The sequence below is a fragment of the Anopheles gambiae genome, chromosome 3 (genome assembly GCF_943734735.2).
Source record: "Anopheles gambiae chromosome 3, idAnoGambNW_F1_1, whole genome shotgun sequence".
Taxonomy (NCBI): Eukaryota; Metazoa; Arthropoda; class Insecta; order Diptera; family Culicidae; genus Anopheles; species Anopheles gambiae.
The window spans coordinates 52,746,260-52,817,117 of NC_064602.1; the positions used below are offsets into that span (position 1 = coordinate 52,746,260).

At 37.0% G+C, this 70,858-nt stretch overlaps 2 protein-coding genes, 1 long non-coding RNA gene and 1 pseudogene across 6 annotated transcripts; 2 read left to right on the plus strand and 2 right to left on the minus strand.

Annotated features, from left to right (window-relative positions):
* Positions 1-5,256: 5,256 nt before the first annotated feature.
* Positions 5,257-8,032, minus strand: LOC1275397 (nucleolar complex protein 3 homolog). 2 transcript variants are annotated; one of them, XM_314636.4, is made up of 6 exons: positions 7,871-8,032; positions 7,202-7,807; positions 6,783-7,117; positions 6,143-6,722; positions 5,669-6,068; positions 5,257-5,583 (listed from the first exon to the last, which is right to left on the minus strand). In XM_314636.4, the coding sequence occupies exons 1-6, from the start codon at positions 7,902-7,904 to the stop codon at positions 5,307-5,309; spliced, it is 2,232 nt and encodes a 743-aa protein (XP_314636.4). In that variant the 5' UTR covers positions 7,905-8,032; the 3' UTR covers positions 5,257-5,306. The 2 variants fall into 2 exon arrangements, with proteins under 2 accessions (XP_314636.4, XP_061511561.1); XM_061655577.1 differs by having other exon boundaries at positions 6,143-7,117; positions 7,871-8,030.
* Positions 8,033-24,388: 16,356 nt separating this feature from the next.
* On the plus strand, positions 24,389-42,938 carry LOC1275399 (pleckstrin homology domain-containing family F member 2). 2 transcript variants are annotated; one of them, XR_009765910.1, is made up of 8 exons: positions 24,552-24,815; positions 25,326-25,592; positions 26,815-26,940; positions 27,007-27,113; positions 27,252-27,389; positions 28,574-28,687; positions 42,210-42,297; positions 42,377-42,938. XR_009765910.1 is itself a non-coding variant. In XM_314634.6 (7 exons), exons 1-7 carry the CDS (start codon positions 24,800-24,802, stop codon positions 42,243-42,245), a joined length of 804 nt encoding a protein of 267 aa, XP_314634.5. In that variant the 5' UTR covers positions 24,389-24,799; the 3' UTR covers positions 42,246-42,938. The 2 variants fall into 2 exon arrangements, 1 of the variants encoding a protein (XP_314634.5); XM_314634.6 differs by having other exon boundaries at positions 24,389-24,815; positions 42,210-42,938.
* LOC133392950 (uncharacterized) lies at positions 30,369-33,416 on the minus strand. 2 transcript variants are annotated; one of them, XR_009765914.1, is made up of 3 exons: positions 31,241-33,416; positions 30,720-30,856; positions 30,369-30,641 (listed from the first exon to the last, which is right to left on the minus strand). It is a non-coding gene; the product is annotated as an uncharacterized LOC133392950 (long non-coding RNA). The 2 variants fall into 2 exon arrangements; XR_009765912.1 differs by having other exon boundaries at positions 30,720-31,184.
* A 6,444-nt stretch (positions 42,939-49,382) lies between the features above and the next one.
* LOC133392944 (uncharacterized) lies at positions 49,383-50,814 on the plus strand (annotated as a pseudogene).
* Positions 50,815-70,858: the final 20,044 nt, after the last annotated feature.

Below are 70,858 nucleotides of genomic sequence, written 5' to 3' on the forward strand. Positions count from 1 at the left end.
AATATTGCGCTAATGGTTATTTGAAGGAGGTAACAAGTGTAGATTCGCGAGTGGTTTCATGTTATCTTCCTCATAGGCCAGTGGTGAAGGAGAGTAGTGTTTCCACGAAAATTCGACCTGTTTTCGATGAATCAGCGAAAACCGCAAGTGGATATGCGTTGAACGATCTGTTGCTTACTGGACCAGTGATACAGGAATCGTTGTTTGCGATAATGCTGCGCTTCCGAATGCATGCGATAGCGTTATCGGCCGACATCGAGAAAATGTATTTGCAAGTGCAAGTGCATCCAGACCACACACCATTGCAAAGAATCTTGTGGCGATCGTCAGTGGAAATGCAGCCTAAAGAATACGAGCTGCAAAGGGTGACGTTCGGCTTGGCTCCCTCTTCTTTTCTTGCAACGCGGGTTTTGCAGCAACTAGCAGAAGATGATGGTGCAAGGTATACTAATGCGCAGCGTGTCCTCAGGGAAGATTTCTATATGGACGATCTTCTTAGTGGTGCGAATAGCTTTCAGGAAGCAAAAACCCTTCGTGCTGAGTTGAGTGAATTGTTGAGTGGAGGAGGTTTTCAATTGCGAAAGTGGGTGTCAAATGTATCAGCTGTGCTAAACGATGTGCCTGTAGAAAATCTATCGTGTCCTGATGTCGTCGGTCTTGGTGAAAATGTTCTTGTAAAAACCTTGGGTTTGTTGTGGCGACCGTGCTCAGATGACATAAGTGTAGAGATCAGGCAACCGGATGAAAATGAATTTCTTACAAGAAGAACAATTTGTTCGCAAATTGCGCGTCTCTTTGATCCGTTGGGAATCATTGCGCCTGTGATAGTATGGGCTAAGATTCTGATGCAGCAGTTGTGGATCTCAACAACGAGTTGGGATGAACCGGTTAACAAAGAGATCGAGATCAAATGGAAATCTTTTGTGGAGCAATTGTCGTGTATGCAGTGTATACGTGTTCCGCGATTTGTGCTTTTGCCTGGAAAGTGCAAACTCCAACTGCATTGTTTCTCGGATGCGTCGGAAAGGGCTTATGGTGCGTGTCTTTATGCTCGATCAATGGATGATAGTGGTTGTGTGAAGGTGTCTTTGGTGGCAGCTAAATCCAAAGTAGCACCGTTGAAACGTGTGAGTTTAGCGAAACTCGAGCTGTGTGGTGCTTTGCTAGCAGCAAAGTTGTGGAAATCGGTTTACAGGGCCTTCAAGGAACCGGAAATTCCGTGTTTTTTCTGGACGGTTTCCACTGTGGTATTGTGTTGGCTCCGATCTCCATCTTATGCTTGGGCTACCTTTGTAGCAAACAGAGTGGCTGAAGTGCAGGAAACGTGTAAGGGTTATCCGTGGCTCCATGTAAAGGGTTCAGAAAATCCTGCTGACATTGTTTCTAGAGGATTACTACCTCAAGAGTTTGCAGCACATTCGTGTTGGTTTAAAGGGCCTTCTTGGCTATCTATGCGTGAAGAGCAGTGGAATTGTGCGACAGAGTTGGCTGATCCTGAAGAAGCGTTACAAGAGCGGAAGAAAATTGTGTTGTTAAGTGCGACGGAAAAGGTGTTTGAACCGCATTTCTTGCTGGATAAGTTTTCTTCATACTGGAAAACCGTTCGGGTTGCTGCCTACTGTTCCCGATTTGTGAAAATACGTCTGGGAAAGGAACACGATCAAGGAGAGTGTTCTAATAAGGAATTTCGTGATGCGGTGAAACTGTTGGTGAAAATTCTGCAGCGGCAAGAATTTGGTGATGAAATGCTGGCGTTACGGAAGGGTGACAAAGTGTCTTTGAATTCGCGCTTGAAGTACTTGCGACCGTTTTTGGATCCTGAAGGCGTACTCCGTGTTGGTGGCCGCCTTAAACATGCTACCATCGGGTATGGTGCGAAGCATCCGATGATTCTCCCTGCTAAGACGAACTTCACTAGAATCCTGGTGAAGGCGTATCATCATTTGGCGATGCATGCTGGCCCCCGTCAAACTCTGGCTTTGGTGCGGCAGGAGTTTTGGATCCAGAGTGGAAAATCGGTTGCGAATGCTGTTTGTCGCAGCTGTGTGACATGCTTCAAGGCGGACCCTTTGCCTATCGTGCAGCCTCTGGGACAACTTCCGGCTGAGAGGACAACACCATCTAGGCCGTTTTCTTTCGTCGAAGTGGACTACTGTGGACCGGTGTTTCTAAAGCCAACGCACCGTAAGGCGGCGGCTTTAAAAGCTTACATTTCTATTTTTGTTTGTTTTAGCACCAAAGCTGTCCATATCGAGCTGTTGGAAGATCTTTCGACTGGAGCTTTCATCGCGGCTTTTCGTCGGTTCATTTCTCGGCGCGGGCTACCGATCCATGTGTACTCGGACAATGGATTGAACTTTCAAGGCGCGCAGAAGGAACTGTTGGAGCTATTTGGCATGCTGAAAAACAAGTCGGCTAAAGCGATCGTTCAGAGTGAAGCAGTGAAGCTTGGCATAACTTGGAGCTTCATCCCCCCGAGATCTCCCAACTTCGGCGGACTTTGGGAGGCAGCGGTGAAGGCGGCGAAGAGAACTATGCGGAAAGTGCTGGGCGATCGACAACTATCGTTTGGAGATTTTGTAACTGTTTTGATCCAAATTGAAGCGCAACTCAATTCTAGGTGCAACCCCTTACACCATTATCAGAAGATCCTTGCGAGCTGGATGTTCTTACTCCAGGCCATTTTCTTATGGGAGCGTCATTGTTAGCACTACCCGATCAAAATGTGTTAGAAGTTCCTATGAATAGGTTGAGACTAAAAGATCCGTTGCAACAGATTGTTCAAGATCATTGGAAAAGATGGCAGGTAGAATATATGGGAGAGTTGCATAATTCTTACCAGAAGAATAGGGCAGTGCACCAGCTGAGCAAAGGTCAAATGGTAATGCTGAAGGAAGAAGATAAGGTTAGTGGAGAGTGGTCTATGGCGAGGATAGAAGATACTCATCCAGGGAAAGACAGCGTGGTGCGAGTAGTTACAGTTAGAACAGCGAAAGGGATCTACAAACGACCAGTGTCCAAGGTATGCCTTTTACCTTTTGAGAGAGAGATAGGAGATTCATTTGAGAAATAAAAATTGTTCAATTTTGGTGGCCGCCATGTTAGGGTTCATTCATTATTTGAATTAATGGAATGAGGAACTACCGTTGTGCGGGTTTTTTGTTAGTTGGGAACGGATAGGATTGTGTCCGTCAGGAACGATAGGTTCAAGAGAAGGGTATATAAGAAATCTGAATTTTGTATCGTCCTCTTTTTGCACTGCAATTTCGCTAAAATAAAACACAACGTAGGAAAACAGACCCAATCTTTTGGTCCCAACAAATATTAATTACTTAATTTTGGATTGGGTCTGGGCCCATAACCTGTTGTAAATTACTAGGGTAATTTTCGGAGCTGAGAGAAAACACGTCTTGTTTGGTTGGATGCAGTAACGGAAGAGAGTTTTCTTTATTCCTAATTTTGACAATATAATTCTCTCTATTTGCTATAAAATTTTGTTCTATGTTTTCATTACTAAATCCAGTTCTCATGAGAATCATCTTGCGTTGGTTCATAACAACAGTTTTCTTCTAGACTTGCTTGGAAATGATGTTTTCTATCATTATAGTTTGTCATGTAGCCATTTTATACTTAAATAATATCGATTTTTTATAAAATAACGTCACAAAAAATTTGCTTTTGTTTTTCATTAATAAATCCAAACTACTAATGTAAAATGAGCTCGACGGCATCGTTCATTGATAGAAGAAAGTCTAATTTACGAACTCACCAAATCTTAGCGCTTTCAACACACTTGATCACACACAAATCCACAATTTCAGGCGTATCGAGTACTAATCGAGCAGATATGGAAAAACAATTTCGAGCAAATGTCACTTGGGATGGAAAAACAATAAAGAGCAATCGCATGTGGAACTACGAGGAGTCAAGACGTGCATTACAGGGTTTCACACTTTATCTCAAGACCGCGGGACCCCTTCCCGAATCTGTCTTAGCCAAAGCCAAGATTGCGGTATGATGCTTGAAATCGTTGATGATACCTGAAAACGTTGATGATACCTGAATTCATCGGATGCAATGCTGAATCTGCGGCACATTTCTCGAAACACACTGGCCCGCGCCGAGGACATGCGGTCGAATATTTTTTTACACGGATAACCTTTGTGTACATCAGTGTACTGTAAACAGTTAATTATTTTTTCGTGTTTTTACCAAACAAGATTATTTAAACAGTTGAAACTACTTTCTTAACACTTGTAAATATTTTAATCAAACAAATATGCATTCACTCATTTTATTAAGTTGTCTTTTTTGGTAAGAAAACGAAAAGGATAATTGAGTGTTTCTAATAGACTGATGTACACAAAGGTTATCAGTGTAAAAAAATATTCGACCGCATGTCCTCGGCGCGGGCCAGTGTGTTTCGAGAAATGTGCCGCAGATTCAGCATTGCATCCGATGGATTCAGGTATCATCAACGTTTTCAGGTATCATCAACGATTTCAAGCATCATACCGCAATCTTGGCTTTGGCTAAGACAGATTCGGGAAGGGGTCCCGCGGTCTTGAGATAAAGTGTGAAACCCTGTATCACGATACTACAATCATCAATTTGTTTCAAGGCTCTGCCGTACGTAGAGTGTATACGTTCCATGAGCCCATTTTGATCGTTGTCCTGGGACATAGCGTAGGGTCGGTATCGTTAGGTTCCTAAACTTCCTTTTGCTTTCCGTAGTCTCAATATCCATGAGACTGGGTGACTGGCCCTGCGCTCACGTGGCCGTTTTATTTAACGTCGGGTTGACCCCCCCGACGTTCAGGTACCCGGTTTCCCAGAATACCCACCCGCCTCCTGGTTCGCCAAATGCCATCATCCGCACAAGGGGTTGGATCTAGCCAGTTTACCCAAGCTAGGATATATGGAGGCACATGTTACCACTCTGCACGACGAGGACGTGTCGGAATAGGAGTTGGATAGAAGAGACTGTATTATCCCATCCCATTGCAGAGCATATAACCCAATGTTCCTATATAACCTTCATAATAACATTAACAGATAAACTGTACAATCATTCCCAAGTTAGAGCCGTGTCTGTGTTGCGTCGACTTTCCGATAAAATCGCATCCGATGGAGCACAGAAACGGCCCTATGACGAGAACCACGTAAGTCACGAATAGACTGTTATCAATATTAAGATGTCAAAATTAAGTTAGCTTGTTACTTACAATAGTTATTCTATAAATCAATATTAATGTATTGAATGAATTACCAAACATGTTTTATTTTTGCAGTTCATGCGCGCGCACTTAATTATCCGGCAATGATGTTTTCTTCATTTTTGACATTTGAATGTAATCCATAAAATAATCATGGAACAACCCTTTGGAACCTTCCTTTGATTTTCCAATTACAGTACCATCCTTCATGCGAAGTGAAAGTTTGCTCAGAGTTTTTCTTTTCAGTATTTTACTCCCTACTAATCTTTGATAATTTTTACCATATTTGACCTGTGATGGTGGTGCAATCTCCGGGTTGAATACCATTTCCGTGCAATCGTAGTTAGTGTAGTATTCGTCCGGCGTTCTGCAAAAAAGCAAATTGAATAATTAATATCCTTGTGATAAACAATTCGAATGAAATTTGCTACATGCATTCCTTCATTACTTACAAAGTTCGCCCGGAATTGATGGGAACACTGTCAGAACCTTTTAGGACATTCATTACCATTTTGCGAATTAAGGGGTGGTAGTGCCGTACCAAGCAGCTACTTTCAAAAAGTGCAGTACAATTAGCATTAGCGAATTCCGGTTCATCGGTAAAAGGATCGAATTTCCCCGAACCTACGACCGCTTCAGAGTCAAGCAGGATGTCCAGTTGTTGATTCATGTGCATACAGCTTCGAATTAAAGATATAAGACCTAGGCATCCATTGGGGAGCACCTGTAGGCATAGCGATGCAAGCCGTTTCACAAAGCTCACGTAGCGGTGATATGTTACGTTTCGACGACGTTTGAATAAAATGACATCCAATGTTTTGATAATAGTCTGCATATCATCGTGGTTTTTTCCTGTAAATATTTATTTATTGGGATCGGTCTAATTAATATTAAGGAAATCTGATTTTTTTTTAGTTGTTGCTTACCTGCATTTACGTACAGTAAATTTTTGTAAAAATGCGAGTAAAATCTTGCCGGATCAATGTTTAGAACTTCTCCTTGTCCACTAAGTATGATGAACACCGTTTGAATGCAGTGCAATTGCTCCCTATATCCCAATTCTACGTTTTCCAACAGATTGTTCAATAACTCAACTAGGTCAGCAAAAAAATCGATGTTAATAGTGTGCGCAAATTTCGATAGTCCTTCCAATGTTGCGCTCAGCACTTTAGAATCGGGGTAACATTTAAGAATTTTGAAATAAATCATGAACGTCAACTTCGAAATTTCTGTCAATTTTCGACGCACAATTTGCTTGCTCTCCTCTGCTTTTGTTTCAAAAATATCCTTTTCAAGTTCTTGCAACTTTTTCTTGCGTTTACGTTCCTTCCGAGACATGTTGATTACGTACGATTTTTGCTTTTCGAGTTTTTGCTTTTTTACTTCCAGCAACTTATCATCGTTCATATTTATTCGATGAATTTGAAGGTTTTTCAAGCAGGATATCATTTCAGGAAACACGTTTCGTTGTTTTTTCTTTATTAGCATGTTGATATGGCGAACAGTCTGAAAAAAAAAAGAAACATGATGAAGCACGACGAACTTTTCACCTTTTTTAAAACTTACATGTTGAGTCAAATCTAATCGAGCATCCGTTTTAAACAAAACACTAAAGCAAGTGTGTACCATTTTACGTATAGTCTCTTTAGTGTTATTCAACATCAACACTAGTACTTGTACAAGATTGGGACTGTAATTGAAATATGGATGTGCTAACACTAGGTCGCACATACATTGCACAGCCATTTCTAATAGTTGCCGTGTTTCTACGGACTGTTTTTCCGAACGAAGAAGCTTCTTAGTGTATTTACTCGTGATACCTTCGATGTGTTTCAATAATTGCTTATAGTAAGTTAAGAGCTTGTTCTCAAAATTAACGCGTGCAAGCGTATCTTTTTTCACTGCAAAGTAATAAGGAAAAAATACATATAATATACTCCTTTGACTTTTTTTCTTTCCAAGTCGTTGGATAAAATTTGACTTACACTTTTGATGTTCTTTGTCAACAATGCCAATCCGATATTCTGGAACAATATCTTTAAATACTTCTACGAGGGATATCATTGCCGTTTTTCTAACAGGTAGAAAATTGATGGAACCATCTCGATTTACTTCGTTTAATAGATCTAAGAGCACACCAATGTTCTCAATTCTTGCTTCCGGATTTTCAAGTATTGCCGCACAAGTCGTTCCAATGAAAAATTGTTTTTCTCTTATTTCCTCATCACGTTTAAGCAAAATTTCGGCCAATGAAACTACTTGCTGTTCATTCGGCTTATCGTCAAATATATCTTCTGCAGACTGTTTGTTATCAAGATCAGAAGAGCATACGCTAGCATCATCCTTGATCTGCTTAGGAGCAGTTCGGTTTATCAGCCCTTTGCCTTTGACTTTTATTGGCAATAATCGGTTCACGTGTTCTTGGTGGCTAATTTCACAGAGTACTGTTTTACGATACGCTTCTTCCATGCCTTCGGTCATATCTGCTGACAATTGCAAGATAGTTTTATTGGAGCGAGCTTTATGCTTGGGGGTACCATCTATGACCGGCTTGCTCATTTTTCTTTTGCGCACGTTTGCATACTTCCCTCCTAAAAGTTAATAAAAATACAAATAAACATTTGATATGACATATGTATTCACATTGCTTTTACTTTTAGACATAATTTTAGTTTGGTTTCTTGGCATTGCCGCTTGAGCACAAAAATATTATTTAACAACTGGAAGAGGAAACCGGTAAACGTTTGTTTACCACATAAGTTTTTACCACATGGTGAAACGCGGAACATGTATCTTTGACGTTTCAAAACATGCTTCTGTCAAGGTGTATGTATACATATGGTTGATATATAGCCGCGGCGCCAAGATAGATTAAAAATATCAGGTGCTGGAAAGGGGGAGCTTTGCATCATTTGAAAACTGTTAACCGTAGCAATAGACGATGCGCAATCTCAGATTGCGCATTTATTTATCTGTCGACCCGTCGGTTTGAGATATTTATCTGTCAAAAAAAATTTTATATATCTCGGACATATAATCTTGAAAATTTATGCGCAATCTTGGCGCAATCTGAAATTGTATAGAAATGACGTTTTTAGCTCAGGGTTGGCTACGCGAAATGACTTATGTTTTGATAAAACGAATATATGCGCAATATGAGATTGCGCATCGTGTATTAATACGGTAATATATAAATATTTTTTGACAGATAAATATATCAAACCGATCCGTTTGACAGATAAATATATGCGCAATCTAATAGCACGTGGCCACGAAGCTGAAAAAATGTTGAAATTTTTTTCAACTTTGTCAAAATTGCTTGTCAACTGCAAAAAAAGAGCTTTTCTCGTGGCCGCACCAAAAACATACACAAGAGCGACAAAAAGCTCCAACATCTGAATATCATCGATATTTTGTTTAAGAAGCACTAACTAGGTACATAAATCAATTAGAATCATGCATTTTAGCATTATTATCATAACAATGGGTCACAACTGCGCCAAATAGCTGTTTGTTTACGCTTTTTCACGAACGTCAAAATTTGTCAACTTTTGTCAACTTTTTTTCCTGGCTGCTCCAGGTCACAAAATTTTGACAAAAGCTCACATTTTGAAAAATTTGTCAGCATTTTGTCACTTCCGTGGCCTTTCGCTTTGAGATTGCACATCGTCTATTGCTACGATCTCGGACATATAATCTTGAAAATTTATGCGCAATATTGGCGCAATTTGGCAACGTATGGAAATGACGTTTATAACTCAGGGTTGGCTACGCGAAATGACTTATGTTTTCATAAAACGAATATATGCGCAATCTGAGATTGCGCATCGTGTATTAATACGGTAAGACCCGTGTCTGTGCTCCATCGGAAGCGATTTTATCGGAAGACCTGTCAAAATTTTATGTGGAATTTGACAGATAACGTTGGACGTGCGATTTCGTCAAAAGACGGAATCAAAAATTTTTTATTTCGTCGGATGCGGCGTCCGACGAAAACCAATTTTTTTTTATTCCGTCGTACGACAAAATCGCACGTCCGACGTTATCTGTCAAATCTCATATAAAATTTTGACAGACCTCCCGATAAAATTGCATCCGATGGAGCACAGACACGGGCCTAAGGCAAAATTTTTTGATTTCGTCGGACACCGCATCCGATTTTATCTGTCAAACTAAATATGTGGTGTTTTGTAGGAACAATCACAACTAAATTTTTCACAATCGTTATATTATTAAAATCATTCAAATAATAGCAATATCATACGAAAAAGCGTTTGACAGCACGTGCGATAAAATCGCATGCGATGAAGCACAGCCACGGCCCTAAGGGCGGTGGCAACGCTTTTTCGCATCCAATTTTATCCAAGGTGTATGGATATTAGGAGGTGAAATGCTTCAGAGCAAATTGACATTTCACGACTTGACATCAAGGTGTGTTTATTAAGGAGGTGAATTGTTAGCGCGTTTTCCGGGCGCCATCATTGAGTATTGTTATGTCAAATCGCATACAATTTTCTATACCCCCCTCCAGCCCTCCCCGATTTTAATACCGGAGCCACCAGTATTGTTATGTCAAGTCGTGAAATGTCAATTTGCTCTGAAGCACTTCACCTCCTAATATCCATACACCTTGCTTGACATAACAATACTGGTGGCTCCGGTATTAAAATCGGGGAGGGCTGGAGGGGGGTATAGAAAATTGTATGCGATTTGACATAACATGACTAAATGATGGCGCCCGGAAAACGCACTAACAATTCACCTCCTTAATAAACACACCTTGGACGAGATTTATACGGGATTTGACAGATAACGTCGGACATCCGATTTCGCCGTCCGACGTTATCTGTCAAATCCCACATAAAAATTGGGTAAAAGTAAGGCTCAGCCCTCTACGTTAGGTAATGGTCAGAACTTCGCCGCATGCGATTTTGCCGCATACGGCAAGAAAAGAGTTTTCTCAATTTTCTAGTTTTTCAAGGTATTATAATGATATTTTGTTGTTTCTTTATAAAGATAATCATTCATTGATATGATTTTAGGCATTTGACATCTGAAATAAAATCGCATGCGGCGATGCGGCAAAATCTAATGATTTTGATTTTGCCGCATCACCGCATGCGGCAGATTCGCAAGTGCTGTCATTAACGTCAAATCCCATACAGGCGGTCCCCGAGATACACGGTTTATGGGGACCGAAAACGGCCGCAAAATACCGCGTATCTCGGATTTCCGTGTAAGTCGAAACTCGTGATTTCCAGCTAAAATATCACTAATATTCGAGTAATTTTGCAAGTAGGGGGCGGTTTTAGTCACTTTATGAATTATTTGATATGATTCTGATTGAATATAACTGTTTTAAACCTTTTTAAATAGTTTTTAATATTCGATCAAAACGGAAATTATTTGGCAATTTGCAATTGATGTGTCAAATCAGTACAATTTGCTCAAAGAATTGTCAAATTTAGAAAACCGCGTATCTCCGAATCCGCGTATAAGAGGTACCGTGTATCTCGAGGACCGCCTGTACAAAAGCTTGCGGCAAAATCGCATGCGGCGAAGTTCTGACCGCTGCCTTACATTGGAGAAGCGTTACATCCCTTAAAATATTCCCAAGCAGCATTTTTATTACAGTTTTGTCATCCAGGCGACCGACCAGTGTCCATTATTTGAACAAAAACTATTTTAAATTGCGATAAAAAAATTAATCGCTTTAAGATGAATCGATTTCTACGAGATTTAAATTTTAAATAACAAGTAAATCAAAAGTTCAATATTTTTCATTGTTGCATTATGATTTATGAAAAATAGTCTGAAAGAAGGAAGTTCATGAACATCCCAAAAGCTTTCAAATGGAGTAAAATTTCCTATGATTAGAAAATATAAAATATTAAAAATATTTATAAATAAATTGTATATATGAAATATAATTATTACCTATCCAATCTATTGTTCCGGCCATGTTGAATAAACATTACTTTAGGTGCGAGGGCTCTTTTTTAAAGTTAGGTTCATGAAGTTAATAAATATTTGTTTGTATTTTATTATCCTGCTTTATCAATAGCTGGGAAAATATATAAATAATCATTTTTATAAGTTACCCTTTCTTATGTATAATATTTTTATTAATTATAATACTTGAAGTTGTTACAACTCTGATTGCTGTTAAAAATGATGGCCTAATAGTAATACTATAATTTATTTATACTCATGAAGTATCAATGAGTTTTATCTTAATTAGCGATTGCCGTTCTTTTATATGATTGTTCAAAAATTGTTGTTTTTCTAATAATCATGTAAAAATAAGCAATAATATGACATGATAATCTATTAATTTGCTCATCCACGGCGGTTAAAACAGGCGTTCAAAAATGTTGCTTGGGTTTGTGATAAACAGGCGTTACGCGTAACGCTAGCGTAGCGTAGAGGGCTGAGCCTTACTTTTACCAAAAATTGGACAGGCCATCCGATAAAATCGCATGCGAAAAAGCGTTTCCACCGCCCAAAATCGCATGGGAAAAAGCATTACCAGCGCCTTAATCATTGGTTTCCGCACACAAAGTATAGCAAATAGAACAGATTTCTTGGTTAGGAAGTGCTTTTTTTTATTTTATTTTATTAATTGCTCGGCCACGTTGGGTTACGTTTTGTAACTTTATGGATTTTATCGGAAAAATGAGAGATATTTACAAAATAGTTGATAATTTGTTTGGTCACGGAATTTAAAATCATGTGAGTACCCAAATAACCGAGATACCGAAAACATCACCAATTTATTGTACTAAAAATCCAGTTCCATAAAGGCATTAATACCACCGACAAACCGACGTGACACTGGAGTTACAAAAGTGTCCCACACCAAGGTGTCTTTATTAAGGAGGTGAATTGTTAGCGCGTTTTCCGGGCGCCATCATTGAGTATTGTTATGTCAAATTGCATACAATTTTCTATACCCCCCTCCAGCCCTCCCCGATTTTAATACCGGAGCCACCAGTATTGTTATGTCAAGTCGTGAAATGTCAATTTGCTCTGAAGCACTTCACCTCCTAATATCCATACACCTTGTCCCACACGAAAGTACTGTCATTTACCAGTGAGGCGAACACTTCTGTCAAAGTAAGCACTGTTCACTGCTGCTTCGATGTTAACAACTTTTCTAAATACAAATTGCGAAGGAAGTGTGAGGCAAGATTTTGTGAGAATTTTGGGACAAAACACCCAGGAAAATCATTTTATAAGTTTCCAAATCAATTCAAAAGATGTGAGAAGTACATAAAACAATACTTATTTATTTATTTATTTATTTTTCATACACAACCGACGGACCATCGTGTCTAATCGGCAACCTTATAATTAAATTAAAATATATATGACAATGATCATTTAGAACATATAAATAGACCTCTAGCTAACATTAAATGTGACGTAGACGCAATTTCTCCTTGAACGTAGAAGTAGACATACTAAAATCGAACAAATCTAACACTTCATTGAACTCGAGGGACATACGTATAATGGGGTGTCCCTGGCTATGGTTGTTGCGGGTACGCGGTACACGGAGATGGAAATTGGATCTAAGAATCCGACAGGGAGCGAACAAATTGATGCTGGCTAGTAATGCCGGGGAATCGATCTCTCCGTTAAGGAGCCGGAATATGAAAAGGCATTGGGCGTTTTTACGTCGAGAGCAGAGTGGTTCAAGTCCGAGAAGCAGACACCGCTGATGGTAGGTGGGCCGAGCGTGGTGGGATTGCCATGGAAGGAGTCGAACCGCGTACCTGGTGAGTCCGTTGAATGGCTTCGAGGCGATTGATGTCACCAACACCAAGCGGGCACCAGATCGGACAGTAGTACTCCAGGCACGACCTTACGATGGCACAGAAGATAGACTTGACGCACATGGGATCGGTGAACTCGCTACAGGTCCGCGTAATTAAACCAAGTAGCTGATTTCCCTTCGCAACAACGCTATCAATATGAGGGCGAAATGACATCTTCTGATCGAGTAGCACCCCCAGATCACGGATACATGTCGTGCGAGCCAAAGCCGTGTTGAGCATAGTGTATGTAAACGTGATGGGGTGACGGGCTCTGCTGAATGATATACACTGGCATTTATCAGCACACACTTGGAGGGCGTTTCTGTTGCACCAGCTATCCAGATTCTCAAGGATCGTTTGAAGGCGTACACAGTCACTGTCGTTTCTAACTGGAGCGAATATTTTTACATCGTCGGCGTACATTAGGTGTTGGCCTGGCGGTAAAACGAAAGATAGATCATTTATATAGATGAGGAAGAGTAGCGGTCCCAAATTACTCCCTTGAGGCACACCGGAGGAGCTGGTGAAGGAGTGAGAACGATGAGATCCTATGCTTATGTAGTACGAACGACCAGTTAAATAAGAACGCAGCCAGGTGATGTGCCAGTCGAGGAAACCGAGTTTTTTTAGCTTCGAGAGTAGAATATCATGAGAGATACTATCGAACGCAGCCCTGAAGTCGATATATACTGCATCAACTTGAGTACCACGATCCATGTTGTCGAAGCAGTAACTAACAAATTCAGCAAGATTTGTGGTGGAAGATCTCCTTGGGAGAAATCCGTGCTGACTAGGGCTCATATAGTTTTGAACTGCTGTGAGTAGCGGATTGTATAGAATGAGCTCAAACACCTTTGCACAAGCGCATAGGGAAACAATGCCACGATAATTACTAGCATGAAGTCGACTGCCTTTTTTATGGATAGGAATCATTCGCGCGTGTTTCCAGGACTCAGGATACGTGCCACGCATAAGGGAATCATTAAATATTTTGGCAAGAATGGGTACGAGTGATTGACGGCAGTGCTTCAATATGTATGCGGGAATATTGTCAGGTCCAGATGATGTAGATGGTTTTATATCGTTGAGTGTGCGCGCAATTAATGCTTCGTCAATTGTGGGTATAATAAAATCGATAGCATCCGATGGAGTATTGCAAGTGGCCTCTGCTAGTGTGTTAGGATTGTGAACAGGAAGGGTGAATGCATCAGCAAAACGATTGGCGAAAGTGTTGCAAATATCGGATGTATCGATACTAGTTTGGCCATTGTAGCTCATTGACGGAGGGAATACGCATTGGAATTTGCGAAGAAAAACAAAAAGGGTATTTAGCAGTTTCTTCTCTGTGTCAGTGTAGTAAGCGAATCATTATAGAGATGGCGCTAGTGTTTAACGTTTTTCATTTGAAATAAGGAGACAACTTTTGAAGCTCATTTTGTTCGAACAGTCACGTCGGTTTGTCGGTGTTAATACCACCGTGTGTTTACGTTAGGCAGCGGTCAGAACTTCGCCGCATGCGATTTTCTTCTTCTTCTTCTTCTTCGGTGAGTGAGGATGTATTCCCCTACATTTGACGTTTCAAATGTATTCAAGGTTTTACCCACTCTATATTTTAACCTGACAGTTGTCATTTGGTTGTTTTTTTTTTTTTGTTATTTTGTTTTTTTTTTCTTGACTTCATTTTTATCTTTCTATGCTATTTTTTTTTGTATTTTTTAAATTTCTATTTGATTTTCCTTCATGAATTTGGTAATTTTTTTAATTTCATATCCTGATTTTTGTTTCCATCTTTCTTTTAATCTATCAAATGTTATGTCTCCTCTATTTGTTTCGTATTTTTTGCAGTTAAAAACCATATGCCGCCCTGTATTTTGTGTTTGGCATATTTGGCACAATCCTGATTCTACTAGTTTCATTTTGGCCAGCCAAAATGGTGACAGGTCGTGTCCTGTTAACAATTTGTTTATTGTTCTCACTTCTTCCGGGTTTATGTCAATATCTTTTTCCCATGGTATCATTTCAAATTTTTTTGAAATGCCTGGAATTTTTCTCCTTTGGTTTGACATTGTTCCTCGTACCAGATTTTTGTTGTCTTTATCATTTCTATTTTGTATTTTTCGTACGCATCTACCAATCTTATTTTGTTTTCTGTTGTTATATTTGAGATTGTTCCTTCTTTGGCTAATCTATCCGCACATTCGTTTCCATGTATTCCTACATGTGCGGGTATCCACCATATTTTTGCCTTTAATCTATTTCCTATTTCTATTATATTGTATATCGTTTCTTCAATTTCTTCCTCATCTTTGGCTTTTTTCAGGATATCACAGCTTGTTAAACTATCCGTGTATATTGTTGGTCTCTCCATCTTTAGTTCTTCTGCCATTTTCATAGCTATTTCAATTGCTGTCAGTTCTATGCTTGCTATGCAAGCATCGTTATTTGCTTTAATGCTATGATACCAGTTTTCTTGTCCTTTCTGTATGTATATTCCTATTCCGTTTTTTTCTTGTTGTTTACTCCCATCTGTAAATATGTTGTTTCTTTTTTTCATTTGTTCATTTATGTTCTCTAATACTATTTGTTTTGTTACTTGGTTATTCCTATTTTTCTTCTCTTCTATCTTGTTTTTTATGCTGGTATTTATGCTTACGTTATGTTCTATGTCGTTTATTTTACTTATGGCTATGTTTTGTATGGTACTTCTGTTCTCTTTAAATAATTGTTGTTGTGCTGTTAATGTTTTCTTGTTTGTGTTGTTTCGTACTGCATTCAACAGTTGTTCTCTTATTATGGGGCTAACTGTGTAAGCTTTGGTCATTTCTTTGTTTGCTATATATTTACACCTTATCTCTAGTGGGATTTCTGCATTAATGGCATGCAGCGAATTAATCGGGGTTGTTTTGGTACATCCTGATATTTTCCTTAGTGCCGTATTGGCTATAGTACTTATTTTTTTTCTGGTGTTGTTTTTTGCATTTTTTGTAATCGACGATGCGTTCTCGAGTATACTGCGAATTGTAGCTCTATATATATTCCTTGCTTTATCTGTTCCTAATCCTCGATTTTTTCCACACAGCACTTTGAAGACATATAATCTGTCTCTTGCCTTATTTTTTATATCTTCAATATGTTTTTTGAAGTTAAGTTGTTTGTCTATTGTTATTCCCAGATATTTGTATGCCGTTACGTTTTCTATTTCTATGTTATTTATTTTTAATCTGACTTTCTGTTTTGTTTTGCCCATTATCATCATTTTTGTTTTGTTTATGTTCATTTCTAATTTTAGTTCGCTTATTGCCCTTTGGAATTCTATTATACCTCTTTGGAGTGTTCTATTTAATAGTGTTATATTTTTATCTGCAGCCACTATAGCAAAATCATCCGCGTACTGTATTAGTCTAATCTTTGGTATTTTGTTTATCCTACTATGTATTTTTCTTGTATAAATATTAAATAATGTTGGGGTCATCACGTCACCCTGTGGCAGTCCATCACTGACTAGTTTTTTGATTATTTTTTTATTACATTCTAATTCTATGGTCCTATTTTTTAAAAATTGACTAATCCAGGTTATTATTTGGCTATTCATGTTTGTCTTGACGAGTTCTTCTATCAGTATTTTTAGTTTTACGTTATTATATGCGTTTTCGAGATCTGCAAAGATAATACCTATTTTTCTCTTTTGTTTTTTCTTTTTTTGTATCCAGTTTAGTAGATAGTTAGCGCACATTTGTGTTGATTTATTTTTTCTGAACCCAAAAGATCTGTCTGGTAGTATTTTGTTTATTGTACAGTGTTTATTTATTTTTTTTAGGACTGCCGAATTGCCTACCTTCATTATTGTATTGATTAATGATATGAATCTATAATTTTCTACCTTTGTTTTGTCCCTGTTTGGTTTTTGTATGGCTATAGTTTTTATTCTTTTTAGCTCTTTTTTTTATTTTCCCTTTTTCCCACATCTCGTTTATTTCGTCCCTTATAATTTTAGAAGTTCCTGGGTGAATGTTTTTTAGCATTTCGTATGTTATTTTGTCTACTCCGGGAGCTGATTTTTTCTTTTTGTTTAGAATTTTTTCCCACTCTTCTTCGTCTATCAGCTTGTTTTCGTTTATGAATTCAGGTATGTTTATTGATTCAATATCTATTTTTTCATTTTTTCCATATGTTTTTCTGAGAAGTTCTCTCGCCGATTCTTCGTTGTTGTGGATTATATTTTCTTCTCTTATACTTTCTTCTTTACCATCTAACTTTTTAACTAGCCTCCATAGTTCCTTAGTCGTGGTGTTTTTATTTATTTTTTCTATTGAGTTTTTGTAGAATTCTTTTTTACTCAATTTTATTTTTCTTTTTAGTACTGCTTCATTTTTTTTTGTACTCTATGGCATCTTTTATATTTTTTGTATTGTTGTATATTTTTCTTGCTGTATTTCTGTTTTTTAGTGCCGTTTTAATATCTTTATTCCACCACGACTTAGGCTCATAATTAACCTTAGTTATATTTTGTTTAATTATTGTTTCTATTTTTTTTGTTATTTGGTTAATTGTTGATATCTTATCTATTTTAAGGTTTTGCAAGTTTTTAATTACTTTTCCCTTATTTAGTTGTGTTCTTTGTTGTTTCTTCGTTTTTTCTTTTATGCATGCTTTTATTATCCTGTGTTTGCTGCTTCCTATATGTTGTTCTATTATATTTTTTTCTATCCTAGTAAATAAATCTTGAGTGATTATGGTCAAATCAATTGAAGTGTCTCTCTTGTTTGGATCTTCTGATATGCATGTGTTTTTTTCATTTTTTAAAATTAAGAAGTTTGTATAATCAAATTCTTCTATTAATTTAGTTCCTTTATTATCGATTTTTTTGTCTCCCCAAAATGTATGGTGACAGTTAAAATCTCCCATTATAACTGTTCTTATGTTGAATATTGAGTTGATTTGTTGTGTTATTTCTGTTATTTCTTGTATAGTTGTTTTTGGGCTCATGTATATCGATATTATATTTATACTACTTTCTATTACCTCTATTGCTACTATTTGTATGTTTTTTATCCTATTTCCTATTTTTATTTGTTTAAATTTCATACCCTTTTTTATGATTATTGCACTTCCGCCATATCCATTTTCTCTGTTTTCTGTAATAATATTATATCCTGATATTTTTGTGTTATCTTTTCCTTTTATCCATGTTTCTTGGATGCATGCTATGTTGATTTTCTCCATTTTTATTATGTGTTCTATTTCATCTTTGTTTTTCCTAAAGCTTTGTACGTTTGCTTGTAAGATATTTAAGTTGTTCATTTAATTGATTATTTTTGGTTTTTTTTTTACTATTGTTTTTTTATATTTTTTTTTTTTATGGAGAAAAGGGATATTATACTATATTTTGTTTTTTTTTTCGCTCTTTTTACATTTGTTTAATCTTTTTTTTCTATTGTTTTTTTTCATGTTGCAGTGGGATTAGTTCACCGTTTTCATTTTGTATTAAAATTTGTTCTAAGTCTAGTTGTGCCACGTCTATGGGCGTGTTCATTGATATTCTAGTTTCACTGATGTGAATGGGTTTTTCTGTATTGTTAGTGTTTACTGTTTCTTCTGTTGTGTTATTTTCTTTTTGTGTGTTTTCTTGTGTTTTGTTTTCTGTTATATTTTCATTATTTTTGTTATTTTCTGTATATGTTGTGTTTTGAATCATTATTTTTTTTGAATATGTTTTTTTATTACTCTCTGTTTGGCTTCTATTTTCTGTGTTATCTGTTATTTTTGTTTTTTGAGCGTATGTTTGTCCGTTCGTGAATATTCTTGGAATACTCGGGCATTGTGATCTGCGTATTTTTCTTGCCTCTCCGTATGTTATTTTATTCACTGTTTTTATTTTTTGTATCTCCATCTCATCCACAAACACTGGACATTGTTTGTCAAGTGTATGGTGATCTCCTCCACAAGATACGCATTTCAGGTCCTTGCACTCCTCAATGTGTACATTCTCACTACATTTGGCGCATACTTTTTCTCGTCTACACATTTTTTTGGTGTGTCCTATTTTTAGACATGTTCCACATCGCATTGGCTTCGGTATGTATAGTTCTACTTTTAACGGATACCAACCGAAATCTATTTTTCTAGGCACCTTGGTCGTATTGAAAGTAATTACTGCCGTGCGTGTGTTTACTACTTTATCATTAACTTTTCTTTTTAATATTACTACTTCCGTCACTTTGTCCTCGGTGAGGCCTTCCATGATTTCGTTTTCGGTGAGGAATTCGATGTCCGGGCACCTTATTACACCTTTGCACGTATTTAGTGTGGGATGTTCTTTCACTACAATTTTTGTTTCGTTTTCTCCCACCCCTATTTTTTTAGACGTTTAAGTTTTTCCGCATTTTTGTTTGAGTTCACTCTCACTAGTAGTTTTCCACCTCTTATTCTCGTAATATTTGAATTGTTTTCTCCAACTATCACATCAATTGTCTTTTTCACTAAGAATGGGTTTGCACGACTTAAGTCTTTGTCTTGTTTTTCCGCTTCTATCACCAAAAATCTTTCTTCCGATTCGTTCACTTCACTTATTTTCCCCAATTGGGTCCCTTTTTTTATTTTCCTTCTAGGTTCCTCTGCGGATCCTATTTGGAAATCTACTCCTAATCCACTATAATAGTTTGAGAGGGAAATTCCCCCTCCGGGGTCGTTGACCCCCATCGTTTCGGTACTTCGTATGCTTAGTGTCCTTTTTCACTTATTTCTTTGATTTATTTCGTCCAATTCACAAAATATCACTCCACGTGTTTCTATCTTTTGTGCTTTTGGGTTCACTGTCCTTGTAAACTGTCTGCTCAAAATGGCACGTGTGGTTCCTTCAAGATGCAATTGGTTTGTGGCATGCGATTTTGCCGCAAGCTTTTGTATGGGATTTGACGTTAATGACAGCACTTGCGAATCTGCCGCATGCGGCGATGCGGCAAAATCAAAATCATTAGATTTTGCCGCATCGCCGCATGCGATTTTATTTCAGATGTCAAATGCCTAAAATCATATCAATGAACGATTATCTTTATAAATAAACAACAAAATATCATTATAATACCTTGAAAAGCTAGAAAATTGAGAAAACTCTTTTCTTGCCGCATGCGGCAAAATCGCATGCGGCGAAGTTCTGACCATTACCTCTGACCGAACTTTCTAAACTGAGCTACTGGATACCCGCAAGTGATGGAAAACCCATCCATTGAACCCAAAGTGAGTGTATATCATCAAGTGGGTTTATGGTGTTCTTTCTCACCAATACATCGACACACAATTTGACGGTTTGTTCCATATCAAAATCTAGTATGCCTTGAAGTTTAAACGAAATCTCGCATAAATTGAATGTGGTTTTACTCAGGCGTAGCACGAAGAATGAAACCAAAAAACAACTTACGTAGCAGCCAGTTCTTGGATTAAAACGAAGATTTGAAGGCTAAAGATTCAAAACAACAAACATTTCCTTCGCCAAATCTGATACATAGGCAACAATTATTGAATCTTTATCAATTATTGAGCCAGCAAGCAAGGAGCAGTGTACCAACCGAACCAAATATGATTTTATACTGGAAGTGAGGAATTTATCTGAGTCCCTGCGCATATATCCATTGGTCCTGTTCAACAGACCACCGATTGATCTGAAATATCGAGTCAATTGTGAAAATAAGGGTTAGGAGCAAGGACCGTAAAGATATCAGGTCAAGTTATAAGCCCGTTTTGACAGCTAGGTGGAAGAAGAATCGACGAAGAAAACTGACAGTTAGTTTTCCGCATTTGGCGAACGCTTCAAGTTCTCGAAGAAAAATTTCCATTTTAAATCACGGACTGTGTTCTAATAAACTAAAATATTCACCCAAATTGATCTCCACCAAATATTGACCATGCAAAACGTAAACAATCCATCAATACATATACAAGCGGAAAACCATCTGTCAAAATCGGAGCCCAGGGGGGGGGGGGGGGGGTTCGCCAAAAACGCTATAACTACACCTCATAGTACATTCCACCTTGGTTAGGAGTGAATCCATAACAAAAACATCAAAGCTTTCAGTTTGTTATGGATCTAACTGTCAAACCAGGTTTTCTTCCTATTTTCGTTTTTAGACGTAAAATTGCACTGAATAAGCCCACCTTATATCTGAACTCACTTTGATCGAACCCATCGTACCCTCAACTACAGGTGTCCCCCGAGATACGACTGTATTTGGGACCGAAAAAATGTCCCAAAGCAAGGCGTAAGGGCTTGGTACTTGTTTCAACGCAGCGTATCGCAACGCATTGCGTGACGCACGCTGGTATCTGTTCGCTGCGTTCTGCATGGATATGTCAACACATTTTACAAAGAAAAACATCGACAAACAGCAGTAATGCCTCTTATTTATAGGTTCTGATGTGATTATAATATTAAATTACAACTGTAAAATCATTTCCAGTTCTGCTCAAAACAGTGCAAAGCATGTTTTCGCTTTTTTATTGCATATTGCATACTGACCCGCACACACCTGTTTTGCAGTGATTACGAAATTACTTTCTCTACATTTATTTTGTTTTGTTAATAAAATTATTTAGTAGTCCAATTACACGCAAAACTGCGCTCGAAACAATTTAACGTCAAAAAATATCGATTTTCACCCGATATGATTAAACCATTTTGACAGACGCATCACGACGTGCGTCGAAATAGAAATTTTTCTACTTTGACGCTGCGTCGTGCGTCGTTAACGCATGCGTCTGTCAAATCCCATACATTTTGGCAAAATCGCAACGCATTGCGTCAGAACAAGTACCGCTCTCTAAGTCGAAAAAGTCGTTTGTCGAATATCTATTGGAATTTATGATATCGTGTATTTTATTTAAAATAATGTTCGATAATGTAATAATTATATTTTTAAAACCGTACACAATATAGATATTCAAGATAGGGTAGTTGCGGAATCTTTGGAAATGTATGGATAACGGTTATCAGCCCAGATATTCAAAAAAATACATCAATTTCTTGTCAATGACAACTTTTAACTGTCTAAATCAAAATCGTCGTGCGATTATTTGGATGATTTTAATAATATAACGATTATGGAAAATTAAGTTGAGATTATTCCTACAAAACATCACACATTTAGTTTGACAGATAAAATCGGATGCGGCCAAGGTGTTATAAATGACAAGGTGAAGTTGTTCAGAGCAAAATGACATTTCTCGACTTGACATTTCTCTTCCGGGGGCTCCGGTATAAAAATCGGGGAGGGCTGGTGCGGGGTAAAGAAATTTGTATGCAGAGAGTGACAGATGTCCCCCACAATGTCGCCCAGCAAAAGCGATAAAAATCAACCTTCTAAATACATTATCCTTGGATGCGGCATCCGACGAAATCAAAATTTTTTGATTCCGTCGTTCGACGAAATCGCACGTCCGACGTTATCTGTCAAATCTCATATAATATTTTGACAGACCTGCCGATAAAATTGCATCCGATGGAGCACAGACACGGGCCTAAGGCAAAATTTTTTGATTTCGTCGGACACCGCATCCGATTTTATCTGTCAAACTAAATATGTGGTGTTTTGTAGGAACAATCACAACTTAATTTTTGACAATTGTTATATTATTAAAATCATTCAAATAATAGCAATATCTTACGAAAAAGCGTTTGACAGCACGTGCGATAAAATCGCATGCGATGAAGCACATACACGGGCGTAAGGGCGGTGGCAACGCTTTTTCGTATGCGATTTTATCCAAGGTGGATTTAAAAATGTCAGGTGGTGGACTCTAGTGCTTTTTGACAATTCGTCACTTGACGTAAGGTCCCCAGGATTAAAACTTTGTTTACATTAATTAAATTGGTTCATATAATTTATCTACCCCATTTTTTCGAATAAATATTCTTTAAAAATATATTTTGGACTTTGTGAGTTCTTAGTTAACATTGAAACATACATTAAAGTGTGTTATTTTGTGTTATTCTGTGAATTTATTCTAGAATTCTTTATGTTTTCGACATTTTTGATGATAAAAATGAAAAAATCAATATTTTTTTTTTGATTTTTACATTAATTCCTCATTATCTACGAGCCGCATGGACAATTTACTTGAAATTAGAACTCATGCTAGCATGATTTTAAATTTCGTGCATAAACAAATCATCAAATCTGTTGTTAATATATTACGTTTTTTCGATAAAATCAATAGACACACTAAAATGCACATAATAACAAAGAAATCTGTTCTATTTGCTAAGCTTTGTGTGCGGAAACCAATGGTCAACGGTTCTAAAATGACGTTAAGTCCCTCAACTATGGCGACCCCCCAAAGGCCCTTATCCACCACCTGATATAATTAATCCACCTTGATTTTATCGGACGGCCTGTCAAATTTTTATATGGGATTTGACAGATAACGTCGGACGACGAAATCGCATGTCCAACGTTATCTGTCAAATCCCATATAAATCTCGTCCAAGGATAATGTATTTAGAAGGTTGATTTTTATCACTTTTGCTGGGCGACATTGTGGGGGACATCTGTCACTCTCTGCATACAAATTTCATTAACCCGCACCAGCCCTCCCCGATTTTTATACCGGAGCCCCCGGAAGAGAAATGTCGAGGCTTTAGAAAAAAAAAACACAAAACCAGTATTGACGGCAGTTGTCAAATGCGACGATGTTGCTGGTATTTGGATATGAAAAAAGAATTGTTTTCGTTTAATAAACATTTGTTTAGCACTAAAAACTTGTATTTTGCATCCACACTCCATAAATCGCCATTTTACACGTTATAATGCAGCTGCTGTCTGAAAACAAATATCGACGGCTGTTGTCAAACTGAATCTCTAAGGCCCGTATCAACGCTCATCGGATGCGATCAAAGTGGGTTTATTATACAGGTGGGCTTATCCCGAACAATTTGACAGCCGTGCTGTAGAAAAATGAAAACGAAATGACAGGAGGGGATTCGATCATTTGTTGATGTATGCGTGAGAATTCCAATGGCTGTTTTGGTTGATGTGTCGTAGCAAAGTGGGTATAGGGACTAGGTGGGCTTATAGGTTTGGCGGGAAGGCCATATTGGACGAACGAATGACAGGAGGGGATTCGATTGTGATACGTAGTTTTTCACCCACACTACGACACATCATCCAAAATAGCCATTGGAATTCACACGCATACATCAACAAATGATCGAATCCCCTCCTGTCATTTCGTTTTCATTTTTCTACAGTACGGCTGTCAATTTGTTCGGGATAAGCCCACCTGTATAATAAACCCACTTTGTGTCGTAGTGTGGGTGAAAAACTACGTATCACAATCGAATCCCCTCCTGTCATTCGTTCGTCCAATATGGCCTTCCCGCCAAACCTATAAGCCCATCTAGTCCCTATACCCACTTTGGGATGCGATTTTATCGGACGAGATTTGTTGACGAGCGTTGCCACCACCCTAAATGGCAACATGCCAAACGCTAAGAAGACACCTTCTCTATATTCCATCTTGGTTTTTGCCAAAGTTTACGCTTCGTGTGACGTTTGTAAAATATGCAGCACTCTTGTGTCAGCAACAGCAGCGACTGATCAATTATCAAAACAGAGAGTTGGAAAAGAGCGAAAAGGATATTTATTAAATCATACTGCATACTGTGCGGGTTTTTATTTTATTATATAGTGGATTGTCTCGGCAATTTTGAAATATAGTTAGGGTGTGTGTTTTGCATAGTTTTAAATACATTGAAATTAGTGCTGCTCAAATATGGTTGACAAATTAGGTGAGTTGACTTTGTATCATTCAATATCGTCATGAATTGTTCTTTGTGCGCTGATATCAATGTTTTTCAAACGTATTAGCTTGCATAAGTCATTCATGAACGTTCAATTGGGTATTAAAAAGCATTATAATAATATTCATAAACAATCGTGCACATCTTTGATGTATATACATAAGTTAGCATTCTTTGTACTTGATCATAGTGATGACGAGGTATGAATGACTCATCCATGTTTAGCTGTATCAGCCGCATTCGGTCTTTGGTTAACTTTTGTTATTGTCAACAAATGCTTTCACCGAACGAATTTTAAATGCCTTAGTACAAGACTGTTCAAGACATTTTTTTTCAACACTGACATTTGATCTTCACTTTATGTATGGTGCAATTAAAAATTAAAACATTTTAACAGCAAGTATAGCAAATTACCAAACAATCTTTATTGATCTTAAGAAAACAAATATTGAAACATTTATTCAATTTAATTAATATTTCATTTTACGTTGTTTTCAGTTAACAGCGAAGCCAATGCTCGCCGAATACAGATGGTGGAAAACTGTTTCGGAACATCTGGCCAACCATTGTTTCTTCCCGGGCGGGTCCTGGTAGGTGAAGGTGTTCTTACAAAGATGTGTCGTAAACGACCAAAAGCTCGTCAATTTTTCCTATTTAATGATATTTTGGTGTATGGCAATATTGTTATTGGCAAGAAGAAGTACAACAAACAACACTTAATACCGCTCGAAGAAGTCCAACTGCAAGCACTGGAAGATAATGGTCGTAAGTAATACTAAGGGCCAGTGCTCTCCTACCTTTTTAGGATAATTTATCACTTGTGTTTGAAAATACATTTGCCGCGACCCTGATACATTAAGTGCATATATTTAGTGGACTAAGTATAAGGCCTTTTGATAAAAAATACGATAAATATTATTCTAGACAGCAGGGTGGCCACTCAACCGGGAAAACTGGAAAAACCGGGAATCAGCCGGGAATTTTATTTTTCCAGGAAAAATCGGAAAAAACTGGGAAATTCTCCAAAAAAATAAAACGGGAAATTATCACAAACTTTTGCTATCACTGTTTACCATCGTACGAAGTGCATTTTAAATTAATGGTATGTTTTGTATAATGTTCCCAAATTACCACAGGCCATCAACATCACACCCATGTGTATGAACAACATTTTCCGTTTCTCACATATGGTACGCAATATATGTACTATAATTCTCATTTGCACTGGTGCAATACTTACGTTCATCGATATTGGTTCTTGCACATTTCGGGTATGGTGTGCCTATTCGTTCTACCTTGCACTCGTCTTTTGTTATTCATCTCTCGTGAAGTTGCGGTCGGGTCGGATTTAGTGGGCGATCCCAATTTTTGAGCAGAACTGATAATTTTTGTCCCCTTTAGCAATTTGAAGGTTACCCAATCATACATCGCCTGTACATTGGTAGTTTGCATTTTGGTTTCGAGCGCACGATTGAAAATTTGTTTGTACAAATTTGATAGAAATCATGCCAAAAATGGTTCTCAAATATGTTGTCACACCTCCAGATTGGATACTATGTTGTTGAATAATTCACTAATAACTTTTATCAAGTTTTTTGACTAGTGTCCTTCGTTCTCGTAATGCCCGTGTTTACTTACCATCCTCTAGATAACGATTTTTGAAAACGTATGATATAATAATTTGGAATTGAAGTATCGAAGCATAGTGAACCTGGAAAACAAAAAAAAAAAAATCGGGAAAAACCGGGAAAAAAACCGGGAATTTAAAATCCTGATTCGAGTGGCCACCCTGTAGACATGCCTGTTGCTAATTTAATCTTGATTGTAGGGGGAAAAATAGACAACTTGTATTGTAATTACGTCTGTTATCGCCACGGACCACGGGTTGGAGATCACTGCCATATTCGATATCATATAGGATATTTTTTGTAGTAGCAAATATTGTGATTCACCCATCTTTGTTTGTCATATATTCTACTCCACACAGAGTACCGGAATGGATGGCTGATACGTACAGCGACTAAGTCGTTTGCTGTGTATGCTGCGACACAAACAGAGAAGCAGGAATGGATGGCACACATCAACAAGTGCATAGAAGATTTATTGCGCAAGAGTATGGTGAAGGTTGGATTTCAGTAAATGACACATTCCCTTATCAAGTTTTTTTTTTATTTAACAGGCGGCAAGAAACCAGTTGAAACACATGCTGCTGTATGGGTTCCGGATAGTGAAGCTACCATCTGCATGCATTGTAAAAAGACTCATTTTACTATGATTAATAGACGGGTACGTTTATTATAGAAATGGCCAGTTATCATACATGCAAATTATCACTTCATTTAGTTGAAAAGATACTTACACAACACTTAAGATACGGGATTTTAAGAACATTGAGCACTTGTTAATTTTTTAAAATTATTTTAGCATCATTGTCGAAATTGTGGAGCAGTAGTCTGTGGTCCTTGTTCGTCGAAAAAATTTATTCTACCAGGCCAGAGCAATAAACCTCTGCGAGTATGTCTGGATTGCTATGACAATCTCACATCAATGAAGCGTGACGGAGTAAGTATTGACACTAAACATATTTGTTGCATAGTATGCAACATTATTACTCATACATTATCTGAAGTACTTCGATTGTTCGGCTATTTCTAATGACTTTAGGAATCGTTTTAATGTTGGTATTAAGTATTTTACACTTAATATGTGGCAGCACAATTTTTGTGGGCGCACAGTAATTGAGTTCCCGCACAGTTTGTACACGCGCACAAGGCTACTGAGCGGCCGCATAGTTACTCGGCAGTATCGGGGAGCTCGTTCGTTCCCGGGAACGTAAGCCGCAACGCTCATTTTCACTCATTTCATAGCCCTCTATGATTAAAAATAAGAAAACTGTCTAGGCTTTGTCCTGCCCAATATAGTGGTACAACCCTGTCCACTCATGAGCGACGAATGTTTTTCGACGAACGAGTTCGCCGGTACGGCTGATTATTCTCCGCATAGTTCTTGTGCTTAGTGTTGTGTTCCACACAGTTATTGTGCGCGCACAGTTACATCGCGCTCTCGCACCAGCCATCATACGGACGTCACACGAGGCGTAAACTTTGACGTAAACTGGATTTCAGCTATACAACCCTATTGTCTTTTGACGGGAAGTTTACACTCTCCCATATAAATTAAGCGTAAACTTTTTGAGCTTTGATTAACCTCAACTATTACATTATATGACTCGAAACCCTGTAAGACTTAGCTCCTTAAACGCACTATACAGGGTTTACTTAGCCAATCGGGCGTCGTCAAAACGTTATCGATCGCCGTAAATACTTTTTCGGGCGACGTAAACCCTCAATTGGGCACTGTCATTTCTATTCGAGCCTTGTGAAGTATGAATATATATATATATATATATATATATATATATATATATATATATATATATATATATATATATATATATATATATATATATATATATCTATATCTATATATATATATATATATATATATATATATATATATATATATATATATATATATATATATATATATATATATATATATATATATATATATATATATATATATATATATATATATATATATATATATATATATATATATATATATATATATATATATATATATAGTTATTTATATTATATTTATTTATATATAATATTTATATATATTTATTTATATTTATATATTTATTTACATATAGTGTCAATTTTTTATTGTTTTTACAGAACAAAGCACTTGCCGGCAACAACAACAAACCAGCTAACTCTACTGAAAGCTCCGGTGAAGATGATTCAGGAGATGATGACGAAACTCTTAAGGATAACGTGACCCACGACGAGGTATATATCAAAATTTTCATCCAAATAAAATAAAATAAATCAAATATCATTTTAAAATATTTACAAAACAATTATGCTGTATCGACCTTGGTACCGACAAAAGCCGGCATCGCGAATAAATGAACACATTTTAACAGTCGTTTAAAGTTCATTTTGGATTTACCGAGTTCATTTGTTGTCCATTCCTGTTAAAATAAACGATCGTCAAAACAGTTAACGACTGCTCGATATCGCATATAGGCAAACACGGGGAAAAAAATCGAGCAGTATAATTAAAAGACTGTTAATTTGCATCGCATTCTCTCTTGACAGTCGTTTGTTTAACGGCGGCATATGACCAGTCGTTAAAATTAACAAATCAACTCAATGCGATCGTGATGCCAAATTCTAGCAATTTTTAATGACTCTGGTTAACTTTTAACGACTGTTAATTTTAAACCAATTATTTCGCGATGCCAGCTAATGTTTTACCATTTCCATATTATGGTATAATCCAGGAGTATCTTCTCCAGGCATGTTAAACATACCGCTTGCGGACCACTTGCCACTTGCCTATATATTTATAAATAGGGTTATGCGTGTCAATGCTATCTACTTCGAATGTACGGATGTGCGGATTGATTTCTACTCAAGTCTGGTTCGCATAGCTATATATCTATATTATTTTTTTTATTATTTTTTAAGGTTTTCCCCTTTCTCACCTGCTACATTTTACCATGTAATTTGTTCCATTAAAGAAAAATATTACGATTTGTTGCAAATATGTCAACGAAAACATTTTACATACGATCGATCGACTCGCTCCAGTCACTGCTCGAGTAACTTGAGATTTGGCAAACGATCTATGGATAAATTTTTTTTTGTTTTTTTTTGGCTATAGCAGCATGGGTATAACACTTCACTTTGATAAAATTTCAACTTTAACAGTGTATTAACACTGAATGAATATGTAGTACGACCCAGGAAACAAAAAATTTATGAAATTAAATAAAAATGGACCAAAATGAACTATAGTGACTCGGAAATGATTAAAAATGAATTTCAACGGTTCCCCAGTGGACAAATTTTGGCTAAAAAGAAATCAAAAACCTATTCATCGGTAAATCATTGCACAGAATGAATTATCGCTCGTCATCGATCGGTCAGTGGAAACCGCCTCAGTCTCTTCGGCTTAATTACTTAATTTCATTCGTTCTTATTGCACAATATAGGAAACTCTCTTCGGTTTTACTTTAAGTCAACCATGGATGTGGGCAGGACGTGGGCGTTACCCAGCTAGCAAAGTCGAAGGCCTTTGTATGGGAGCCATCGCGCTCATCAAGGCTCACTGCCCGCGTACACATGACGCCCACGGGCCTGCCCACGTCCAAATGCAGAGCCGATTGCATACGATTTTATCTTTACCATTAACATGAGAGGGACAGGGCTCATACCCCGAACGTACCCGAAAGGTATGCATGCTTCACATGTGACTACCAAGCTAGCAAAGCCGAAGGCCTTTGTATGGGAGCCATCTCGCTCATCATGGCTCACTTAGTCGCGCGCATAACGCAAAATGTGCGCGATGGTGAAAAATTCCGACAGCGCTTCGTGTGGCCCTCTCTCGTGTTTCTAGTTGTATTCTATTTCGCATGTCATCACTCTCCCAGTTTTTCGGATTGAAATGAGAATTCACTCTTGATTTGGTTGCGGCAGCCTAGCTGCTTCACACTAGATGTTTTCTTCTTTTTGCAGTTTGCTTTTACACAAGAGGATTCACACATGTGTTCTCACATATTTACATACACACACGGTGGTTGGTAAATTGGCGTGGATGTTTCCAGTTCTGCCTTCTCTTCTTCCTCCTTCTTCACACCGCGCTGTAACCCGTTTGGTGGTGCGCGTGTTCAGCCTGCTTGGTTCAGGGAAGATGTCATGAGATTTGGCGCGCCTCGACCGCAGTGTTGTATGAAGGCTGTTGATGAAAATACTCAATTAATAGACACACTTTGTCACATCTTCAAATCAAGTGTAATCTTTTCAACAAACTTACCTTTGTGCTTGAGGATCAATTATTCAACGACTTTGAACGCTTGTGCACACAGTAGCCGGCATCGCGAATAAATGAACTCTTTTTAACAGTTGTTTATAGTTCATTTTAGTTTAACTGAGTTCATTTGTTGTTCATTCCTGTTAAAATAAACGATCGTCAAAACAGTTAACGACTGCTCGATATCGCATATAGGCAAACACGGGGAAAAAAAATCGAGCAGTATAATTAAACGACTGTTAATTTGTATCGCATTCGCTCTTGACAGTCGTTTGTATAACGACGGCATAGGACCAGTCGTTAAAATTAACAAATGAACTCAATGCGTTCGCGATGCTAAAATCCAGCAATTTTTAACTACATTGGTGAATTTTTAACGACTGTTAATTTTAAACCATTTCTTTCGCGATGCCAGTAGCGTTTCACTTCTGAAGAGAGTGGGGGACAGCTAGCGGTAGCAGTACACATCTGAAACTTGCAGCTGTTTTAGTTAGAATAAATGTCACATAGCACCAGACACTTACCGAAACAATTAGATGATAAAAATGCGTCCTCCGATGAAGCAGATAGAATACTGCCGATGGTGAAGTGCTAGAAAGTTTTTTTCGCAGGAAAAATAGTTCACGCAGCACACAAACACACACTCTCACGTCCACGGTTCAGAGCACACTGAAGTCGCTCTTTAGCTTGGATGGAAAAGAGCAAACACCCTGATGAGTGCGATGGATGAAAATGACTTGTGTTCAACAGAGATGGGTAGAATCAAACACACGAAGTGAGCAGGAGAAATCTCTTCGTGTGGCAAGTGAGAATTTACTAACACCCTGATGAGCGACAGACGTTGTGGAATGTAGAAATGGGATAGGAATAGTGAGCGAAGGCAGTTTGTGGACATGAGGTCAGATCAGAGTGACGGAAAGTTTCCTGTTTTACGGATTTAGTTAGTTAAACGTTAAACGTATATTTGTACTTTTATTTCCTTTATAGTTGATTTTCCAAGTTTTACAAGATGTAGCACGTATGCTTTACAGGTTATTTTTCTTATACATCCTATTTTGGGGCTTCACTTTCTTGTTATATTCTGATACACTGTTGTAGCTTGTTCTATTAATAGAAGCGAGAGTTTTACCTTAACCTTAATATCCTATCTTAACACAATTTTTAAACCTAGTTCATCCTAGACCTAAAAAAATCAAATAGAGGCGATTTCACGTACTGCCCTGTGTGTAGAATCGGTTTTATTTTTTTTTATTAAAGAGGGACGGATTTGCCGTATTGCTTATCGGTTTTATATTAATAAACAGGCGTATTCTATTCTTATAATCGAGTCTTCTCGACGTCGAGTTGATGAACTTTGTGTGTAAATTTTTTGGAAAAGTTCACTTAGGTGTTCATTTTCTCGATTCGAATCGAATCGAGTTCAGAATAGACCACGCCTGTTAAACAAATTTATACCAACACCTTTGACAGAAATGTCCTGGATTAACGAAATAAATATTTATAGGGATTCAGGATATAATTGAGATGGGATCGAAATTAATCTAATCGAAATCTATACAAATTTCAACTTATCTAGAGCTAAATTTGTATAGCGCTAAATACACGCTCTGATATATTCAACGAAGCTTATGAAGTCTCTAACAAGTCTATATATTACCATTAAAATTTCCGTTTGTTTGGAATGGGTTTGTTTGACTCTTTTCCGTTCGACTCACATTACAGTCTCACAACAGACCTTATTCAGGCCTATTATATTGCGTTCGGCATTCGAGAAGATTCACTCGCACGTTCATTTTTTTCATTTTCGTATCGTTTTGCTAGCGACGTTCCATTTCGAGTAACTCATCGGTAGATTCGAGTCGACGAAGTAAAAATCGGTACCGTATTGCTCGATCAGGAAGGTGCATTCGAGAGATTTTCTCAAGCTGTCGACAGCTCAAGCTGTCGGAAACGCGCTAATTTAAACTCACAAATAATTTAAGTCACTGTCTATGTGTGTAATCATGTCACTCATCACTCATATTTACACCATTTCCAACAAAATTATGGTAAAAAATGATTTTAAAGAAGTGCTGAATCCGTTTGTTTACACTCACTCCGACCGCCGGTTGCTTCGACCAACTGTCAAACACACAGATGCTAGAACAAAAATGTCGACGAAACCTTCATCGATTCGAATGGCGAACACGATACCAATTTTTCTCCCGCTCGACTCGAGTGCTTCCGACGGAATCGAATGTCATTCGAGTAAAATAATAGGCCTGATAGTCTCACCACTTTACGACCTTACCTTATAGTCTCACCAGACTTTAGCCGACCTCGACGTATGTCAGTGGTTACCTAGGCTGCCTTAGGGGAACTGGGGAACTTCGACACCTTAAGGTTTTCCCCTGATTGCAATACTTTTGCCTATGTAAACTTACTAGTAGACATCGAAAAAGCTTTTTTGATGTATTATGTACTTTCTTACGAGAAACTACGGTTCCTGGATTGATTTTGATAACATTTTGATAAAAATAAAAGAATGTGTTTTTTGTTGCGTCACGACTGTAGTGCAGTACGATAGTCACCATGATGGGGTGTAATCGACACCTTGGGGGTGATTTCGACACAATGATTTTAGCTTTTAAAATAACAAACTCTGATGGCCTGTAGTTTTTATTGAAGTTCAACAAAGTATTTCGTACCAATTTTATGAAAAATTAAGGCGCGATTGGAGGCGCGGAAGATTTGACAGCTCTACTGTTATACAACTGTTATAAACAAGGCGCGAATTTCGCGGTACCGCGATGATCTCGGTTCGTCTATTTCCAGCCTAAGAGAGGTTTCTCAAATTGGAGAGGTGTCAAATAAGAGAGGGTTCACTGTATTTACACGGAAACTATAATTTTGTTGAAATAACGCCACAATTCCTTAAGTCCCAGAAGTAAAAACTTACATCGGCTGTCAATCAGAACCACCATGTGTTTATTTTGTTGTTTTTTGACAACTGACAGGTTTCTGATAAGTGAAATGTGACTCAAATATTTGAAACAGTTGACATAAATAATATGTACTAGTTTTTTTCCTTCAAAAATTTCTATAAATACAAAAACGGTAAGGTGTCGAACTTACCCGCAGTGTCGAACCAATCCTGACTTCCCCTAGGCTTTAACCGTAGCAATAGACGATGCGCAATCTCAGATTGCGCATATATTTATCTGTCAAACGGCCCGATTTGATATATTTATCTGTCAAAAAAATTTTATATATCTCGGACATATAATCTTGAAAATTTATGCGCAATCTTGGCGCAATCTGAAATTGTATGGAAATGACGTTTATAGCTCAGAGTTGGCTACGCGAAATGACATATGTTTTGATAATCTGAGATTGCGCATCGTGTATTAATACGGTAAGATGATGGGTCAAAATAGCGCCTGTCAGTTTTCGACACTCCTGCAACAGGCCAAAACTGCACAGTAGTTGTAACTCCGGACAAAGAAAGAGGGCACATTAGGCTACAGACAAATGAGTACGTAAAGGTTAGAACTGCGTAAAACATCGTATTCTACAATCGTTTCTTCTTTTTATTCTTTTATCAACAACTGTTGTCGGGTAAGACCTGCCTCTACCACTAGTGAGATCACCCATTGACCGTTGAAAATCATACTGAAGAAGTTTAAAATGGATATGAAATATTATTGTGATGTGGAATAGCATTTTGCACGCGGTGAAAACACAAATTACGTGGATACATCTTTATTTTTTTATATTTTTTTTATTATTATTATTATTTTTTTATTTTTTCATTGTTTACTATTTTTAATTACAATATAGTGGAGCTCTGATTGATATTAGACCTTTTGTGCCTTTTACACAATATACTGGATAAATTTAACAGTTTACACGTCATGATATAGATCATGTTTCAGCCATCGCGTTAGAGTGGAGTTCTTCTGCAGGGAAACGTTTTTTTGAAAAAACCCTGGTCACATTGAGCACTTATAGTCTAAGAAAAAATGATAACGAAAGAGAATCTAGTCTCAACCTTATCTACACTAATCTTTCCTCTATTACATAAATTTATAATCTAGTCTATTTACTTTAATATAACCTATTTACAAATCGCCACGGGCTGGACGTACAATTTGTTTTATACTTTTCTAATAGTAGATCAGCATATTGTATTATTTTTATCATATTTGTTCTTTGATGAATGTCACTAGTACTATGCCAAAGTGGTAAATTAAGGATTCGTTTAAGAAATTTGTTTTGGAGCACTTTCAGGACTTTTCACTTTTGGAGCAGGATTTTCTTTAAGTGCGTAGAGGCACTTTTTTCCCAAACTGGGTATGCATATAATAATATAGGTCGTAGGATTTGTTTATAAAGCAAAAGCTTATTTTTTAAGTTTAGTTTTGAATTCCTGTTAGTAAAGCTATATAGAGATAATGAGGTTTTTGTTGCAGAGAGTATTCTATTTTCAATATGTTTTTTGAATGTTAACCTTTTGTCGAGTGTAACCCCCAAATATTTAATTTCATTTTTCCATTCCACTTCATTATTATTAATGTTTAATTTTCTATCTGGCAATTTTCTTCTACTTGTGCAACGCGAGAAAAAAATAGCTTCCGTTTTAGATTCATTTACTTTCAGCTTCCATGTTTTGCAGTATCTTGCATACTCATTTAGTCCTTTGTTTAGGCTTTTTATAATTGTTCTTGGACATTTGGCAGAGGAACTAATCGCAAAGTCATCGGCAAAACAGTATTGTTTGACATTTTTCATTTTTGGAATATCGCATGTGTAAATATTAAACAGAATCGGTGACAGCACGCTTCCTTGAGGAAGACCTGCTAATGGGTAGAACGGTGTGGAGGTAAAATTATTTATGTGAACCGAGCCTGTTCGCGTTTTGAGAAATGAAGTGATAAGTCGAATCAGATTTGGAGGAAAATTGAAAGATACAAGTTTAAATAACAATCCTTCATGCCAAACCGTATCAAAAGCCTTTTCTAGGTCTAGTAATGCTAATCCTGTTGACTTCTTATTGTCTCTTTGTGATTTTATAGTGTTTGTTAATCTGTGTAATTGGTGAGTTGTGGATAGTCCAGCTTGGAAACCAAATTGGTACTTTGGGATAATGTTGTGAATGTCAATGTGTTTTATTATGCGATCAGCAATTTGTTTTTCAAAGATTTTTCCCAGGCAACTCAAGAGGCTTATCGGTCTATAGTTTTTAGTATCGCTGGGATCTTTGTTTGGTTTTGGAATAGGAATTATTTTTGCTTTTTTCCAATCATTAGGGAAGTAGCATAATTTTAAGCATGCATTTAAGATAAATGTCAAGTAAATTATTCCCTGCATCGGTATTTTCTTTATAGCTGTGTTATTAATGTTATCAATACCTACTGATTTTTTTGAATGTAGTTTCTTAATTATTTGACAAAGTTTTTTTGGTTTAATTAATTCTTTATCTAAGTTAGCTGGTAAGGAGTGAAAATTGTTGAATTCATCTAGTGTTTTTTTAACTAAGCGCTCCTGTGAGCTTTTTGTTTGTATTGTGGTATTGTTAGCGTTTTCAAAGTGAGCTTTTAAGGCTTCACATTTCTTCAGGATTTGTTAGTAAAAAATTTCCATGTTCTTTAATTGGGGGTATAGTTTTACTGTCTCCATTCATGATCCGAACAAATCTCCATAGCCTAGTATTATTACGTGTTTTGTTCATTTTTTCTAAGTTGGTAGACCAAGCATTGTTTCTGATCAGGGATATTTCCTCTTCAACTTGTTTTGCTAATGTTTTGTACACATTTTTTAAAGCATGGTTCCACCTATTTCTTTGCCATCGGCGCCTTAATTGGTTTCTGTATTTCATTTTGTTTAGTGTAGCCTCAGGGATTATTAATTTATATCGGTCTATTTTAGTTAGTGGTACAAATTTGCTATGTGCAGTGCTGATTAGTTTAGAAAAATAGGCTACCATGAGATCAATTTGTTTTTCATTGTTAATTTTAGCTAAATTCAAGTTTGACAGCTCTATGTGTTGGGAAATGTATTTTTGATACCCTGTCCAGTTTGCTTTGGAGTAGTTTGGAATACTGTTGCCACATGGTTTAAAGCTATTGGTTAAGGAAATTTCAAAGATAACCGGAAGATGGTCGGATGTAAATTCGGTTATTGTTCGTGGTGATGTTATCTGGTGTAAATTGTTTGTGAGAACGAGATCAATAGTGGATGGGTTTCGATTTTCATCACTGGGAAAGTATGTAGGGTTATGTGGATGGTGAATCGAAAAATTTCCTCTTTGTAAAGTTTCAAAAAGGGTTTTTCCCATCCGATTTGCACTTTGGCAATTCCATAGCCTGTGTCTAGCGTTAAAGTCGCCACAAAGGAAATAACTGTTTGGGATAGCACTCAATAGGTTAACGTCTGCTTTAAAACTCTCACAATCTCTGTTTGCTCCAGGATTATATACTGATATTATACTTATTTTTCCTCTATCAGTTTGTAACTGTATGCCTATGGCTTCTAGTGATTTTAATTTGAATGAAGGAAGTAATTTATGGGTGATATTTTTACTGACTACTATAGCTACACCACCTTTTGTTGTAGTTTCTCTATCTAGTCTATGTATAATATAATTGCAATGTGAAAAACGCATATTACATTTAAGGAATGTTTCATTCAGAGCTGCTATTTGTATCTTATTTGCATCCATGAAATTGAAAAATTCATGTTGTTTGCTGGCTATGCCATTGGCATTCCAATACATGATTTTTAAACCCTTTTTATTTGCCATTGGAGAAACAATATTTAGCTGTTATCTGTACTATTACGGAAATTAAATCTTTTTTGTTGCGACATTCGCTTAAATGTGTAAATACGTCTTCGACAATTTGGCCTATTTCTTCAAAATTTATGTCGAAATCTCCTGTAGAAGTGTTTTTCTTTGAATTGAACACATTTGAATAGTTAATCGGCACTTGGCATGGCTTGGGCGGATTTCCTATTGAGGGGAAACTGTTTTCGTTGTATTTGAATTCTTTCGTCTTAGGTGGCGCTTTAGTTGCTTTAGTTACGCTTACACGTGTAGGACAGCCTGAATAATTGGCTGTGTGGTGGTCACCGCAATTAGCGCAGCGCAGCTTTGTCGGCGCTATTTTACCGTCTGGGCTAGTAGTAGTTACGCTAAGCGGACAGGATTTGGATGCGTGTGAACCAGCGCATTTCACGCACACAGGTGGGCGGTGGCAGTTTGCGTTACCGTGACCATAACGCTGGCAATTTTTACACTGCATTGGCCCGCTTGCAGATGTATAATATTCAAAAAATACGCGATGGTGGTTCACTGCTCGAATATTTTTGAGTTCACTAAGGGTTATTGAACCCTTCACAAAATGTAATAGATACATCATCGAATTTCGAATTTTCGAATTTCTTTCTACGAATCTGCAATTTTTTATCGCCGTTGGTTTTACATGCACTTCTTCCAGTGCTGTTTTGATTTCTTCCAAAGGATAATCTGGGAGGCCAAAGATGACAATTTTTGTGGTTTTTTCGTCATCAATCTGATGTGTGTAGAAGTGCGTCGAAGTTTTTTTGAATTCCTCGATTATTTTACGAAAATCACTCGTGTTTGTAGCATGCACTACGATACCTTTCACGGTAGTATTTGTTGTGTAATTAACTACACCAACACCAGTTATTTTACGATGGACATCGCCTACAGATGTGCCGGTCACGACGATTGGAGGTACACGTTCGGTTTTACGCACACTTGCTCTCGCATTGTACGAGGAGAGAGGAAGATCTTCACTATCACTTAGTAACTCGAACGAATTTCTGGTTTCTACCGTCACATTGTTGTTGCCAATATTGTGACGTATTGTTGATGCTTTTGGTGGTCTTCCACGTCGCTTTTTTCCACGATCCATGACGATGGATCGGGTGGGCGATTTTTTTTTAAAGCTCGGCAATGTAGTGCCTTGTTCTGCACGGACACTAACACTGTTACAACTCTGAACGATTTGTATACGCCACTCGAGCTCCGCAAACAAAAAACACGTCTGTTTCGGGCAACGCTAAGTGTTACATCTTTATTTAAATAAATAAATAAATAAATAAATAAATAAATAAATAAATAAATAAATAAATAAATAAATAAATAAATAAATAAATAAATAAATAAATAAATAAATAAATAAATAAATAAATAAATAAATAAATAAATAAATAAATAAATAAATAAATAAATAAATAAATAAATAAATAAATAAATAAATAAATAAATAAATAAATAAATAAATAAATAAATAAATAAATAAATAAATAAATAAATAAATAAATAAATAAATAAATAAATAAATAAATAAATAAATAAATAAATAAATAAATAAATAAATAAATAAATAAATAAATAAATAAATAAATAAATAAATAAATAAATAAATAAATAAATAAATAAATAAATAAATAAATAAATAAATAAATAAATAAATAAATAAATAAATAAATAAATAAATAAATAAATAAATAAATAAATAAATAAATAAATAAATAAATAAATAAATAAATAAATAAATAAATAAATAAATAAATAAATAAATAAATAAATAAATAAATAAATAAATAAATAAATAAATAAATAAATAAATAAATAAATAAATAAATAAATAAATAAATAAATAAATAAATAAATAAATAAATAAATAAATAAATAAATAAATAAATAAATAAATAAATAAATAAATAAATAAATAAATAAATAAATAAATAAATAAATAAATAAATAAATAAATAAATAAATAAATAAATAAATAAATAAATAAATAAATAAATAAATAAATAAATAAATAAATAAATAAATAAATAAATAAATAAATAAATAAATAAATAAATAAATAAATAAATAAATAAATAAATAAATAAATAAATAAATAAATAAATAAATAAATAAATAAATAAATAAATAAATAAATAAATAAATAAATAAATAAATAAATAAATAAATAAATAAATAAATAAATAAATAAATAAATAAATAAATAAATAAATAAATAAATAAATAAATAAATAAATAAATAAATAAATAAATAAATAAATAAATAAATAAATAAATAAATAAATAAATAAATAAATAAATAAATAAATAAATAAATAAATAAATAAATAAATAAATAAATAAATAAATAAATAAATAAATAAATAAATAAATAAATAAATAAATAAATAAAGACAATAAATAAATAAATAAATAAATAAATAAATAAATAAATAAATAAATAAATAAATAAATAAATAAATAAATAAATAAATAAATAAATAAAGACAATAAATAAATAAATAAATAAATAAATAAATAAATAAAGACAATAATAAATACAATAATAAATACAATAATAAATACAATAATAAATACAATAATAAATACAATAATAAATACAATAATAAATACAATAATAAATACAATAATAAATACAATAATAAATACAATAATAAATACAATAATAAATACAATAATAAATACAATAATAAATACAATAATAAATACAATAATAAATACAATAATAAATACAATAATAAATACAATAATAAATACAATAATAAATACAATAATAAATACAATAATAAATACAATAATAAATACAATAATAAATACAATAATAAATACAATAATAAATACAATAATAAATACAATAATAAATACAATAATAAATACAATAATAAATACAATAATAAATACAATAATAAATACAATAATAAATACAATAATAAATACAATAATAAATACAATAATAAATACAATAATAAATACAATAATAAATACAATAATAAATACAATAATAAATAAAGAAATAAATAAAGAAATAAATAAAGACAATAATAAATACAATAATAAATACAATAATAAATACAATAATAAATAAATAAATAAATAAAGAAATAAATAAAGACAATAATAAATACAATAATAAATACAATAATAAATACAATAATAAATAAATAAATAAACAAATAAATAAATAAATAAATAAATAAATAAATAAATAAAGACAATCATAAATACAATCATAAATACAATCATAAATACAATAATAAATACAATAATAAATACAATAATAAATACAATAATAAATACAATAATAAATACAATAATACATACAATAATAAATACAACAATAAATACAATAATAAATACAATAATAAATACAATAATAAATAAAATAATAAATACAATAATAAATACAATAATAAATACAATAATAAATACAATAATAAATACAATAATAAATACAATAATAAATACAATAAGAAATAAATAAATACCATAATAAATAAATAATTAAATAAATAAATAAATAAATAAATACAATAATAAATACAATAAAAAATAAATGAATACCATAATAAATAAATAATTAAATAAATAAATAAATACAATAATAAATAAATAAATACAATAATAAATAAATAATAAAATAAATAAATAAATACAACAATAAATAAATAAATACAATAATAAATAAATTAATAAATAAATACAATAATAAATAAATTAATAAATAAATACAACAATAAATAAATAAATCAGTCAATCAATCGTTGGATAAATCAATACAGGGTTTCTCACGATTTATGGGTCAGTTCCCATGATTTTTTGGTGCATTCCCACGACTTTTTTTTATCGTATCCCATAGATTTTTTGGTTCGTTGCCATTAATTATTGGTGTTGAAAACTATTGCAACATCACTCTTTCTTTCGCCCGTAGTAGTATTTGGTATTAAAAAAACAAGCGTTTTCTTAAGCAGTCTATATTATTATTTTAATGCGACGCTAAAAATCAATCGCTTGACTCGGCCTACCGCGAAAGAGTAGCTTTCGGTCATTGCCTTAGCCACGACGTTCGGGAGCCTTTGAGCGATCGGGAATATTTGGCTCGATCGGTATTGGATGCTTCCCACACTACGCGTTTGTACCGCGCTCTGTCGGGAATCATGGTAGATAACACCGACAGATCGAATCTAACGTTAATTATTATTAACAATTGGTATCGTCCAATTGGATATCAATACAAATAAACCAAAAAAATCTGGAAAACGGCAAAAAATCGTGGGAAACCCTGTAAACTAAATATTTAATTCATTAAATAGTTAATGTATCAATTATTTTTTGTTGTTTTTGTAGTTTTTGTACAACACCAGCAATACATTAAACATACTAACACACATACTTTAAGTCTCATGAGCAAATTTGAAAGGAAAATGTTCAATTCCGATTTACAGACTGGTACCTATCTTTAGCCTGGAGGAAACTTCTTATTTTATATTATACCCTACTTTTTTTTTCTTTTTTCATATTTGAATATATACATTTGATGAATCAAATAATATTCCTTATACCTTATGCGTGTAAATTGTATGTAAACGTTCTTATACATTGTTTTTTTTTTACGGTACAGGTACAAGTAGTACGGATGGTTTCTAACATAAGTTTCTTTTCTTTTATTTCAGCCCAAATTTTACGCTGATGGTAAACTTGAAAAATAGAACTGTGAGTGCTTTAATGTTCATAGATAATACCAGCAGTTGTTATAATAAAGTAATTATCTCGGGAGAATGTATGTTTGGTATGAGCAACGTTTTTCATTTTTATTGTATACTCTTAACCTCGTTTCCAGCTACAGTAGAATCGCACTCCGTTTGCATCGTATCGCAGCTCCATTGGATTGGATTCAATGTCATTAGATTTTTGACAGCAATATTCTGTTTACATTGCAAAAGCAAAGCTAGATTTTACTTATTCAAAACGTTTTTTTAACTTCGTTTTATTACGTATATTCCTTTAATGTGCAATAACTTTAACAAAACATAGCTCAAAAACACTTCGGAATATCGAATACTTTTTAAATTTGTTAGTTTTCTCAAAAGCGTCTAACTGTCAACAATTCGATGGTAGCGGCGCGCTTAAACGGCAAAAGATTTTAACGTAACTGGAAACGTGTATCTTCATTTGAATGATGGATAAATTGATTAGGGACATATAATGCGTACGACTTCACTAAAATGTAGTGAATATTCATTTACGATCAACTCTTAGCAATAATCGAACATAAGAATCAATAGACTTTTGATTTTTTTAAGTGATGAGCAGAAAAAAATATATATGATAAACACATTTATTTTTGTCAATAAGATATATGCTGCTTTGGAAACATTAAATATACTCGTTTTGTCATTAAATCATGTGTTTTGTTTTAATTCCACTGTAGTAACTTTGAACTCTCACTGGCCAGGGAGGCTTAATGAACTGAGGTAAATAATAGCCGGCATCGCGAATAAATGAACACATTTTAACAGTCGTTTAAAGTTCATTATAGTTTAACCGAATCATTTGTTGTTCATTCCTGTTAAAATAAACGATCGTCAAAACAGTTAAAGTCTGCTCGATATCGCATATAGGTAAACACGGGGAAAAAATTCGAGCAGTATAATTAAACGACTGTTAATTTGTATCGCATTCTCTCTTGACAGTCGTTTGTTTAACGGCGGCATAGGACCAGTCGTTTAAATTAACAAATGAACTCAATGCGTTCGCGATGCCAAATTCTAGCAATTTTTAACGACTCTGGTTAATTTTTAGCAACTGTTAATTTTAAACCATTTCTTTCGCGATATCGAGCAGTCGTTAACTGTTTTGACGATCGTTTATTTTAACAGGAATGAACAACAAACGAACTCAGTTAAACTAAAATGAAAATCAAACGACTGTTAAAAAGAGTTCATTTATTCGCGATGCCGGCTAGCATTTCGAAGCGTACTTTTGGGCACTAGATCGTCCTGGCGACTATAGAAACCCTGAAGGGATTTCCCGTACTGGAAATGTTGGACCTTATAAGCCCTACCATGGGTAGGGGGACATAAATAAACTCTTTAAATGAGAAGTCTACAGATGTCGGAAGATGATAGTCCTATCCTGACTGTTAGCTCCCGAACTAGTCACGTAACGTTGGTGGATACTCTCTCGTAGGAATCAAAACTCTTAAACACCGAATTTTGCTTTAGGTGAAAACTTTATTTTCGCGGTTTTTGTACACCTTTAAACATTATTCACTTCTCATCCGCTGACGTGATGCTACTGGTTTAAATCGCGATGGCGAGCAACCCGATTCTAGATCAGAGGTCATTCGCCTTCCCTGTACCCGAAGAAGAGCACGATCGTCCTTTCGATCGTGCTGAGTGGCCTCTCGGCTGGCTGAGTGACCAGCCAGTCGGAGCCGAACTGTTTGTGCAGGTTGGCTCACTTATCGCATTTCGCCCTAAAACGCCTCCATAACATCTTCCTCTCTTAAAATGTAAGGTACACATCGAACCGACTGGGCAATCTTCTATTGCGAGAAGAGCTTTGTGGTTCGTGTACCCGTTTTCAGCTTTCTAGGACGTGCGGTTGCCGTTCTTCTAAATATTTGCGTAGACGATGCGCTGAAGCAACCACTAATGCCATTTTGTTGTTGCTGCAAGACCACTTGTTTATAAAACTTTTATTTTTTTTAAAACAGCCTTCTTTTAAAGTGTTTTCTGTGTAAGAGTGTTCTTTTACTTCTGCCAATCCCTTTTCCTTTTTGGCTGTAATCTTTTTGTGCTTTGTAAGTGCTCGAGATGCGTACTATATTATTATTATTTAATTGTTTTTGACTTGGTAATCTTGCTTGATTGTGTTGCTCATGTACTACATTCCTTTTCTTTTAGTTGAGGATTCTGACCATAACTGTCGCTATTATTTTGTTTTCCTTTTGAATTCTTGAATGATAATTTTCGTTTAGGCATTTATTTTGCACATGGGGATTGCTACCCACTCTCTCTTTAAACAAAATAGATCGCCTTTTTTTCATGAAACGTGCATGCTGTGGTCTATTCGACACTATTGTTGATCAACTTTCCTTTAAGCATGCGTTACTTTCTATTATATTGGTTTCGTTTCTTTTTTTATCATATTCCTTTTTATGCATCTCATTTTATATATTCCATTTTATCTTTTTTTTGTTATGTAGTAGTCGTTGTTCCGTTTGTAAAATAATAATCGTTGCCTGATCCTTTAAAAACGCTGGGATATTCTAAGCTTTTAGCAATTGGTGTCGTTGTTGAAACTGATTCACAGTACGCATTCATTGGTAACGATCCCAGGCTAAAAGATTCTATTATGTCTGCACCCAATAATAAAAGATTATCGCGAGCTACCCGTATTGTGGCTGTTTTCGTAATTCCTCCAACCGTAATAAGGTTAATAAGGTAATAAGGTCCTCCGTCAATGTGAAGGTTAGCTCCTGACACTGTCGTTGTTCTTATCTCGCATGCATTTAATAAAGGTTCTCCTAAGCTTTTCCACATGGGTCGATTTATGATCGTGATATCGGACCTTGTATCGAGTTGCAACCTGGCATTCTTCCCATTTATTAGCACGTTTAGCTTATAAATGCTTATAACGTTTAGCAGCTTTAGTATGATTGTTAATTTTTTTTTTGTTATTGTTATGCAATGCGAGTACTTGCCGTTCATTTTCTTGAATCATTGCGCTGTCTCTTTTTACAATCCTCTGCGGAAATGCGACTACAATCCTCTGACAGTTGCTGCAACGTAATCTACTCTCGATCCTCGATTTTCGCCAACAATCTGGTTCGCACTTCGACGTCTCGTTATTCTCTTAATCCACAAACGAATAAGAGGCACTTTAGCTGCTCCTCGTCGAGCTTTCTGAGCTCGAACTCTATGCATGATTTATTTACACGACATGCGTAGGTAAGCAGATCCTCTTCAGGTTTCCTTGTAAGCTGCAAACACTTGTACCTTTTGCTTATCAAGGATTCCTGCACGTCGAACAGCACAGCGAGTTTTACGATCGTCTCCTTGAATGAAAATTCACTTGAACGTAGGGGCAGGATAAACGACAAATACCGATCATGCTCGGCTGCACCTAGCTTCCTTAAAAGAAGTCGCACTTTTGCTGCATCACTCAGCCGACAAGCATCCTCGTTGAACAGCTCCTCGTACCAGGAAAACCATGTTCTGAAGGGATGCTTCAGGATCGAACCGAAATTCCATTATCAAATTGGCTAATGCTTCCGTTGCTTGCTCTGAATTAAAATTTGGCGTAACTACGGGCTGGCTTATTTGCTGGGCCATTATTTTACTAATAAGCTGCTGTTGCTGGGTCATTTGTTGCTGCATCATTTTCAGCGTTTGCAGGAGTACGGCGTTATCCACTACAGCTGAGCCCGTTTGCGATGGCGGTTGCACAAATTGCGATGGCGCTGATACCGGCTGCGCTGATGCGGGTCCCCGATGGCGGATAGAGGTGCCCGTTTGGGGACACCTGATGATGGAACGCTACTTCGTGCACGGAGGGAACGTGCGGCTGCGATGCTCCGGGTTGCTGCCTCACCGCCGGGTTGGAAAATCCCGGTCGGCTTAACCCGTCCGGCAAAATGAGTGTATTTTTTGAGTGATTTGAGTACCGTACCCCGTTAGCAGTTACTCTTAGAGGAATGAGTTACACCCTCGCGCGACCCCTCCCCCTCACCCCACCCGGAACGCACGGTGCGCTCTGCAGTTCTCAATGTGTATGTGTTCTTTCCAGTCATGCTACGAACACATCTAAAGATAGTTGTTTCTTTCGTTTCTCGTTTTCTTTCATGCATTGCCACGATCTCAAATACGCACTTATTTTAACAACAAACGCAAACACGGTCTTTTTTTATTTCATTAAACACTTTATTGAAACATAAAGTACACTTTCACAACACATTTAGAATCGTTCATATTCACGAATGGCGTCATACTGCAAAGTACCGGGTCGAGTCAAGCTGCGGGAAACTTGTCGACAATCTGCGTTGCCTCTGTTCAGCAAATTCTTACCTGTCGATCCACGTACTGCATGTGCGTCTGTGCACACTGTTTATTCACTGCACACTTTACCAAAACACACCGGCGCACGAGAGTTTGAACGAAATGCGCATCTACGCACAAACACTGCGCGCGGGACTTAGAACGAAACGCGCACAACCATCTCCGACAAAGCGTCGCGCTGTACTGGTGGTTTTGTACGCGTAGGAGGGGGGACATACGGAGCGATGGTTCGATGCTGTAGTATAAGCGAGACAACACGATGTGACGAGCAGCTCTAAGTTGTTGAGCTCGCTGAAAGAAGACACACACATTCACAGACGGCTCGTCAAAGCACGGTATTTGTATTGGTGTTAGTGAAGCGCGCGTGTAAAACAGAATGCGAACTCTCATCGCAGCGCGTTTTTCCTTGCTTCCTCAAGCTTCCTCATACCCCTCGGCCTGAATCACTCAAAATTTGGGGTCTCATTGTTTGCGTGGCGGAGGGCGGTACTCAAATCACTCAAAAAATACACTCATTTTGCCGGACGGGTACTCAAATCACTCAAAAAATACACTCATTTTGCAGGACGGGTGATGTCGCGGTTGTCGCGTCCGGCGAGGATCATCATGATGCATGTGATCCGCTTCCACAATGTACTCTTTTTTGGCATTTTTTTTTATCACGGGATGTTTTCGCTGCTTGTTCCGTACACTTTAGCTGTCGAATGACGTATTGCTTGTTTTCCTATGCCAACTCGATCACGAGTTATAAACAAAATTATAACTGTCAAAATTATCCCGAACACCCTGTATCTATAATGGATTTTTTAACAATAATATTATAGATATTTGTATATATATTGATACAGGGTTTACCTAGCCAATCGGGCGTCGTCAAAGCGTTATCGGTCGCCGTAAATACTTTTTCGGGCGACGTCAACTCTCAATTGGGCACTATTCGGGGTCATTTCTATTCGGGCCTTGTGAAGTATGAATCGGGCAAAGTACAGAATGAAAGCGTCCTACTTTGTATTTTGTTGCTTTCTAGTTGTAAAACAATACTTTTTTGCGAGTAGTTTAACTAATATGTAAGAAAATTCACTACAGGTGTCCCCCGAGATACGACTGTATTTGGGACCGAAAAAATGTCCCAAAGCAAGGCGTAAGTCGAAAAAGTCGTATGTCGAATATCTATGAATATTAAGTTTATAACCGAAGTTGAAGAGTTGGAGTTTATGATATCGTGTATTTTATTTAAAATAATGTTTGATATTGTAATAATTATATTTTAAAAACCGTCAAAACTGATGAAACATTTTTTTTATTGGAAATAGATCACAAAACATGTGCAAAATGTTACATACCTCTAAGTTCAATTCGTTTCAATCATTTAAAGCAAAATTTATAGCAAAAACCTGCTGACAACCGCGGCGAACGGATTTCGTCGTTCGAAGCCCATACTCGCTCCGAAAATGTTCCTTTTGGGTGTTTTTGCGGGTGCACGCACACCATGTTAAAAATAACCCGCCGTACAAACAACGAGGAAACACAAGGATGCGAGAGCGCGTTTTGGTTTCTACACAGTTTTGGCACTAACACAGTTACAAATGTGTAAATGTGCTCGTCCACTTTCCGCCAGCGCGCTCAGATTGATGTGCTCGCAACGGCGTGTTGGTGTAGCGATCTCGGCCGTTACGATAAGAAAATAACGAAGCTTCGTTTAGATGTAGACAACGATAAGATACGTGTAGACGCGTCTTAAGGCGGCCCTATAAAAATCGACGGCTAGTGTGTGCCCAGGCTGCAAATGACGGTCCGAAAGACCAAAACGCCTAGTTTATGCTACATGGTTAGCGGTTTGACTAGCTATTTATGCATTTTCGTAGCAAAATAAGAAGAAAAAAACAAAAAAAATGCTTTAATTTTAGATAACATTCAATAATAAATACTTTACGAGTAAATTCAGTTACATTTTCTTCAATGTTCAAAATTTGTATCGAACAAAACCCTAAGGCGAGCTTTGATCGTATTTCTTCTTCTGTATGTTTTTCTTGATGATGGTGGTATTTTTCACAGCAGTCGTGTTGTTTTCAATTGTCATGTCAAAAACATATCAATTGCCTAAACAACAACAATCAATCTTAAAGCAGCGGTAATTATTATATAGATTTTATGCCGGAAATTTTATTTTGTGAACATTTGCCAAGTGATAATAATGGATAAAAAGTTTTCCAAGCGGATAAAGTATAATTCGTATCTGGATCGCCAACGTGATCGTTTGGAACAAGAAGAATTGAATGGAGACGGTGCCGGTTCTACTGAAATTCCCAATGGTATGGGATTGATTGTGTAATTGTATATTAGCACATTCATTTGATATATATTTATAGCTATTTACAGTAGTTCAACGCGAGTCGAATAGCTTAGAAAATTGTGAAACATTTGCACCGGATAATGAAATCATTAGATGAACTGTCGAGTCTGATGAAGCTGCATATGAATCAGAAACTAATGGTGATGTTGTTGATTATTTGATTGAACATTCGGATGATGACATTGAACCAGGAACATCCGATGAACCATATTCTGCAGAAGGTGCTTTACGCGACTGGGCCATATCCACAAACCAAACTTATGGCTCAGTTGCTAAAGTAATGGAGATCGTTCGGAATGTGAGCTCTTGTAAGCTGCCTAAGGATACAAGAACTTTGCTGAAGGTAAAATGAAATATTTCGACCGATATACAGACAGTTGAAGGAGGACAGTATTGGCATCGTAAATTGCAAGAATGTCTTACCAAGCAGCTAAGGTATGTATTCAGATCAGTGACCGTGTTCTGTGATGATGATAAATTCAATGATAACTATTTACAGTGGCATTTCTCTGGATCCTGGCGTCAAACTTGAGCTGAATGTGTCTATAGATGGTTTACCCTTATTCAAAAGTAATAACCTACAGTTCTGGCCTATATCAATTAACGTCCATGACAAATCAGAAATTCCAGTTATAGTTGTTTCAATTTATTGTGGAACTACAAAACCCGCTAGTATTGAGCATTTTCTTGAACCGTTTGTCGAAGACTTAAATCTTTTAATGAAAAATGGAGTAGAAGTCGACGGTAGGAGGGTGAACTTTAAAATACGTGCTATAATTGCCGATTCGCCAGCTCGACCCTTCATCAAAGGTAAAAAAAAAAAACAAAATACTGTTTAAAACATGTAACATTTAATATTAATTAAAAAATTTATACACCACCGAAGGGATCAAACTGCAAGGAAGGGTTACATTTCTCGATTGCAACGCATCAGAACGAACGGATGAAGCTTTTCGGAAACAAATGTTAGTGATCAGTTGCATTGAATTGACTTAGGCGTAACAAAACGACTTTTGATAGGCTTGATTGAAGGTAAATTTGGCTTTAAAAAAAGACTTACTCCTTCTACACTTGCAAAATTATCTGGAATGTTGATGAACAATTGAATTGTCAGCAGAGATTCATCGAAAATTCCGCTCATTTCAAGATTTGCGTCATTGGAAAGGATCAGAATTTTCATCGTTTTTATTTGATGCAAGTGATGTATGTTTCAAGAGCGTGATGAGTTCTGAGCAGTATAAACACTTTATGTTATATTTTTGTTTGTGCTATAACATTGTTTTCATCAGATCTACAAAGAATCATTGGCCACTTGCTAATAATTTGCTTCAACTATTTGTAAAAAAGTATGCAGATATTTACGGACCTCAATTCGTTTCAAGTAATATTCACAATCTGCTACACGTTTACAAAGAAGTGAAAAATTTTGGTCCACTATATACGTTATCATCCTATAAGTTCGAAAATCTACTACAGCAAATGAAACTTCTATTGCGCAATGAGTACAAGTGCTTAGAGCAAGTAATCAACAGATTGTTGGAACAGGACGAATATTATGTCCATAAAAAGAAAGATATCTTCAATTATCCTTTCATTCATCAAAGCGGTAATATTATCACTCTCCATATCCGAGAAGTATTCTGCTTAAAATATGGACAAAGAAATGGGTGGTTTTTAACCAAATCCGGGTATGTTTGCCAATATATAAACGCAGTCTCACATATCAAAAACAACCAAACAAACATTAAGATAACGGCTAAAAGATTAATCAATACATCAAACAGTTTTGATTATCCATTTGATTCAAAAATTCCCAAGCGCCACAGATTAAGCTTAAACGACTGGAAAATTGAATATCCATAGAAAAAAATGAAAGCTCCATAGCTTCACTAGTTTGCTCAATAGATGGCGTATTAAAACTGATTATTATATTGCTATCCTTTTCTTGCAATGTGTTTCGACAAGTTTCATCTTATCATGACCTATATAGCCTTCTAACTTTCCGAGCAAAAATCTACATGAATGGTCGTGTGGTCAGATACGTGGGTATCAACACCAACGACCGTTACTCAAATCTCACTTGCTTCAATGCTGGTGGTTTCCATTGGAGTTTAGCATTTAAACAATCGTATCGCCGTTCTAGTTCTAGCGAAGCATAACTTCAATGCGAAACCATACAACAGTACAGAGGAAATGAGAAAGCTCTCCTCCAAGCGAGGAAGCTCAACTGGTTGGGTATCCCACAAACAGATAGCGCCACCAGCTTTTTTGCTATTTTCAGAATGCATGAGTCGTTTGCCGTCTGCTAAACGAAGTCTTTCTATATTCCGTTTAGGTAGAGTGCTTGAGTCGTTTAGAAGCCGTTTAGTGGTCGTTTAGTGGATTTGTGGTACTTGGGTTATGCATATGCATCGGGGTAATCTCAGCAATTTGGAGAAAAACGATATTTCTGTTGATTTGGATGATGTAAAATGTAAATTAATTGCCATTCCTCTTTTATCAGACAAGGAATTTGATTTTGTTCCCTTAGTTCATACAATTGGGATGTAAAATATAATTAATAAAAAATAGCAAGAACTTATTAAGTACATTTCTTTATTAAATCATTTCATTTACAAAATATCACATTTCAAAGGTTATTCTTTAAGTAAGAGGAAGCATAAGTATTAGAAGAATCAGAAAAAATATATGAAAAAGTCCTAACACATAGATGAAAAATGTAATTCGATAAGAATCTTATGGAAGGTATTGAATTGAATTCAATGGAAGGTATGGGTGAGAATGAACCGACGATCATAAAAACGTAATCATTGCCTATCGATGCCTATTTCCTATGGCGGTGATAAGAAGTCTTCACTAACCCTACCAGATCAAGTCTCTGATGTCCATTCTTAAACTTGTTTTGTAATAAATCTTTCAATTTCTGATTTGTTGGAGTCACACCCAAACTGATAAGGATAGTTAGAATGACTATGACCAACGTCACATGCCAGGTGAGGTTGGATGGAAAACTCTCAGGACCTTTTGCTACCACCAAAGGTTTGCGCCAGGGGGACGGGCTTGCTTGTCTCTTATTCAACCTGGCGCTAGAGAGGGCCATCCGTGACTCGAGGGTGGAGACTACGGGAACCATCTTCTATAAGTCAACCCAGATCCTGGCATACGCTGATGATATAGACATCATTGGTCTGCGGCTCTCCTATGTAGCAGAAGCCTACCAAGGGATCGAGCAGGCGGCAGAGAGCCTCGGATTGCAGATAAACGAGGCAAAGACCAAACTGATGGTGGCAACATCAACGGGCCCACCAACAAATAATCAGAATCTACGTAGGCGTGACGTGCAGATAGGTGAACGCACGTTTGAAGTCGTCCCACAATTCACCTATCTTGGGTCAAAGGGCAGCAACGACAACAGCATGGAAGCTGAGTTGCGCGCAAGGATGCTGGCTGCCAACCAGTCATTTTACAGCCTGAAAAATCAGTTCACCTCCAAGAACCTGTCGCGACGGACGAAGCTGGGACTATATAGTACCTATATAGTACCAGTACTCACATACGCCTCTGAGACATGGACACTGTCCAAATCTGACGAAACCCTCTTAGCCGCGTTCGAGAGGAAGATACTCAGAAGGATACTTGGCCCCGTATGTGTGGAAGGACAATGGAGGAGCCGCTATAATGACGAGCTATACGAGATGTACGGCGACCTCACTGTCGTACAGCGTATAAAGCTCGCCAGGCTCCGGTGGGCTGGTCATGTTATACGCATGGAAACGGACGACCCAGCCCGTAAAGTCTTTTTAGGCCGTCCACAAGGACAGAAGAGGCGTGGTAGGCCCAAATTGAGGTGGCAAGATGGCGTGGAGGCGTCCGCCATTAAGGCCGGGATAACGGACTGGCAGACGAAGGCGCGAGACCGTGAGCGGTTTCGGACACTCCTGAGGCAGGCCAAGACCGCAAAGCGGTTGTAGTGCCGGATAACGAATGGAGTCACACCACCGAATGTACCTAACTCTTTAAATTGATTAATTACGTTAACGTACTTTTTGAAACAAATTTTTGCATTCGGCCGTTCAATGCCAGTCCAACTTAGTTTAGTTACAAACTCTCTGTTGAAAAAAATATCCATTGCGTCATGTAAGCGTTCATCTGAACCTTCTGAAGAATGCTGATTGTCCAAATATTTAGAAAAGTTTTTCTTAAATTCGGGTTCAGCCAATCTGCACTCAATATTATCTAAATCCTCTTGATTATTAACTGGTTCCCATTCAAAGTCTGTTTGCTGAACAAATCCAGATCGTGAAATCAGCTTATCAGTCACGATGTTGAATTCTGATCTTATTAACTTAATTTGTCGATCCATAGCAGCAAATTTGTTGCTCATCATTTCTGCTTGTCGTTTTTGCTCCTCCTGTATATTTTCCAGTTTAACTAAAATATCCGATAGGATTTGTTCACCACTGTTTGAAAAGTTGGTTTGAGTAGCAGTTGATTGAAATGTTGGTAGACAATCTGATGGAATGAAAAATAAACATAAATAATTTTATGTAACATTGTCACTTGTAATCACTTACGTTTAGTTGACTTCTGGCAGGAAGGCATTGGAGAATTTTGTTCGATATTAGTAATGCAATCAAAATGCTCAATAGAATTACATGATAATTCATGTAGCAACTGAGGGTGAAGGTTTAACGTTGAGCTTTCTTCGCCTGTAGAACTCGTTTGTAAAACTATTGAACAGAAGATATTGCATAGTTCTATAAACAAAGTTCACACTTACATTCTGGCTACAATAAAGTTGATGATATGTTCTTAGGTATGTTTTCTTTCTTGTGTATTATTTGACTCATGGTGCTTGTAGACGAAGTTTCGCAGCTGGCTGTATATTCTGCATGTCATGAAAACAATATTTAATTTCATATGCATCGAGAATAATAAATTGCTCTTACCACTTTGGGTTGGCACAATCACGAATTTTCCATTTTTTTTAGTTAGTATCAATTTTGGCCGCTTCACGCCTGCAGTGCATTGTTGTTCAATTTTGCCTCTTTATATTGCGCTATTGTTGTTGTGACATACGCAGAGCAGCGTATCATCTAACACTAACGCCGGAGAAATGAACAACTTCACGAAAAATGGCAGGTTCGAAACCGATCTACAAGCAGTCTGATAATCCCATAATATCTCGCAGCAACCAGCAATCTAGAAATATCCAATGCAAATGGCGCACACAGTGTGTAGCGTCCTGCGATGACGTCAAAGAAAAGGCGCAAAGAAACAGATCGAAAACCAGAACAGAACAAGCGGTTTTTGTTTGAATTGTTTGGCAACACTGTTTACTTTCAATATCATCGTTTTACATAGAACCAAAAAAAAAATCGCTCGTGGGTTCCATACCGGTCTAAAATGGTGTTATTAAGTCGTCTTTCGGCGGTTTTTTGGTGACCCGATAGATCGCCGAAAGACGTTTTTTCTTCTGTCGTTTGCAGCCTGGGTGGGGTTCGAGGATCGGAGGTTCGGCGGAGCGATGGCGGTTGGTGAAGACGCGAAAATGTTCGTGGACTCATTCTTATACTGGTGGATTTGTGTGGAAGTGAATAAAGTGTTGGAGTAGAAAATTGATCTTTATTAATAATAGTAGTTTAGTGCCGTGTTTTCCGAAAAAGTAGTTTTAGTCGTTTCATCTGGTGATAGCGGTAAACCACAAAACTTTTTGCGCAAGTAACGTCATTTCTGACTGGTGCTCGAAAATCGGGTTGGTGAAGGAAAATATCATATAATTTTGAGTAAGTGGTGTCGAGATATCGCAGCGTGTAGTGCAGACCAGACACGAGGCTATAATTTTTCATCACGACAACGCTCGGCCGCATGTTGCAAGACCCGTGAAAAACTATTTGGAAAATAGTGGATGGGAAATTTTGACCCACCCGCCTTATAGTCCGGACCATGCTCCGACCATGAGTCTGACTTTCATTTATTTTGCTCGATGCAAAACGCCCTCACCGGGCAAGGGACTAATTTCATGAGTCATCGTTCTCACACTTCCCCTCATTCTATGTTTGTTTTCTCTCTTGTATACCACACTGTTTGTACGCAACTCTACATCCTTTTGCTCCTCTGAAGTTAATCCAATTTCAAAATTACTACAAAAACTTACATTGTATTTTAATATTTACATTTATACATGAGGGAGAGAAAAAAAAACTACCATCTTAATCCTTTAGCCTATTTGGAATTCTGCAAACTCTTATTGGACGTTTACCTACACTTTGGTTATCATCTTTTTGTTTACTATTTTGTGAATTCTTTGTTTTTATCGCTTCTATTAGGGGAATCTTATATAAGTGTGCTACAGGCCGGCGATATTTAACTCCTTCGTCACTTACTACTATAGTATCGTTTCCAACCCTTTTTATGACTTTAAATCTTTCAGTTCCATATTTTGGTTCTGCCTTTCCTTGGTGATAGTTCCATATTTGGAATATATCTCCTACTTCAATGTCAGAAGGTTTGGATAGTCTCTTCTCATCCGCATATATTTTTCCTTTCATTTTCCGTATCGCATCTCTCTCTTTCACATCTTTGTCGCGGTTCCAATCTGTTGCTGTTTCAATGATGGTAATAGTCCCTTAACTGGCCTTAATTTAATAATTCTAGGCGGGCTTTACCTGTTATGGAATGTGGTGTAGTATTGTACATATGTTCATACTCTTTAATAGCTTTACGCCAATTACTGTTTTGTGCTTTTGCAATTCTTAATGTTCTTAGTATCCCTCTATTATTTCGCTCTACTACCCTACAGGCAAAGAGCGGGATATTTTATCATGGTGTTCGTAAAAACCTAGAGTTAAGCGGAGAATCGGTGTGAAATACACGGAGGCGAGAGCGCGTTTTGGTTTCGACACAGTTTTGGCACTAACACAGTTACACATGTGGAAATGTGTGCGTTCATTTTCGGCCAGCTCGCTCAGTTTGATCTGCTCGCAGCGCTGTGCTGATGTCGGTGTCTCGCTTGCACTGCTGCACCGAAAGTTCCTCTGTGTGCTCTCATTCTTGCTATCACATGACATCGTCAGTATAGCTCAAGGATCCGCAGCGAGCAGCCGCACGTGTGCTGATCAGCCTAAGTCCTGGACGCTTGGTGTTTTAATTTTATAAAGTGTTCAAGTGTTCAAGTGTTGTGCGCATTGAAATGAAATTGCGCGAATGATTCGTATTGGCAGTAGTGCAAACAACCAGCGTATTGTATGGTTAGGAACAGAATGAATTTATTTAATGGTAAACTTATAACCACAGTGAATCATAGGCTACTATGATTAAAGTTATTCATGATACAAAATATCGGCATACTACCCATCAATGTCCGGTTACGTTCTAATTTAATGCGTTGTAGTGGTTTCGTTAATCCATCTGCAACCTGATCTTCGGTATTCACATAATCGAGCTGCATAATTTTTCGATCCAACGCATCTCGTATAAAATGATGTCTAATGTCAATATGTTTGGTTCTTGGTGTGTATCCACCATTTTTAGCAATACATATTGTGCTTTGATTATCACAAAACAACTTGATTGGATCATGCTTACCAAACTGCGTTAAGAGTCCCTGCCACCAGGACGCTTCTTTTACAGCTGCAGATAATGCCATATACTCTGCCTCACATGTGGATAACGCCACAGTTGCTTGTCGTTTGCAACTCCAAGAAACCGCTCCTCCTTGGATTTTGAATATATATCCACTTGTTGATTTACGATCATCTGCGTCACCGGCCCAATCAGCGTCTGAATAGCCGACGATCTTATTATCACCAGATGAGAAATACTTCAACTTCATAGAAGATGTCCCTCTGAGATACCGCATCAAATGTTTGACGGCCTGCCAGTGACTTGATCCGGGGTTGGTGTTGTACCGACTCAGCTGGTTGACAGCAAACAGGATGTCAGGTCTGGTACATTGAGCAAGATACATTAGGCATCCTTCGGCTTCTTGATACGGTATTTTCGCCATTTGTTCTAGCTCTTCTTCCGTTTGAGGCGACATTTTCGACGTAAGTTTGATAGCAGTGTTCATCGGAGTGGACGTGGCTTTCGAATCTTGCATGTTGAACCTGGCTAAGACTGTTTCAATATAGGCTTCCTGATCCAGCGTTATTCCATCTTCCGAAAATGTAATACGGATCCCTAGGCAACTTTTTGCTGGTGTGAGATCTTTCATTTTGAACGTATAAGCAATACTGCACCTTCAATTGATTTTTCATGTCCACGTTATTTGAAAAAATTATCAAGTCATCCACATAGATTGCAACAAATAAAATTTTGCCTTTGTCAATCTTGAAGTAGACACATGTGTCGTATTTCGATTGCTTCAAGCCTAGCTTCTTGAGCGCTGTGTCTAATTTCACATTCCACACCCGGCTTGATTGTTTTAGCCCGTATAAAGCTTTGTTTAGGCGGCACACCATTGTTCGCTTATTATGCTGCTCAAAGCATGGGGGTTGCTCCATATATATCTCCTGATCTAGATCACCTTGGAGAAAAGCGGTGATGGCATCCATCTGATCTACCATAAGATTGTGTCTAGCAGCGAACGCAAAAAGGTATCTCAGTGAACTGTGACGTACCACTGGCGAGTAGGTTTCGTCATAGTCCACCCCCTTTCGCTGAGAAAATTCTTTGTTCACTATCCGTGCCTTGTAGTGATCGATGATTCCAGCAGCATCATACTTGGTCTTGAACACCCATTTGCACTTAATTGCTTTTCTTCCTTCTGGCAGCGCTGATAAACTCCACGTGTTGTTTTCCATCAGCGCCTGGTACTCTTCTTCCATCGCTACCTTCCATCGTTCGGAGTCGTTACGCGACAAAGCATCCTGATAGCTTACAGGATCGTCATCTTTAACTTCCCTCCTGGCGTTGGATTCGGTCATGGCAATACCACTAAATTCTCTAGCTGTTCGTGAACTGCTTTCCTCTGTTTCCGCAGCATTGTTTATTCCTTCCTGGCTACGGATCGCTATCGATGAACCACTAGTTTGGCATCTTTTGGATTCATGCTGAGAAGGAAAGGAACTAGGCAATTCTTTTGTTGAAATAACAAAATCATTGTACTTGCCTGGCAATCTGTGCTCCCGACCGTTGCGCCTCAACACCGGTGACCTTGGTGGATATGAATCTTGTCGCGGTGGGAGCACGGAGGTCACGTCGATCATAGAAATATCAGCAGCATCATCAGAATCAACCAATGTTCCGTCGGAATCTTCGCTAAAATCTCCAACCTCATTGGAAAATTCATTCAAGGCATCGTTATCGCTATCTTCCTCACTCGGCGGTGTTTCAGTCGAAGGAATGCTCGGTGCAAGAGAAATCGTCTTTTCGTGTTCCAAAAACATAATCTTTTTTACGTTCGAGTTTTCTTCGAAAGGAATAGCGACACCTTCATCGATGAATTTCACTTCCCGGCTGATGACAATTTTCCTGGACCTCAAATTGAACAATCGATACCCTTTGGTATGTTCGTCAATTCCGGTGAAAATGCACTCTTCTGACTTTGGATCCCAATTTTTTCGATATTGTTTTGGTACTAGGACCATCGCACGTGTTCCAAATATCCTAGTGCAGCAGTGGAAGCGTGCTGGGCCCATAACCTATTGGCAGTAGTGCAAACAACCAGCGTATTGTATGGTTAGGAACAGAATTAATTTATTTAATAGAACACTTATAACCACAGTGAATCATAGGCTACTATGATTAAAGTTATTCGTGATATAAAATATCGGCATACTATAAACTCATAACAATTCGTAATGCATGTTATGTACATCGCGCAGCTTCATTTCATACCTTTTTTACAGCAATCAACGTGTGGAACAGGATCTATGCAGATATTCGCCAACTTCAACGTTTGCATCGATGGAGCGATCGATTTTTTTTTAGTCAAATATCGTGTATCAACTTACGTAAATGTGTGAAATCGTGTAAAATAAAAGTGTAAATATTTCAATAAAGTGATGCAAAAAAAAATCTACTTGTGTTTGTGTTTTTATTTAGCTTTAGATAACAAAAAAATATGCAGCGAGTGTGAGCGATCGCTGAACGAAAGAAACAAACACAAGCACACGAACAGATGCTCCCGCATGGGCGCGAGCATTGAGAAAGCGCACCGTGTATTTTGTATGGAAGCGGGAGAGAACCGTGGTACAGTATCGGACAGAAAGATAGGGCATTGGTTTTTTAACGCACCGTGCACCCGTTGGGCCAAGTTTATGTGTGGTTTGTATGTGTTTGTGTTTGTGTGTGTGTGTATGTGTGTGTATGTGTGTGTGTGTGTGTGTGCATGTGTGTGTGTGTGTGGATGTATGTTTGAATGTGTATTGATGTGTGTGTTTGTTTCACAAGTAGGTCGTTTCGGATAGATTTGTAAGTAGTTTTTTTGTGTTTTGGGTTAGGTTTTTGCTGTGATAAGCAGGACCACCGCCCTCGCGATCAGTGTGTTTTCGATATATAAACAATGTTACGGTCTTCTTTCGCCGTGGTCTTCTGAGGACGTCCGGTTGACTTGCGCGTTTCGGTTGTCCAAGCGCGTTTCAGTTGTCTAAGCACGTTTCGGTTGTCCGAAGCGCGTTTGCCACAAAAGTGCGCGATCGTTCCATTACGAACTCGATCCTTTTGCGCTTAATGCCAGCAGCAGCCATTCGCTTTTACATATGGCGCTGATAATCGGTACAACGTTTACCTCGACCCATTGTTACTAACGTTGCTTGCTTGGACCGTCAAGAACGCGCTGGTTAAAAACTTGGACACGGCTGATCCCGTGCTCTGCCTGCGTTCTACTTCTATATGCGATGAATTACATCGTTGTCGAGCAGCGAAAACATCGCATGGATAAAAACTATCAACGAGTACGCGAGTAAGCGTCTTCCCTTCAAAATCGAGAAAAGAATACTGCCGCGCTCATGAAACAAAACGCCCATGGAAAAGAATAACTGCGCGCCAGCTCAATGCACGCACAAAGTTTACCATTCGCACACAACGTGCAACGCAGAGATGCACGAAGGCCTTTCAATGGCGTGCACTGGAGAAACACCTGTGAGGGAATGCCGAGTTCATTGCTATTGTGCGCGTGTCCATTTCGCACCGGTGTCGCATTCACATTCATGAAACAGCACACCTGCGTTTTCGTCCGAGGAACAAGCGCTGCTGTCGATGCAAACTTTAGTTTTTATCCAAGTGTAAACGCACGATGTTTCACATGATAACACACATAATAAGAATAATTTCAACGCAATATGACATCATGGCAAGCTATGTTTTTCAGACACAAACCCGTGCACTTGCAAATACACATTAAAAAGCACACTCTCTTTCTACTACTACACACACACACACATGCACACACACACACCCATACACACACACACACACTCACACACACACACACACACATACACACACACACACATACACACACACAAACACAAGTAACGTGGCAAAACAAGTGCACGGTGCATTGAAAAAAAAGGGTCCTATCTTAATGTCCGATACTGTACCCATTCTCTCCCCTTTTTTTAAGCCTAGAAAATCTTCCATCGGCTTAACTCTAGGTTTTTACGCACACCATGATAAAAATTACCCGCTCTTTGTCCGTAGGGTATATCTCTTGTTTTGCAATACGTTCTAAACTCTTCACTACTAAAGGGAGGCCCATTGTCACACCTGATCGATTCGGGAATGTTTGATCTTTGCATATCGTTTATAAAGCTTCAATAGTTTTACTTGCTGTAATGCTTTTCAACTACACAATTTTTAAAAATCTACTGCTATGTCTTACTATGGTGGGTCAGGCATTTCTTTCCGTATCATTGATTCTGCTGTGCCCATTTTCCGCACTGCTGCACATCCACTACACGTTTTGAAGTATAGTGGACAGGGACTCTATTTCCCTGTCCATAAATGGCCACCACATTTTCTCTCGTAAATTTCTTTTCATTGTTACCTCTCTTGGGTGTCCTGCATGAGCTATATGTAATGCTTTTTGTCTCAGCTTTCCTGGTAGAACTATTCTGTCATCTCTCACAACGATACATTGTATAATTCCTAGTTCTTTGCTGAACGCCTGATAATGTGCCAAGTTTGGGCTCCATGTCTGATTTTCTATAGCTTTGACAATTTTCTTTATTGTCTCATCTTGTGCTGTTTCTGACCTGATTTCGCTTAATGTGATCGCCTCGTACTCATTATCAATAGCATAGACGTAATGCTCCGAAGCTTTGTCAAATGATTTGTTGATATCCCAATTTGATCCCAATCTCGATAAACTATCAGAGATATTACAGGTATGTATTTAACTGGGAATGTATTTAACTACAAAGTTGTATGATTGTAATCTCAAAGCCTAACCTTCCACTCTTGAACATGTCCGTTTATTATTTTGGTGTTTTCCTTCAAAGATGTATTCTAACGTCTTATGATCGGTGAAATTGTAAACTTTATCCCAAACAAGTATGGATAAAAAATTTCCTCTGCCCATACAACTGCTAAAGCTTCCCTTTGAGTTTGAGGATAGACTCTATCTGTTTTCGTCAGACCCTTTGACGCAAAACTTATAATGCGAGATTTTCCTTTCTTATCTCTCTGGGTAAGAACAGGTCCTAATCCCGATGGAGATGCGTCAACACATAATTCTGTCTATTCCTCGGGCTTATAGAACCCCAATTCACGAACATTGTTGGACAACTCAGTACGCAGGTCATCAAAAGCTGTTTCCTGCTCTTTGCCAAATGTCTCTTCTTCTCCTCTAATAAACTTACGTAGAGGTTCTGACCTACTCGATAAATGATGGTTAAATTTTACCAAACCTAAGAAACTTCTAGCTTCCTCCCTTGTTGTTGGTTTTCTAAAATTCTTTATGGCTTCTACTTTATCTTCAGCGGGTGCAATACCTGTCGAACTTATTTTGTACCCAAGTATTTCTAAACTGTCAGTTCGAATTACACATTTCGCCTTACTTAAGGTTGCGTTATTTTGTTTTAAAACTCCTAACATTTGCGTTTATCATGTTCTGTTTTATTTTCACCTGCTACAACTATATCGTCAATGTAAATTACCACTCCAACTATTCCTATTAACATTTGAGTCATAATTTTTTGGAATATTTCTTGGGCACAATTCATTCCAAACATTAATCTTTTGAAACGCATAAGCCCTTTGCTAGTCATGAAAGTGGTAACTGCTCTTGAGTCTGGGTGAAGTTCAATGTGGTGATATGCCGAAGTAATATCCAGTTTGGAAAATATTTTGCATCCACGTAACTTGTTTAACAGTGTTTAAATAACTGGTAACGGAAAATGTTCGCGTTGAATAGCCTTGTTTGGATATTTCATATTGATACAAATTCTTATATCATCTTTTCCTTTTGGTACTACTACCATTGGGGATATCCATTCCGGAGGGCCTAAGACTGGCTCAATAATGTCAGAATCAAGCATGTTTTGAATTTTACTGTCTACTTTTTTCTCTAAAGCAATTTGAACTCTAATATACGATATTTTTTTTTGGGGTATTTCCTTATTAATGGATAATCGGATCTGAATATTTGGACATTTTGGATAAGGTTGTATTGTTTCTTCTATATTCTGTACCTCTAATCCTACTTTCAACACTTTTAACTGCTTGGCAGTAGTTTTGTCTAACAATGATTTGTTGCAATTCTGCACTACAAAGAATTCCGCATATACCGTAGGCTTATTTTCGTTAAATGTTACTAATGATTTAAATTTAAGAATTATTTTTAAGGGTTGTTTGCTCGCATACGCAGTTATATTCTTGTTACAGTCATACGTAATATTGTGAATATCTGCTTGGAATTCTTGTAATGTTTTCCATACTTCCTCCGTAACGGTATTCACAGACGCACCTGAATTTATTAAAAATTCAACAGGAACATGATCCAATGTACATCTGACCATACCGTTCTCCCAAAGCCGTGACGTCGTTAATCGCTATAATAATATTAATTATTTTAATTATCAAATCTACAAGGATTCTACGAGCCCTCATTATTATTATATTACCTAATTAAGGTTGTCTAACGCATCTGAGTTTCCTCTTTGATTTCGCTGCATATGTCCTGATGATTCTGTTTTCAGTTTTTTCCATTGAAACTAGGCATGTGTAAAATGAACCAGAATCGCACCGTTTGAACAGTTCGGTAAAGGGAACGAGCGAACGAGATTCATAATAAAAAGAACGACCAGGACTCTTAATAGTGTATTGGTGGAAAAACTGACTACACCGAACGCGTTCGAACGTGTGAATACCCGCAAAAACGTATATCTTTCTTACTCTTTCTTGCCCCATGCTCGTCAAAGTTTGAAATGGAAGTAGCACCTATACAATTGAATCGAACGCGTCCGTTCGAACGGATTCGTCAGTGTTCGATACGTGTGCTGTGGTGTGGAAGTCGCACCTACACAATTGAATCGAACGGGTTCGTTAGGTTCTTTTGGTGTGGAACTTGTACGTACACAAGTTAACTTATTTCATCATTTTGACATAGAGTTACACAGCTTATTGTATTGAGCGTATATGATATTGTGTATGACAAGGTATAGGTAAGTGTTAAGAATATTGGTGACATTTTTGCGTCTATTTTGCGTCTTTGCTCAGTTTTGACAAACTTCTGTCGACCAGAGAGCAGATAGGCCAAGTGCATAATCGCTGTTAAAAACGTGGAATTGTTCTTGAAGTTTTTAGAGTTGTGTAGTGTTGAATTAGCATCAAATATAAGGTAAAGGCCGGGCTACATTGATCGTACTCGCAAGCGTAATTTTTATATTCACTAGCGCATCTGGCGGCGACCAGCGCAAGCTAGATGTGGGTATAATTTAAGTGCCAAAATTATTCATGCTTGGTGTCCCATCAATTTTCGACCAGGCTGTCTGTTTGCCGTTTGAAATGTTGATAAACGTCCATAAATTGCAACAAAGTGGGCCGTAAATTGTTGTTGTTGGACAAATAGTCATTCATACAAAGCGCTGGGCAACATTTTTCCCCATCTTCCTACCTCTATCCATCACTGGGTAAAATTATAGCGTCCTCGACCCAAAACGTTTTTTGACAGATAAATTATACCAGCATCTTGCTTCAACCCGCCGCCGCTAGATGGCGTACGCGTGCACAAAAATTACACTACGGAGTACGATCAATGTAGCCCGGCCTTAACAAAAATATACTTAAAACATGAACAATATTTAACAGTGCGTTATGGTTCTAGATGGCTGAAAAGTGTGGATACAAAAGTCCCATCTGGAATCATTTTAAAAAGGTGGAAAAAGGCGCGAAATGCAAGTATTGCCTGGCAGTATTAAGCTTTTCGAAAAGTACTACTTCAAATTTGAAGCGTCATTTATTCACCAACCAACCAAACCGCGAAACTCCCCAAATGATATAGCTAAAGGCCGGGCTACATTGATCGTACTCGCAAGCGTAATTTCGATTTTCACTAGCGCATCTGGCGGCGGCTGACCGAAGCATTTTGATGAACAATGTGGAGCCGGTCCAGAAAATATGTTATTTTTCTATGTTTTTTACTTTAACTGGACTGGAAAAGCTTTGTAATTGATAGACAAACATATTGTGCAAGTATTTCAGCCGTTTTTGCATAAAAAAACGGTGTAAAAACTAATTAATTTTGAGATCCAACACGACCATTCCCCCGACGACCAAAAAAAGCTTCCACCAGCCGCCGCCAGATGCGCTAGTGAAAATCGAAATTACACTTGCGAGTACGATCAATGTAGCCCGGCCTTAATGCTTCCGCATCGAATGAAACCCCAGCATCCGGTTCATGCTTGGATAATGAAGGCGAAACAAGTATACCATCTTCAACGAATTCTATTTATAATTATTTACATAAACCAGTGAGTCAGGATACAAAAAGGCAGCTTGATAGGATGCTTTTAGATTTTATAACTAAGGAATGTCTTCGGTGTTCAATTGTCGAGAGTAAAGCATTCCAAAAATTCTTGCATACACTTAATCCTAATTACACACTACCTAGCAGGAAGACGGTATCCAACGCATTATTGCCAAGTGTGTATAATCAAGAGATAGAAAAAGTTAAAAAAAATGTAGGATCAGCAAAAACTATTGAATTGACGTCGGATGGTTGGTCAAACATGAATAACATTAGCTTTCATGCACTGACTGCCCATTACATAGATGAGAATCTTAAATTGCAATCAAAACTTCTTGAATGCTCTGAATATAAAGCCTCGTGGATCACCGAAGTTAAAAAAAAAAAATTGAAATTAAAAAAAGTAGTTGCCATAGTGACCGAGAGCGCTAAAAATATGATAGCAGCTGTCAATAATTTAAATTTCCCACGTATACCTTGTTTTGCGCATAATCTAAATCTGATAGTACGAAACTCCATAGAGAAGTCTATCCTTACAACAGTTGATGAAGTTAAACGAGTGGTCATGCATTTAAAAAAAAGTAATATAGCATCAGAAATGCTTGCTTCAACTCAAAAAAATTTAATCATGAAATACTTAAACTAAAAAAAGATGTCCCAACTAGATGGAACTCGTCATTTGACATGATGGACAGGTTCATTAAAAATAAAATACCCATTCTTTAGTGCGAAGATAGCTTAAAAATGAAAACCAACTTGTCACCCACTGATTGGGTAATTATCGAGCAATGATTGGAGGCACTCAAATATTTTGCATCAGAAACTAAATTAGTTTCGGCGGAACAACATACGACCCTTTCACACGTTAGCTAATGTATTATTGCGTAAAACTTCAACTTTGCTATTGAACAACGAATTAGTCCCAGAAGTAAAGACTTTGATATCTTTACTAGTTGAAAACACAGAGGAAAAACTTAAATTGTATAGAGATAACCATCAAATTTGGAAAGCAATGTTCCTAGATCCACGTGTGATGAAAGCGGGGTTTCAGAATGAACCCGATAAACTAAAAAAACACATGATTTGATACTAACGGATATGCTTCCCCTTCAGGAGAGCAAACAAATATCGGTAAGAGAGGATGCTTTCAAATCTAATACTGATGCAAACTTATTATATGGCGACATAGTCTGTCATTCTGAATTGGAAACATCTTATACTCTTAGGGAACTTGCGGAAGCCGAAATTAATTTGTACCTTAAGGTAAATCCAATTGCATTGGAACGAGATCCTCTATCATGGTGGCAAGAAAATCGTATGAAATATCCAACATTGGGCCTCATCGCGAACGAAAGTCGATAACGGAGTGGATAATTTAGCCGATCGGTTAGCAAAATTGCAATGTTATCCAATTGCGTTTTCTCAATCAGAATCTTCGCTAACTGATCGGTTTGGCAGTGGAGTGGAATGGTGTTTGCCGCCATAGCAACGTGGTTAAAAAGTCGAGCAGTGGGATATGCAGTTGAAAACTTCATATAAAAAAAACCATTTCAGTCGGATAGCCATATCTACTGCTCCACCCCAGTTGATATAACAGTGGAAAACTAAATAATATTAAAAACCATGTTTCACAGCTCGCAAAAAAAGGATGTTTTATCGCTGTTTGAGTTTTTTAAGATGTTTTTTCACTCGATTTAGCTAAAATATTATTTTTTAGAATATTTACCTGTTTTTCAATAAATAATCAAAACACATAAATTTAGGTTTATAAGAGGTATCTAGTTTTTATAGTTCAAGCTAAGAAATAAGAAACAAAAAAAAATCCTTTTCTGCTAATCCTTCTCTTTTATCTAACCTTATGTTATGGCCTTATGGCATGTTAGAATCGGTTCCGACACGTAAATGCAACGAGATTGGGAAGACCAGTATTATCACTAGGTTCAAGAAATTATAAGCAACTCATATCCGTTGGAGCGGCGAGTTCCGGTCGGAATCGTTTGCGTTGTTTTGCACCTATCGAAGGTGTTGTGCCTACTTGTACCTTCCGGACTATCCCCAAAAACTCAGGGTCGCTTATGGAAGGGTACAGCCCGAGAGTGTTCAGATTGAAACACACATCGCTATGTTCCACGCCTCGTGACAAACGTGTCCCCCAATGAATTTTTTTGTTCATCCATTTAAACGAATATGTACACTTGAATAGCTTCTCTTCTGCATCACATACATTACAATTTTAACGTAGTTATTTTATTTTTATCAAATCTGACGCAATCATCATCGTACGTGTGGAAGCACACTCATTGTCGAATCAAGCTCGCCAGTCTTCAGTGGACGGTCCTTGTTCAAGGCATGGAAACGATCGTCCCAGGTGTTGTGCTGGGAGAGGTGGTGGGGGGAGATTTCATCTCTTGGCTTTGAATCAAATACACTTTAATTTTTTTCTTGGGGGAGTGGGGGGTATTTGTCGAAATCCCTCATATATGGGCCCCTGTAGTCTTTGAGTCTCTTCGTCCATGGAGCCTCTATCGTTCATGGAGCTCCACGATGAGACTACTGTACACATATATGCTGGACTTTATATCCACGGAGCCTCCTGCGGCCAATCAGTCCCCTTACGGTTAAATCCGCAATTGCGGAGAGGGCGTAGTAGGTTTAAATTTAAGTGGCCAGATGACTTGGAGGCGTCAGTCATTAAGGCCAGGATAATGGACTGGCGAGGGCGAGAGACCGTGAGCGGTTTCGGACACTCCTTATTGCACGGAATAAGTGTACCGCGTTGTTTCAATATATTTTTGCACGAGGGCGTAAAATACGGACGTTCACGGATCCAACGTTCGCGGTGGCTGGAGTTGATGGACGCACATGGTATATGGCACAGGACAAGGGTCAGTGAAGGTGGCAAGCTCAGAAAGGATTCAAACCTCGTCCTCCAGTTCATACGATTTTGTTTCAACTAGACTTGTTCAGCCTACAACCCGTTTTACACTTTACCCGGATTGTTTGAATAGGCCTACAGTCAGTACTGTCTAAGGCCTGGTGTGGATTCTTCACTAGATGGTCCGTAAATAAGCAAAATTTACTATTTTATTCATTCTGCAAAACAACACCTCTAAATGTAAACAAAAGTGTGATTGACAGATAGGCAAAATCAATGGCTACTCGAATCGGAAAGAGTTATGCACCGGTGGAGAAATTATCCACCGGTGGAGAAAATTATCCACCGGTGGAAAATAAATTCCACCGGTGGATTCGAGCAAATTAACCGATCGGATAAATTTTATCGACTTTCGTTCGCGATGAGGCCCATTGTACATTTTAGCAATGGAAAACCCTCTTGAGAGAGTTTTCTCGAAAACAGGCCAGATATTTTCAGAAAAACGAACAAGATTACTACCTAAAAAACTACACGAATTAGTTTTCTTACAACACAATTCATAATATATTCTTTTGATTTTTTCTCTTAGTAAGACAGTCAAGGTATAGTTGAGCTTTTTTTTTAAAATTTTGTGAAGAGTTAATAATTGTTAAACATAATGAACTATGAAATAATTTCAAACACAACTAAATGAATGATACATTTTGCCAGGCACACTCTATGATATCAACTAGTATGTAAATATATTGTAAAATTGGAAATAAGACAACGCGTTTGTTAGTTAAATTTCTTGTTTGCTTTTGGTTCAACCGCGTGGTTGTATACACTTCTGCAACTTTACTATGCACAATCATTGGTTAATGCAAATTATTAATGCAGGCTAAATAACGAATAAATAATTTGTTAATAGAAAATCCTGCTAGGGATATGGCTGGGTCATATTGATTAAAAAATTAACGATAGAATCGCCGTTCGCGTTCGGTTCTTTTTACTGAGCGAACTAGTACGCTCGCGATCGGTGAAAAGAATTCTTTTGCCCATGCCTAGTTGAAACCTATTCTTTGTTACATTTCCTCCTTCCGTTTTGCAACATCTATCGAAATGTCCTATGCGCCCGCAAGCATTACAACGAGCTTTTCTAGCATAAAACTCATTAGAATTCCCGGTATGCCACCATCACCCACAACGGTGGCAGCTAGTATCTTGGCATTTTCTTTTTGTTATCATTGGTTGTTGTTTGACGTATGCAATTGTCGGTTCAATTTTTTTGTCCTTAATTTTCATTTTCTGGCTTATTAATACTTCCCTGTTAATTGCATAATTAATAGCTCATCTAATTCCATTATATCTTCTAAGTCTTTGTCCCGAACTCTTTCTTCCTTTGCTCCTATTGTTATTTGATGTAATATTTCTTTTGTTTCTCGGTCCTGAAAGTCATATCGAGAAGCTTGTGCCCGATGACGCAGAACGTATTGATTAACGGACTCTTCATTCTCTTGCTTAAGTGACCGAAACACTTCTAACTCTATCCGTTCATTTCTTTTCCCGAGAAAGAAGTGGTTCAGTCGCTTGATGACATTGTCGTATTCAGCATCCATCTGTAATAAATTTTTTAAACTAATAAATATTAGTATTTGTATTAATTATTTATTTTCCCTTTACTTTCCCTTTTAATTTTATTACATTTATTAATATTGTTATTTTCCATACTCTAAATACACTACTGAACCATCAATAATATTCCGCAATAAACTTCGCTCTATCTCTTTCTTAATAATTTGATCAATATGAAATGCACATACACTCACACTTGTATGTAATTTAAATCCTATGTAGAATAATATTTACTCAAATTTCATTTACTAATACTTGAAACATGTAGTAAAGAAAATAAATAAACAATAAAATATTAATCTACTGCCCCGCCTTGGGTTCTCAAACTCTCGCTACATCCGTTGGGTTCTATTGTCACTGATTGTCACTTGTTTATTATGCCTCACATTCACACACTCACGCGCATTGGCTAATTGTTCGATTCCGTCACACAATAGCTGCAGTCTTACTGTTCCAAAGAACTTTACATTTGCCTACTCTCAACGCGAATGTTCTTCAGTTGTTTTTTTTTGTTCGCAGCGGCACCTGCAGTCTGACGACAGCTTCACAGTATGCTTGCAAAATTTCCCTAATCGACTGCAACACTCCCCTAAGTGATTGCAAACATCCACAGCTTGCATGCAATATACCCCTACCGATTTGAAACATTCCCTTCCCGATCTGCAACATTGATTGGAAACCCTGTAAGCTGCAGTTTGAACTGCCACACCCCACAACTTTTTGTCAAGGCTTTTGTATTCCAACATAGAGTTCGCTTTTTCCACGAAGTCCTATTCATCCTCTAACTTGTACCGTTTTGTTCAGGCGTGTACGGGTTTGTCCATTCCATTTGTATGGCTCTTTGTTTGCAATACAATTGAAATTCATGACTTTTGTATTTGCCACCGTTCTCGCATCGAAGATTGGAAACGCGCACACCAAACTTTGCACACACCATGGCCTCATACTCACGGAATTTCTGGTAAACCTCCGCCTTTGTTCTCATCAGGTACACCACAGTGAATTTGCTGAAATCATTGATGAACGAAACAAAATATCGTTCACCGTTAACCCCATTGTTCTGCATCGGACCACACGCGTCCGAGTGCACGAGTTCTAGGATTCTTGACGATTGATGTCCACTCCGCATAGAAAAAGATTCTCTTGTTTGTTTTGCTGTGATACACGTTTTACACACTTTGTCTTCTTTTCTTGGAACAGCACTGATCGGTAGCCCCAACACCATATTATTTGTCAAGAGCACTTGCAAATTTTTCGAACTGAGGTGTCCGTATCGACGATGCCACAAATCGTATTCTTCCGGAATTTTATCACTGAACAAAGCACGATTCGATTTTTCTTTATATAACTCTACTTTATAGAGATTTCCAAAATTTTCACCGGCCATAATTAATTCGGAGTTTCTGAACACTTTTATTTTACTTTTATTTACGACCTTCAAACCTGCGTTTTCCAGCTTTTGCACTGATAACAAGTTTACTCTTGCTTCCGGAATGTATAATACA

Coding starts and splice junctions, on each gene's coding strand:
- LOC1275397 (XM_061655577.1), bottom strand. CDS start 7,904: ATGCCAAGAAACCAAACTAAAATTATGTCTAAAA. Junction 7,118..7,201: donor TGACAAAGAACATCAAAAGT/GTAAGTCAAATT, acceptor ATTACTTTGCAG/TGAAAAAAGATACGCTTGCA. Junction 6,069..6,142: donor TTTACTGTACGTAAATGCAG/GTAAGCAACAAC, acceptor AAATATTTACAG/GAAAAAACCACGATGATATG.
- LOC1275399 (XM_314634.6), top strand. Junction 25,593..26,814: donor AGCACTGGAAGATAATGGTC/GTAAGTAATACT, acceptor TACTCCACACAG/AGTACCGGAATGGATGGCTG. Junction 27,390..28,573: donor CATCAATGAAGCGTGACGGA/GTAAGTATTGAC, acceptor TTGTTTTTACAG/AACAAAGCACTTGCCGGCAA.